Raw genomic sequence first — 72,089 nt, 5'->3', positions numbered from 1 at the left:
TTTTGTATTAGATCTCCTCCTGTGTTAATTCTGTTTGATCATTTTGAATAAAAGGTTAACACATGTGGATTGCTTCCAAGGACTTTTTTTTTTTAAATGTTGGGAACAATGTGTTTTTATTTTTTTTTCTGAATCTTTCTTATGTTCACCTATCCTTAGTTTTAAACCTTTTTTTGTGCTGCCTACATACTGTATTGTAGGCCATATTGGGCATCCCAATAAATAAATACATTTACAGTCACAATTAATAAGATGTTTTATCTTGAATTCCTCTCCAGTGGTTTTTTATTTAAAACTTTTTTATTTCCTTTCCTGTGATGTACATGCCCCATTAATAGTATTAATATTTGTCACGGTTAAAATATCCTTGTGGTGTCTTGCTAGACAACCAAGTACTATTTATATTTTCTAAGTTTGTAATACTTGGAGCTATTTTTTGTTTTATGTTGTATGCTCTAGTGTATATAGAATTTCTGGTTTCTCCGTTAAAATCTTTCAGACATGGATCTTGCAATAAAATGTCATCTTAAAAAACATTTCTCTGTTCCCTGATACTCCATTACATTTGGTGATAAATGGGACCATATCTTTTAACTCTATATTTTTTCTTGTTTTTTCCCTTCCTATCTCTGCAGCTTGTATTTTGGCTTTTTCTATTATGACACTGGGGCCTATGCACTAAGCGCAGATAAAAAAAAAATCACCAGGCTATTTAAATTGGCATTTTTGACAGCGTTGCTATCACAGTATGCCGAAAGCATCAAATACCTGTGATAGCAACATTTGTAAAAATGGTGAGTAGTTGGTGACGTGATGATCGTCTCCCTGAAAAGGACTCACCCGGTGAGTTCTATCTGCTGCAGAGTGAGAGCCACCTCTCCCTGCGCAAATCTCGCCCGAAATTAATGTTTTTTAATTACAATTTTATTACTAGTGTAGATGAGCAGGGGGCCTCCGGAGCAGAACCGCATTGATTTCAGGTCCGGGGACCCCCTGCTTCCCGAGATACAAGCCCCGTTATGAGGTGCCGGTATCTTCTATACAGTACATTGTATTCCTACGGTCACGTGACACGGGACATTTAAATGCATAAGCGATACCAGCACCCCATAACGGGGCCTGTATCTCAGGAAGAAGATGGTCCCCGGACCTCAAATCAACAAGGTTCTGCTCCGAAGACCCCTGCTCATCGACACTTGTATTAAATCCAAATTTAAAAATGTAACAAATTTGTTACCGTAGCGGCTATCTGCTATGGTAATGAAGCTCCTTTAATGTAATTTGTATTAATAGTGTGCGGGAGCAGAGGGTCTCCTGAGCTGAATCGCTTTGACTTCTGCCTCATGGACCGCCTGTTTCCCAAGTTACAAGCCCTGATATGGGGCATTGGGTGCCGGTATCACCGCCATTTTTAAATCGTCCACATCACGTGACCAGGGCATTAAAATAATGAAGGAGATACTGGCACCCCATATCTGGGCCTGTAACTCAGGAAGCATGGGATCCACGAGGCTGAAATCAATTCGGTTCATCTCAGGAGACCCCCTGCTCCCGCACACTATTAATAACAATTAGATTAAAGCAGCTTCATTACCTTAGCGGATACCGCTAAGGCAATGAAGGGTTTAAGGCACAATAGCAGCTTTATTGAGGGCATAGGGGGTGAGTGAAGTGGGTACTTGGACCCTCATGCACCCCCTCTGACCCAATAAACATTACAATATGTACTAATCACCAAACACAACCCACCACCCCTGTGCTCCCACATAAAACCATAATTAATTTTCTTAAACACAGGATTGATACCAGAGGCCGGCGGAGGTCCTTCTGTGGCTCTGCGGTTGTCCGTTGTCCCCCTGGGTTTCTGGTAGCCCTTGGGTGGTTCCCATGGGTGTCTGGGGGCCCATGGGTGTTCCCTGTGGATATCCGGGGGTTATTAGGTGGTCCCCGTGTGTGTCTGGGGATCCTTAATGGTCCCCGTGGGTGTCCGGGGTCCTCCGGTGGTCCCTGTGGATATCTGGAGGTCCTTGGGTGGTTCCCATGTGTGTCTGGAGGCCCTCGGGTGGTTCCCACGGGTGTCTGGGGGCCCTCAGATGGTCCACGTGGGTGTCCTGGGGTCCTCGGGTGGTCCCCATTGGTGTCCGGGGGTCCTCAGGTGGTGTCCGGGGGTATCCGCTGGCCTGCAATAACAATCCTGTTGGGGAAAAAAACAAATTTGGAAGAAATTGTAATAAATACACCCCTCCACCCCAACACATACAGTACAGTAATGGGCAAAATTACTATTTCAAAAATAACTATTGGAGCTGTACCATCTGACCTAAAAATGTGACGTCACAGGCCATATTACCTCAAGAAGCCGACGTCTCATTTTCCCTCAAGAAGCCGACGTGACAACATTGTGTTGTGGATTTACCATTGCGCTATGGTTTCACAGATGAAGATAGACGATTACAGAAAATATAGAAATAATTACAGATGAATAAAGAAGATTAAAGAAAGTAGAATTTTGTTACCTGTTCCGGATCTCAAAAGTGGATGGCGTTGAATTGACTTTGATGACGTTGCAGTATGAGAGCTTCCTGATACCTCTGGATTCGGAGGGCCAACGCTTCTAAATGTAAGAACAAAATTGTATGTTTGAAAATGTCTTTTTTTCAGGGTTTTCTTTACCTGTATTGTATTTTTTTTCTTTTAATGTTTTTCATTGCCCATTGACTGCTAATGTATTCATCTTTGCCCCTTTAGCGTCCAGATTAATACAGCGATAGCATTGCATTTTTTGGCAAATGTTAGTTTTCTATTGAGTGTCATTTTTCTATTTCTGTTTATTGTTTGGATTACATTGTTTGTAATTTTGATGGCTTGTTTTTATTAATTTGTTCGATTGTTTAGCGTTTTTAATTAATTATTTATATTGTTGGCTCATGGTTTGAATTGATGTGTTGGCTACTGGTTTTATTAATTAATTGATTTGTTGGCTACTGGTTACAATTAATTAATTGTTTTGTTGTTTAGTGCTTTTATTTAATTGGTTGGCTAGTGCTTGTATTTATTTAATTTGTTGGCTATTGTTTTTATTTCTTAAATGATGGTGTTTAGCTGCTTATGTACTGTATATGTTTTATTATTGTGTCTTTTGGGTTTTCATGCATTTTTATTAGGGTGACCATTGACTGCTATAGTAGCTTATCATGCCCATATTATATGAGTATGATGTACCACTATGCCAATCAGTGGGTACAGGATAGGTATAGTGGTTCCGGGGTGGGTGGTTAGGTTTCCTGCGTGGGTAGCGGGGAAGGGTGGGTAACCCCTTAATTACTATAGTGTTTATTAACCGCTAAGGGGATTAAGGGGTTAGGGGCCATTAGATTGTATATTTTGATCTATTCTTGCTGGCATCGGAGGACATGGACCTGGAGTATGCTGACGAGGACGCCCTCAATGATGGCATGGGTAAGTAGAAAGGTTTATTTACTTTATTTATGCTGCCTAGCTAATGTTTTATTTAATAATGGGCAATGCGCTATTATCTATATCTGGATAATAGTTATTTTGACCATTACTGTACTGTATGTGTTGGGGGGGTGGGAGGTGTATTTATTGCAATGTCTTCCAAATTTGTTGTTTTGCAATAGGATTGTTACCGCAGGCCAGCATGCACCCGCGTGGACCACCCGAGGACCCTCAGACACCCGCGGGACCACCCGGGGACTCCTGCCGGCCTTTGGTATAAATCCTGTGTTTAAAAAATAATTAATTATGGTTTTATAGTGGGGCACAGGGGCTGAGTTGTGTATTGGTGGTTAGTACATATTGTAATGTACTGGGGGCAGAGGGGGTGAATGAAGGGCCAAGTACCTGCTTCACTCACTCCCTCTGCCCCCAATAAAGCTGCTATTGTTCCTTAACCCCTTCATTGCCTTATCAGTTAGCCGCTAAGGTAATGAAGTTGCCTGTAAATGCATTTTTATTGCACGGGATTTATGCCGGGGGCCTCCGGTGCTGATATTAATGGTTATTAGCTCAGAGACCCCCGGCATCAATCCGATGCAGGAAAAATGCTTTTTTTCTTTCTAAGTTCCCTCTCACTGCTTCTCTGCAGCTTCTCACCACCTTCTTGCCAACTAATTTCCGTTCTGCTCCCTCTTACCTGCTGCAGGTGGCAGAGGGTGAGGAAGACCGCTGCGGAGGGTAAGGAGGACCATGGCGACATCATGAGAGCAGCGGCAGACATCCTGGTGGGGGCAGCAGAGGACGTCCTTCTATTTTTTGGCGGGTACCCGATAATTTTCAGAACTCAGAACAACACTAACCCTGTGTTACACTGACTCAAGAGAATGGAGAATCAATAAGACGCAGCTGACAAGTATTAGGTGAATCTTAGTGGATGAGAAAAAAAGGGCTATTTTTTGCTCTATACAAAGGCTGACAATTGTCACAAAATGTTCCCAATGCACAAATGTTTGATACTCATAACATTCATGTTCCATGTTTCTCTCTTTTGTACAAACACAGCACTGACATTGGTACATTCTGTTCATATAGAAAACTTACAGACTTAAAACAAAGACCAAATATAAAACAACAGGATTGTGCTTTTTCTTGCACTGTACTTTATTTTCCATATACTGTAAGCCAGAAAGGCATTCTAATGAAAAAAAAAAAAGTCTTTCAGTGAAACTCCAATTTATACATTACAACTTGACACATTATTCTCAAATAAAAGAGGCCATACAATGCATATTTCAATGAAAGAAAGCAGTCACTCTATTTTCCTAATCTACAATATTGTTGTGTAAAGATTTCTTATTCTTACAAAACGCTGAGCAACTTAAATTTACCATTATTAAGATCAGCCGTTCAGTGCTCACATGGAACCATGTTGTTAGTACAATGCTATATGCATATATAATGCAATAATGATGTTAATTGATGTCCCAGTTATTGCTTGCCATGTATCATAGCAACCATTTAGTTTAGCATACATTTAATAGAAAATCAATTAAGAATTCCAAGTACCGTAATATGAGTGGAAACTATATTAAGTTTCCAATTATCACCTCATTTGTAAAGCCTTTGCTTTTACTGCTTTAAGTTCAATGGACTGCTATTGTAAAATGCAGTTTTCAAAATGCTTAGAAATCATGGCATTGTGTTGTGATAATGTCATTTGATAAATTTACTCAGTATGACAATATAGAGTAGCAGAGTACCCCTCCTTAGCTTTGGAGAGGGGGAACAGCTGGGTTGCTACTGGAGCTCCCCACGAGTGGGGAGAGGTGGCAGAAGCTGTTCTGGACTGCCGCGCATGCACAGTTGCGATCGGTGCGGTGGCCATCTTGGAATGGCTCCAACAGCAACCAGCATGCTTTGCGAAGAAAGGCGCAAGCAGCCATCATGGATTCAGGATATCCTCCGTGGGACCAGGAAGGTTAGGCAGTCCTGAGGGGGCCAGCAAGGATAACGGACGCATCCAGGGAGCAAGTAAGAACCTGGACTAGGCCAGAACTTGCCCTAAGGCACCAGTTAGGCCCTGATCCCTATTTAGAGTATTGTAGGGAAGGCCCTAGATAGGGACCCTCCTTTTAGAGATTCATCACCCGACAACACTGCGCCATCGGACGGACATCCACGCGGCGAACTGCGGCCTTCAGACGAGACCACACGTGACCACCATATGTAAGGCAAGAGGGGATTTATGTTGGAGGCCCCGCTGCGTGGGACCTGATCCAACACCGTTTCTCAAGTATTCCCTGGTCGGGCTGTGGACCAGGAAGGTACCCACCATGTTCCAACACAACAGGGGGTAGCGCTACTTCATATTTGGGTGTGGGATTTTTCTTTGGACACAGAGTGTTTAGGAGCTCAGGACAACCTCTGTACTTTCGGGGAACCACACCGAGTTATTTTATCTGTGTTGTTCTCATATTGTGTATTGTGTTGTTACATACTGCGGGGTTACAGTAAACCAAGTATATACATATGGTGTGGTATTGTTATTTCCAATTGTATTGATTCCTATGAGGAATCATCCCGCCAACACTGGGATCCCTCAAAGGTGGAGGTGCTGCACTGCATGGAGAAAGAGCTCACCCCATGCTCCCAGATGCTTAGGCCTCTTGTGAGCGAACAGGTATAGCAGCACGCATACAGTAGTTGCCGCGTAGTTCCCTTAGGCATAGGGAACGGGGACTACAATAGCTAATGGTAGCAGACGTTCAACATGTCGCATTGTGTCATTCCTGGTCATGGAGCAATCCTAACAAGGCTGGAAATTCTGATAATTGAAGGGAAAACATGTAAAATCATTTGAATATAGAAATTAGAAACTACAGGGAGGTGAAAGCTACTGAATGTTTAGCAGCACACCATTTGAAGGAATAAAAAATGAAGCAACAATCAAATACTGTAGGTTTCTGCAAAAAGATAACCTTTCTGAGCAGGAGAATTCTATATGTAGCCATGCATAATAATGACTGCGTACATCTTCCCTGTTGGCAGTAAGTCCTGGTAAGTACAGGCCTGCCAACAGTAGTTATGGAGGTTTTCCCTCACACCCTGGTGTGGTGCCCTGTGTAAGGAAGGGAGTGGCTGTATGCTCTGAGTCCCTGGATAGTGACATCAGAGATGCGCCTGCCCCCTGAGGTATAAAGGGCACAGCACTGTCAGTTAGTGTTGTGTTAACCAGCAGTTGTGTGAAGCAGCTGGTAAAGAGTATGCTCCTGCATAAGGGATTGGAGGAATACTTTTGTGACCCTAGTGCTGTAACTAGCGGTGGCAGAGTGACCAATCGAGTCTGTCTAAGCCACATTGTGTCCAGGGACCTGGCGCAGTGGTGATCTCCCTAGGAGAAAGGGAATCCCACTTCAATACGGGAGGGCGTACCTGGCAAAGGGACAGCACGGAGAGATGTGCGGCTAGAGCCGGCAGCTGCATGGGGCAGTCTGCTACATCCCAATCTACAAAAAAGATGCCAAGTTCAAAGATACCCCCACTGTGTGAGTGTGAGATTACTCTACAGTGGCAGTCACCACCGAGAAGGAGTTCCTCACCAGGACCATCTCCCTGCGGAAGCACAGATCCTGATGAGGTGGAGGCGCTGCACGTGAAGTAAGTTGGACTCGTACCCACTACCTCAGCTACCTGTCCTGATGATATCCCCTAATAACACCAAGCGGGAGACTCAGGAGTCCTGTTACTTGCAGGTGCACCACCACACACGACCTTGTAATGGGGACCGGTTAGACCACACGGGCCAATGTGAGATTGGGTGGGTCAGACAAGGGGGGTCCAGCCGTTACAATTGGAGGCGCTGCTGAGATACCTGTTAACAGGACAGGCTTTTGCTAGGCACATATTAGGAAACAGAGAGAGTGTCTGCTGCCACTTTGTGCTGCGTGGGACGGAGCCAGGGGTAGTCAGGGAGATGCTGGAGCTGCATGCCGCAAAGACGCCTTGGGATCCGTTAGGGGCTAGTGAGTCTGGAGCAGGGGGCTATTGCTGTTCTAGTCGCCTTGAGGTAGCGCTAGCGGGGGACGCCTGAAGGGGTAAACTGGTAACTTAGGGCAGGAATTCTGGAAGGGTCCTCACTAGGCTAGCCAAAAGTAGGTCGACGCCCAAAGTACTGCATGGAAGAGCCAGAGTACTCTAGTCTCCATTCCAGACCACTTACCAAGGAGCACAGACTGGAGGAAAGCGTTACAGTAGACACTGAGAGAGTGAGCCTAGCCTGAGGTAGTGCAAACACGAGTCAGATCTACGTTAGGTACACAAGGTGGTGCACAAGGCATGTTTATTGTACGGATGTGGTAGCTGCCCCGCAGAGCGGAGCTCCATGTACAAGAACCCCGTGTTCAACGATCAAGAGAGACCTGTCGGAATGGAGGATCTGCACAGAGTAGAAGGTCCAGGATGGCGGGGAGAGAGAACCGCAAGAATGGAGGATCTGCACAGAGCAGAAGGTCCAGGATTGCGGTCAGAGGAAGAACACGCATATGAACTGTGCGTGGACGAAGAACAAGCTACAGGAGAGACTCTTGTGTGTTTGTTGTGGAATGGCGTGAAAGCCGTGGCTGCGCCGTGTTTATCATGTTTTTGTTCTCGGGATGATACCCCTGAGAATAATGAGCATGACAGTGTTATCCGATGGGAGGAACGAAATGGACTTTGTTATACCCCAATTAACAAACAGCCAGACACTACCTTCAATGGGAAAAAGGACAATACTTACCAAAATGGCGGTTCCCGCGTTCCCGGGACACCGCGTGGGCATGCTGCAGAAAGTCTTGCAACTTTGCAGTTTGCTAATTGTTGGTCAGGATTGGGGCCAACGAGAAAACTCCACCCCGATGGGGAGTTTGTCGCGAAAGCTGGAGCCGCGCCCTCCTGGACTATGACTCACTCTGCCCCAGTGCTGGGTCAGCCTACAAGTCTACGAGACATCCCCCTAGTTTCAACCAGGGGGAGTGGTTTGCAGTTCCACCGGATATCGATGGAGAAAGAAGGAGGAGGGGTTGCCAAACCTGCCCCTGCACTCCAGTTGCGAAGAGCTGTTGACCAGTACAGACCTTTGAAGCGAGTACTGCCACTGGTGAATATGGCTGGAGTCTCTGATAAAGTGGGACAAAATCCCTTGATCACTACCCATCCTTATTCGGCCCCAGGAGGCTTCCTGGTCCTCCGGGTAGAGGGTGTGGAGACGGTGATGTGTCTCTGCCTGCAGTGCAGACTGCCGGGCGGAGCTGTGGGCACTGCGGGCCGATGTCAACATTGTGGACTGCAGTACCTGTGGCCCATGCCGAGTTTTGTGCCGGTACAGGCCGAGGAAGCCAAAGATGATGTCCCGATGTTAACTGCGGAGCTTCCGGGTGCATTGTGGCAAGAGGATACAGGTCCCGAAGAACGGGGACCAGGACAGGTTTTCAAGAGGGAGAAACCCAGCCATCGGAGAGGTGATCACCGAGGAGCCCATCACCGGTCTCCTACTGGGATGCCTCGGCCGAATGGCAAGTTGGAATCCTCGGACGAGGAGTGTGCTAGGCTGTCGAGTAAGATGGTCATAAAGAGAGACTGTCATACTATTGGTACGCCATGGAGAGATGCCATTCCCCGTGGTGTAGAGACGCGGAGTAGAGTGTCTCCAGTACCGCGACCACCCGATCGCCGGAGTCCCACTGCCGTGGTGACTAGTGGATCGGAAGGAGGTCGATCCACCCCGACCCTGCGAGGTACTAAGATGACACAATGCCTGTCGCTGACCCAGGGGGTGGAGGAGAAAGAAGAGCGAGTCCAGAGCCAGACTGGATCGCGCAGCAGACGGGCGTTGCCGGATGTCCTCGTGGAGGAAGAGATCCCGATTGGGGATCCAACCCAAGATGGCGTCGCAGCACGTGCGTGTGCGGAGGTGATTCCGGATGACCAGAGCGGCATCGAGTGGGAGATGATCGCGCCTCTGCGGTCGAGCAGCGGAAGTCGTTCACCTACTGCCAGACGGAATGGGCGCTCGAGTCGGAGAGTGAAGAGCCCAACTGCCGGTGAGAAAGAGAGACTTTGTGCCGAAGCCGAGACAGGTATTGCTGGGGAGCAGGTCGTAACCCTGCCTATACCTACGGTTCGGTCCCGTCCCCAAACCCCGTCCACACCCAAGGTTAGCCCCAAGGCCCTAGCTAAAGCCCCTGTCCCCGTCACTATTTCATTCGGGTCCAGTTCTAGCTTAGGGTTGTCCGGGGAGTCACGGGGTCCTTCCGAGGATCGGACTGGAAGCCTGGACTGGGGAACTTCGGATGATGGGTCGGAGGGAGGAGGGAGGATGTCCCGACAAGTGTCGGTATCCAGTGATTGCCCTAGTGTGCTAAGCATTACCGTTAGAAACACTGCACAGTACAAAGGAGTTGTTGAGCGATCTGAGGGTACGTCCGGGGTATCTTCGGGTGGGCCTGATGAGGAGTCGATAGAGGAGTCTATAGAACCTAGCTCCGAAGAACGGAAGGAGACTAGGTGGTGGGCCCCGTTGTACGAGGGGTATGTTGCTTGGTTCGACCGCACCCGATTTATCCTAGAAAGGGAGGGGGTGGTTGATCATTGGTGGGCTGCCGGTGACTTTGATGATGAGGCATACCTTAGGGCCCTAAGGGTAAGGTGGGATCGCATCCAGGCAGGCCTTATTATCCCAAAGGGGTCCGCCGGGTTGGATGACCCGGTAGAGACCGATGAGCCCCTGTCATGGGTGCTGCCCGGGGCGGCTGGCGAAAGTAAGTTGACCAGGGCTTGCCGAGCTGAACGGGCTGTTGCGGCAAAATACAGAAGGTCGCATGGGCTTGATTACCCGTATGTCCCGGAACCTCTAATGAGAGAGATAGAGGAGAATAGGGAGAGATGGCTTAAAAACGATATCCAGCACTATATCGTAGAAAAAGGGGGAGCCATTAAAGGAATTCAGGCCGAGCAGAGGGTGTCCCAACTTATGCGGGTCTGGAAGATAGGACGCAGTGTGTACATGCACCAAGTGGTGTATTGCAATGAGCGAGGGATACCACGGGAATACAGCGTGACTGTGCATGATGCCGCGGGGCGGGAGGTGAAGAAGCCGGATCCTCGACATTATTATTGAGTGCCAAATTAGAGTGGTCTGCTTTTTCTTTAGCGCTCCCTGCTGGTCAGTGAGTGAGATGGGCTTGCATTATTATGTCAATGTGATGATGTTTGCCATGTTATTTGTGTGTTCTTTTGCAGTGTTTCCTGGCGCAAGGTACACCAAATTTAGGTCCCAGCCGGGACGGTGGGTATTAACCAGGGGGAGTATGTAGCTATGCATAATAATGACTGCGTACATCTTCCCTGTTGGCAGTAAGTACTGGTAAGTACAGCCTGCCAACAGTAGTTATGGAGGTTTTCCCTCACACCCTGGTGTGGTGCCCTGTGTAAGGAAGGGAGTGGCTGTATGCTCTGAGTCCCTGGATAGTGACATCAGAGATGCGCCTGCCCCCTGAGGTATAAAGGGCACAGCACTGTCAGTTAGTGTTGTGTTAACCAGCAGTTGTGTGAAGCAGCTGGTAAAGAGTATGCTCCTGCATAAGGGATTGGAGGAATACTTTTGTGACCCTAGTGCTGTAACTAGCGGTGGCAGAGTGACCAATCGAGTCTGTCTAAGCCACACTGTGTCCAGGGACCTGGCGCAGTGGTGATCTCCCTAGGAGAAAGGGAATCCCACTTCAATACGGGAGGGCGTACCTGGCAAAGGGACAGCACGGAGAGATGTGCGGCTAGAGCCGGCAGCTGCATGGGGCAGTCTGCTACATCCCAACCTACAATAAAGATGCCAAGTTCAAAGATACCCCCACTGTGTGAGTGTGAGATTACTCTACAGTGGCAGTCACCACGAGAAGGAGTTCCTCACCAGGACCATCTCCCTGCGGAAGCACAGATCCTGATGAGGTGGAGGCGCTGCACGTGAAGTAAGTTGGACTCGTACCCACTACCTCAGCTACCTGTCCTGATGATATCCCCTAATAACACCAAGCGGGAGACTCAGGAGTCCTGTTACTTGCAGGTGCACCACCACACACGACCTTGTAATGGGGACCGGTTAGACCACACGGGCCAATGTGAGATTGGGTGGGTCAGACAAGGGGGGTCCAGCCGTTACATATATATATGGTTATCCTTGGTAGTTGCTTAGATGTGATATGGCCTGTGATTCCCAAGCAGGTTGCGCACGGCCTTTCATTATACTAGCCAGTACTCAATCCACACGAGCAGCCATCAGATAGGGATAGACAAGGAACCAATGAGGTCCCTCACTGATCGTGGTTGCGCTTACACACGCAGCGCTATGACGTAAGGGGGAGTGGTTTAACCCATGAGAGGTAATAGCGCACATAGGAGTATGCAGGGAAGTTTGTAGCTAGTGTTTATTGCGGTCACTTAGTAACGTGACAGCGTGTGTTGTCAGAGGGATAAGGCGCATGGCTAATTAGTATGCACGAAACCTTCCAACACGCGCGCACACTCAGCTGATAGGCATAGACCATCAACCAATGAGGCTCTTTACCGGCGATTTTCGCGCCAAAATACACAGCGCGATGATGCATGGGGGGGAGGGGTTTACAGTATAAGACAGTATAAGACAGGGGCTAATGCAGACGCGAATCAGCTCTATGATTAAGGACCACGCAGGTCCGAAACGCGTCAGAGTGTGTCCCCCATACCACATGTTTTTTCAATAAATCTTTATTTTTAACCTACACCTTGCTGGTCTCCCATTTCTACAAGCTGTGCACCACTGGAATCTTCGGATCTCTTCTACTGTAGAATTCTATATATAGGCAAAAAAAACACACACACACAGTCTGCAACTACAATGGAAAATCATGTTGATTTTCCATTGTAGCGACACTCAGATTTGATGATAAAATATAGAAATGTATTCTTCAAATGTTATCCCTTTACACAACTCTCTATGGGCAAGATTCACAAAACCTTGGTAAAGCAAGGCTCATAACGTGACTATGACAGGGTGGCCTTCTAGGTCAGTGAGGACTACACATGGCAGTTTCTCTTCAAAACAAAGTCCTTTATTTTCCAGACTGTGCAGTGGGGAGAGTCCTAGTTATTCCCCAGATCAGAGCCCCTGGGAACCTGCGCACTTGCACGCTTGGGACTTCTGGACAGGCGTCTGCTGGCTCTTTTTTAACCCCTAGTTCCAATCAGGAGTTGATTGGAATATCAACTACTGGCAAGGCCTGCAAGGAGGGAAGCAAATTAGTAGCCACAGATGGCATGGCTACACATATTTTTAACATTTTATAAATGAAATTTGTTTTTAAATCTCTTGGTTGAGAGAGATGGGATGAGGGATGGGTGGATGTGGGGGATTTTAGGGTGATGGCAGCCGAGTAGGTGAGTTATGGGATGAGGGGGATGTTAGGGAGATGAGAGCAGTGTTGGCGAGGGATGGGAATCAGTGTGGATAGATGATGGGGATGTTTGGGTAATGGAAGCAGTGTACAGAAGGTGAGTGATGGGATGAGGGGTGGGTGGATGACAGGGATGTTAGTGTGTTGGTGAGGAAAGTGAAGCGCAGACATGGAAAGGATTATGGAATGAAAGGCCCTTAGCTCTAGTAAATCTAAAGAAAATATATTTCTTTTGAACACTTTATTTAGATTCACTAGAACATTTTCAAGCTTCTTCTTCAAAAATAATAATAATTTTTAGAACATAAACTCTGTTAAAAGGCCCCCAATGTCCTTGTGCCTAGGGACCCCGGTGGATCTTACTTCACCAATAAAGGAGCAGCTTAGTGAGTCAAAACACTGACTTTGTAAACAATTACACAACTTAAATCAGGTGTCCTTGGTTCAATTCCCAGTGTCAGTTCCTTGTGACCTTGGGCAACTCACTTTCATCTCCCCATACCTTAGGCACCAAAAATACATAGGGGGGATTCACTAAGCAGTGATAACTGATTTTAAGTATGATAAATGCCTTTTTTTTTTTGTTACTTAAATTTTTATTGAGCATTTTTTTTTTACATACGAAATAAGAATCAACAAAACATATAACAGATAAAGGGAGGGTCGGGAAGGGGGGGAGGGGTAGCATTTGTAAAAAATATAGCATTGTACACAACAATTTAATTACCACATGTATCACTCTGTTCCAAATATTCTAATCTATATATGGGGATATACCTGCATGGCGAAACCAAGGGGCCCAAATCTCAGAAAATTGCGAGGTAGAGCCGTTCAGATAAAATGCCTTTTAAGACCGATACTGCCTGCTGCGCGATTCACTAAGCAGTGATATCAGTGCTTTATCGGCCGTAAAAGGCATTTTTTCAGCCCCCCCCCCCAAAAAAATGAAAAAAAATACGTCTGATCAGGCAAAAAATGGCAAATGCCCTATTTTTTGCCAGTCAATGTGATTCACTAAGCAGTGATAAGTGAATTGTACTTTAAAAGCACAACAGATTTTTGCACCAGCTAAAGGCTGGTGCAAAAGAAATGGAGCCATGCAGAAAATCATTATTTACGTTTTTTTCGCCACACAATTAATACAACAGGCCGGCGGGTGTTCCTGGGTGATCCCCGTGGGAGTCCGAGGCCCACGTGTTATATCCGCGAGAGTCTGGGGTACTAATCCTGTGCCCAGAAAAACACAACAGCCAATACTTTAAAATAAATAACCCCTCCCCTCCCCCGCCCCCTAACACATACTGTACAATAATTGTCAAAATTACTGTTATCCAGATATGGCTAATAGTGCATTTGCCCATTAAAAATAAAACAAATATATAATCACCGCGCTTCTTCATGTAAGGAGCATGCAGCTGGCAATGGGATTGGCCATACAATTGTGAAAAACAGAAATTGAATCCCTGCGCTAATCCCTTTGGGATAGTAATAAATGGGGAATAAATATATATGGTGTAAAAATCTATAAGATAAAGGAGACTTTTGGTTACATTAACAAGCAGAAATAAAGTGAATAAATCTTGAACTCACGCCTCCTAGGCTGCCACAATGAAGGCCATCCTCATACTCATATAGTCCTTGTCATCCGTTGCCGCAAACAATGCAGTACAATCAAAAATACAATCTAATGTACCCTAACCCCTTAATCACCTTAGCGGTTAGTAACCGCTATAGTAATTAAGGGGTTAACCCACCCTCTCCCACTACCTACACAAGAGGTCTAACAAACCTTCCCAGGCAACTACCCCCACCCTTCACCCATTCATTGGTACAGAGGGTACATCATTGCCATATATTATGAGCATGATTTAACACTATGCCAGTCAATGGTCAGCCTAAATAAAACAATCACAAACAAGAACCAATGCATTCCAAACAATATCAAAATAAAAAAAAATAAAGAAGTTACAAAAAAAGAAACAAAATTACAACCAATCAATTCATTAAATCCAAAATAAAGACCATAATAAACAATTAAAACACCAAAACAAAACCATGAATAAATAAACTAAATATCTAAATAAACTGCATCATTCAAAATCAATAGTCAAAAAATATTGTGGCATCAAGCCAGCGGGATGCCTTAGAAGTCCGGAGCTGCACATCCTCATCTCAGTCACAGTGAGTCACTACACGCATACTAAGTGGGGTGTTACAATAAGTTAGTATTTCCCTCTCTCCGGTGTCCTGAATGAAAGCCCAAATATGCCTACAGGTGTCCTCGGTATCCAACGTTTCAATTTACAACGAATGGCATATCCAACGCTTTACAATGCAACCCTACTTTTTCGACGCCGGAATGCTTTATGCAACGCCGGAATGCTTTATCCAACGCCTGAATGTGTTATCCAACGCTCACCGCCACTGATTAACATGGGACTCACTTTACAACGGTTTCACTATCCAACGCTACTTCCAGAACGGATTCCGTTGGATAACCGAGGACTGCCTGTATTATGTTTAATACACTATTTGAGGGGGACTTTCATTCATCCATTTTTATAAAAAGTTATAAAAATTACGTTATGGTTGTTTTAAATGTTTCTCCCTGAACTATGCGCACAGCAAATTTCAGAGCGCTAGGAGCTTCCTAACAAGAGTTAGCACACAGCCGCTTTTATTATTTAAGCGCAGGACTTAGAAACATTTTTATTCTCGCCACCTTATACCTGGTGGGAGAGACTCTGAACCCCTACCCTGGGCTCTGGGTATTTGGGCATATACCGGGGGACCCTGGAATGTGATTTCCCCCTGCCTGGTCTTACTGTTGTGGTCTGTGCTGAAGCAGGGAGATCTGGCGGTGAGCCACTAACTGCTTCCTAGGGAGGATTTTGTCCGGTGGTCTGTGTCATCATGTCTCCAGGAATCTGGTAGGATTCCTGGGTACATGTTTCGGGGTAAAAAGCAAGTCTGGCCCCCTTCTACCCAAACACACCCTCACAACCTTTAACCTTAAAATCATCCCTGAAACTCATGCCCTGCGAATCTCTGCTGGTTGGCACTCCTGGGACAGTAGAACACACACATACATCTCTATTAAAATACAGTGCACATGCCATAACTGGGTTGCAGAGCTGACACTTCAAACTCCCCAATATGGCTCAGGGGCACCCAGCCGGGCATAATAACCTTATTATTGGCCTGGGTACTCCCTCACCATCACAATCCCACATCCATTTTCTGGGTTGAGAAAACTTCTTTCTGCTCCCTAATCCTTTTTTGCAGACTCTTCTTCCATTTGGCCGGTAGGTGGGAGTCTCCAAAGTCAAACTGTAGTGCAGGGTCCCTACCTTGCACTGATACAGCATTCACATGAGCCCAGGGCTTCACAGCCGTCACAGGATATATTTTCCCCAGCTCCTGATTGTAGTCAAGCTGGACAAGGTGTAGGGAGATGTTTTGTATGGACACAGCAAACCGGGAAGGGAACGTAGATTCCATTCCTTTACCTCTGATACCACCTTCCAGCCTCTCTTCTAATCCTCCTCAGGTGATGACTCCAACGCAAAGTACCAGTCACTTCCATCATCCCTAGGGTAGTTGGTTTCAGCTAGCATGTGCCTTACTCCCCCTGGCAGAATTTTGGTCACTCCCTTCTCCCTATTGAAGAATCGCTTGCGTCGGTCTTGGTCGGAAATCATGTTGCATAATTCTATGAACACAGGGTGAATCTTCATGGGGGACAAAGGTATTTCCCCCGCTTCCTTGGGGGGTGCCCGGCCTAGTGATCGCATTATATCGGCATTGGTACCCAATATAATGGGTGAATTTGGGTATTCCCGGGGTTCGGGACACACGAGTGCTTCCACCTCCATAGGGTGCATTAGGTTAGTTTTGAGTAGAGGTATGTCCATCAGCACTTAATTACTCCATCTATCGGGTAATCCTAGCTGCTGAGCCCCCACAAAGTCATGGTTTCAGTCGATTCCAACAGCAGATGCTGCAGATGGTCGTCGTAGAAAGACCTGTAGACAATGGTTACCTGTGAATCCAATATCCATATCCAATAGAGCAGACGCATAGATCCCTTCAATCAACACTCGGACCAAAGAGGTTTAGCTGATTCGGCTTGAGGGGTCGGCTCAGGCTCTTTTCTGGGGCTGGTGGATATCGGGCTTATCCCGCCATGGGGTGACTGTACTTTGGGGTGAGTCGCAAAGGTTAGGGCTGCTGCTTAGGGATTATCTTCTGAGGGTATGTAATAATCGATGTTCAATTCAATGCCTGTTGTTTCATGATTAATATATACATATACACATATATATTTCTCTATCCCCTATCTTCATCTACAGTATTTCATCCTCCATGTCTCTATACATACATAAATATTATGTTGTCTCAAATTTCTCCCTCTATCCCCCTTTTTCTTCCCTATCTCCTTAAAACATTTTTTATTAAAAGGGCCCAATAAACACTATTGAACGACTATTGAAGTTGGACCCCTTCATTGCCTTAGCGGCTGACCGCTAAGGTAATGAAGCTGTTTTAATAAAAAATGTATTATTAGTGTACGTGAGCACGGGGTCTCCGGAGCAGAACCGCATTGATTTCAGGTCCGGGGACCCCCTGCTTCCCAAGATACAGGCCCCGTTATGGGGTGCCGGTATCTCCTATGCATTTAATGTCCGGGTCACATGACACGGGACATTTAAATGCATAGGAGATACAGGCCCCCCATAATGGGGCCTGTATCTCAGGAAGCAGGGGGTCCCCGGACCTCAAATCAATGCAGTTCTGCTCCGATGACGCCCTGCTCACGTACACTAGTAATGCATTTTTTATTAAAACCCTACGATCGCTGGCGAGATATGCACAGGGAGAGGAGGCTCTCTCTGTGCAGCTCTCTATGCAGCTGGCCCATCCATATCGCTACAGATCCATGGGTAAGACCTTTTGAGAGAGGCGAATATTACATCACTGGCTCCTCGACAGTTTTGGGCATTTAGCTATCGCCGGTCTTCAGAATCCTTCTGAATACCGTGATAACTACACTGACAAAACTGGCGGGGTAACAGGCCCAGCGAGACATTTTATGAAGGCTACTAGCATAGGCCCCTTCATCTGTTGGATACATTTAAGGTGTTAATATGTAACTGTAATAGTAGAATATTGCAAGCAACACAAAAGAGGACCATGATGCTAAACATAAAAGAGTAATAGACAAGTACTGGACCAAGCTCAAAAGCTGAATGGGAAATTAAAAAAGAAATGACTTCAATACCAAGTCAATAAGGTGCAGTATTTTGGAAATGTTTTATGCAATAAGACAAAACAATTTGAGTTATTTATAGAGCCTGAACAAGCGGCACGTTAAATTATGCACAAATTGAGAAAGAGCTGCAGTATTATCAATTTCATTAGTACAGTATGTGCATGGACTGTCAGTTGGTGTGAGTTCAGATCACAAATCTCCGGCAACCACTGTCATTAAACCTATAAACAAAACTCCTGAATGCTGATACCAGATGCTTCATCCAGAGCAGTCCTAGAGTAACCATCCCAGAGTGACATTGACTTTGAAAATGAGAAAGTGATATACTCCTTGGAATTCTTTTAAAGCTTTTCATGAACATCTGCTGTAGGAAATAAAAACAGCAGCTTAAACAGATTCAGCAACAAAATAAATGTTTTATTAGTCAAACCATACAACCTTATTTGCATGAGACTTGAAATACATATTGAGGATGGTTAATTAATGGTAGGCAATATATGCATCATCCCCAAGAGCTGCAGAGCACATATGGTTGAAATGCTACATGTTGCACACCAAAGTACTAAAAACTGTAAGTCAGAAGCGAGAACAGTTATGTAATGGTCCAACATGAGCAGAGAAATATCAATGTCTGCAAGCTCTTGTGACACCTTTCAGAAAATGCTAGCCAATAAGCAAAAAGAACCTGTGCAGTCACATGAGCTATAGATATAGCAAGACTTAATGTCTATGGAGCCGCGGCTGAAATAGCAAAAAGTCATGTTTCTGGAGACAGTGTCGGTCGCATTAGCGCTGCAGGAGATCCATGCCTGCAGATCAGACCCCCTCGCAGTGATAATCCTCCTGCCCCAGGGCAGCCATGGTCGTAGACATGCAGCTTGACTTGGCGCCGGGCACATTAGGTCCTCTTACATCTATACTGAATATGACATGGACAAAAGATGCAGCATACATACAGTATTGTATCTTTATGGTTATTACTTTTTGCTCATAGTAGACAATTTTTGAAGTGAAACTTCTTTGCTGACACCTAGTGACATTTTAGAGTATTGAATCTCCTTTATTGGGAACGAAAATGTATAACGGAAGTGACGTCATTTAATAGTGATGACCGCGCATGCGCAGAAGTGACCGTTGCCGAGTGCGCACGCGCATAATGATGTGTACCGGAAGTAACGTGCTAATGTTACCCGGCAGGCGCAGAAGCAACGTTTCCCGCTCGCGCAGAAATGGCGAGTGATGTCGCATGCATGTGCAGAACGCCCACCAGCTCATGCGCAGAAGCAGCCGCCAACGCATGCGCAGAAGCTCCCAGCACCGCCAGCGCATGCACAGAATCAGCCGGCACAACCAATGCATGCCCAGAAACATCAGGAGACACCTGCGCAGGATCAGAGGAGGGAGTGCCAGGTGGGAACAAGAGCAAGGACCCATGGAGGTACTGGGAGCTGAGCAGCGGCCACACACACACACACACACACACACACACACACACACACACACACACACACACACACACACACACACACACACACACACACACACACACACACACACACACACATATATATATATACACACACACAAACACACATATATATATATATATATATATATATATATATATATATATATATATATATATATATATATATATATATAAGAAAAAGAAAGAAACAGGCGCACACCTAGTGCATTACCATAATAAAAATGTATTAAAGGAACATAAAATCTATAAAATGCCCACTCACAAAGGTACAGCAATAATAAGCGTGTATGAGATAAGCTCTCATGTGCCAGCAGCTCCAGCATCAGCGTCCAGCTTAGATCAGTGGCGTCGTCACGTGGACCTCCTCCATGCAGCAGGAACCGGAAGCAGAGTCCCTCGCCTTTGGTGTTCAGCGTGTACAGCGAAAACGGGTCCCACAAGGAAACAAAGTCTTGAGAGTTCTCAATTCAGCTGAGTAATGGCCGCAACGAGCGCACACGGGAGCCCAAAGTCTCTGCAAGTACCAGCAGTGTTCGTGGGCAAATGGCGGCCGCAATCTAGCCACGCCCTACGCGTTTTGTCATCAATGATGACTTCTTCAGGGGTTACCCTCTAAGCACCAGTCCATGGTATTTATAGGGAGGTAATTAGTAATTAGTATATATATACACGCACACACACACATATATTTACACACACGGATGACACAATATGAACAACCTCGTACTTGGTTCAGCGCCTCCACCTGCGATGGCTCCCACCAGAGGGGGAGTGGTTCCTCGCAGGACACTATATATATCACTCCACACACAGTATGTAAAACAACAATGACTTTACTTGTGAGCATAGGAAACGTACTTTTGCATATAACCAACAGGTGTCCCTCCCTAGAGGAGACACTAACTACTGCGTCTCGCAGGATGCTACCTCCACCTCCACCGGATGATCCCACCCAGTGTCCAGTAACCCCCACACAGTATTACCCCACCCTCAAGTGAGAGAGATATGTGTGACTGCACAGTCACTATGTCCCTTGTGAATGTGATATGACTCGTTGATGCACTTGTAGATTACCTGCCGGGCACTCCAGTGCCCGGGCCTGCCAAAGAACTTCACAAAGGATCCTGATGTCGACTTTACACAGGAACTACCGTCCGGGGCGATCCCACCCGGATGGCTGATGCAGCAACAGTGAAAGTCTGAGCCCAAACCTCTGGACGGACGCGCAGCGTCAGCTGGGCCCCTAACTGACTCTAGATAGTAAGTGGCAGGGTCCCTAACCTGGGGGCTGTCCCTGACACAACTCTCACTACTGGGTGACTCAGGGCTAGCTGGGGCCTTGGGGGCTGCTGGCCTAATGCAGGGAGTCACTGACTCCTGCACCCTACCTCCTTCCCCTAGCTGCTCCTGGCGCCAACTGACTCTCTCCTCCAAAACCCCGCAAAATGTATCCCTTCTTGGTCTTCAGGGCAATCCTCCAGCCCTATTGGCTCCCTGGCGTCACATGGGGTGCTGCTGAGACTCATGGGACTTGTAGTCCCTTCAAAGAGCCTTCCCTGGTAGGCTAGCGTTCGCATGCTTATCACTGCGCATGCGCGACTACTCAATGGCTGCCGCAACTCCCTGGCTTCTTCCGCGCATGCACGACCCCGGCGCATGCGCGCGCAACTACAATGGCGGCCCCCGCTAGCCGGGTGCACCGCCGAGCCTCCTAAGGCTCTCACCGCTCCCTGCTCCAGCCCCCACCTTTGGAAGCAGCCGGCGGGTCCGTCGCTGGCTCCGGCGGCACCCGCGACCACGCTGCCCCAAAGGAGGGGGTCTCTAGGAGCCGCCGGGGACCGGGGCTACATATATATATATCTATATATATATATATATAGATATATATATATATATATCTATATATATATATATAGATATATATATAGTGATACCATCACTGTCCTCTCGGTGCTGGAATAGGGCAGCTATGGGACTTTCCAGCTCACAGGGAGTTAATTTCCCATGAATAAGTTACCCTCAGGTGCAGCTATTCAGCCTGGTCTGAATGAACAAGGAAGTGTTTTAAGACAGACACAGGAAGCTGCCAGTAGCAATGAAAGTTGCTCCGAGGCACTCACACGCGTTCTGAATGGTCCCCTGGCAAAAAAAAAGCTAAGGTCTCCAAAGTGGTGACAAAAAAATAGGCTTTATTTGGACATACAAAAAGTGGTGAACACACTGTAACACCGGAAGTTGACCGGTGTTTGACTTCTGGTTACAGGTTGCACCGCCAAAGCCGTTCCCCTATGCCGCTCTGCTCCTGCTCAGCTCTCCTGCTTTTATGATCTCCTGCCGCTGCACGCCCACCCGCCCGCTCGCTGTGTTCTTATCTTCATTCACCTTCAGACTTGGGACCTGTCCTGCCGCCGCACACCCGCCATCCATCTTCAACTATCTGCAGACGTGGGACCTCTCCTGCCACCGCTGCCCGCTTCATCGTCCGCTGACATGGGCCCTCTCCTGAAACATACTAAGTGAAAAGAAGGGATTGGTATTGTAGACAATTTAAAAAAAAAAATTTTTAATACATCGATTCTAAGATGCACCCCGATTTCAGACATGTGAAAATTGGAAAAAAGGTTAGTCTTAGAATCGAGGAAATAGGGTACTGTATCTGAGGACTTGGCTTCTTTGTTCTAGAGCTTTGAGACCCTGGGTATCGTAGGGTAGGGTGACAACATCTAAAGTTAAGAAAAACCATTGAATGTATGTTTTTTTAATTTTGCAGGTTTTTTCATTGTATTTTTTTTTTCATTGCCCATTGATTGCCTAAGTATTTATGTATGCCCCTTTAGGGCTATACATACAGTGGCAAGCAATGCATTTTTGGCAAATGCTTGCTTTTATGTATTTATATCAATGTATTGCACCTTTTTTCCGGCACAGGATTGGTCCCACAGGCCAGCGGGGACCTTCGGACACCCGCGGAGATCACCCGATGACACCTGGATCCCCATGGGGCCCTGGAATACAACGGGACCACCTGTAGGCTCCCAGACACCCGTTGGGACCACCTGAAGACCCCCAGACCCTCGTGGAGCCCCCAGAAACCCACGGGGACAGCCTGAAGGCCCCCAGACACCCGCAGGGATCACCTGGAGGCCCCCAGACACCCACAGGGGTCATCCTTGGACCCCTGGACACACATGGGGCCCCAGACACCTGCAGGGACCCCCACTGGTCTCAGGATTGATACCTGTGTTGAGAAAAAATTCATACTTTTATGCACCTCTCATTTTTTTTTGAGCCAGCCTTTAGCTAGTCCAAAAATATAGCAAGCATTTATACACGGATACATTTATCACAGCTTTGTGAATAGCTGTTACTGGCAAAATATTGCGCTTTTGCCTTTTTTTTGCCCTATCGGATGAATTTTTTGTCTCTGACTATCTAGGGGTGTAAAAAAAGCCATTATAGTGCGCTACTGCACAGTTATCACTGCTTTGCAAATAGCAGATCAGGCAGTAGCGTGCTATAAGGGCATTTATCGTGCCCTAAATCACTTATCACTGCTTTGTGAATTGGTCCCTTATTGAATACCATTTTTGGACTCATGTCTTAGTGCGCAATAAATAAATGCATAGGGGCCAATGCACTAAGCAGCAAAAAAAAATTCGCCGTCATGTTTAAATTGTTATTTTTTACAGCATTGCTTTCACGGTATGCAGAAAGCCCCGAATACCTGTGATAGCAACATTTGCAAAATTAGCGAGTAGCCAGCGGCGTGATGATCGTCTCTCTGAAAACAAGGAAATGGCGCTGCGTGTTAAATTTTTTTTAGAGAAATTCCCATTGTGCGCCAATCTCGCGAGGCAACCAATTTCTTGAGAGGCCTATTTAAATGGTCTATTTATTGTAATCTTTCTCTGTGTTGTTGGGAGTGAGTGAGAGACAGACAGAGCTAGGCATTTGGAAGATTTGTGATTGCTAGAGTTGTTGAATTTTAATAGGCTTGTCTTCTGTTATGTTTTCTTTACAATCTTATTGTCTTGTGAGTGTGAAAGTTTTTTGTTAGTGTGTCATTTCTTTTATTTCTCTGTCATTTTGAGTGGTTGAGATATGGACGGGAGGAGGGGGAGTACACGTGGGAGTCAGGGGAGTGATGGTGGGGTGACTGGGGTGAGTGGTGGTGCTGAGGTGAGCGGTGTCTGGGTGAGTAGGTGTGGGATTGCAAGTGGGAGTCAGGGGAGTGATGGTGGGGTGAGTGGTGGTGCTGAGGTGAATGGTGTTCGGGTGAATAAGCGTGGGAGGGCATGTGGGAGTCAGAGGAATTATGGTGGGGTGAGTGGTGGTGGGTGAGTGGTGGTGGTATGAGTGGTGGTGGTGTGAGTGGTGGTGCTGAGGTGAGTGGTGTTTGGGTGAGTAGGCGTGGAAGTGCATGTGGGAGTCAGAGGAATGATGGTGGGGTGAGTTGCGGTGATGGTGGGGTGAGTGGAGGTGGTGGTGGAGTGAGTGGTGATGGGGAGAGTTTAAAAATAAAACATTAAGAAGCAGAAATAAAGAAAATAAAACTTGCACTCACCCCTGCCAGGCTGCCACAATGAAGGCCATCCTCATCCTCATCACCGTCCATGTCCTCCGTTGCCACAAACAATGCAATCAAAAATACAATCTAATGTTCCCTAACCCCTTAATCAACTTAGCGGTTAATAACCACTAGTGTAATTAAGAGGTTAACCCACCATCCCCCACTCCACACACAGGAGGCCTAACCACCCTCCCCAGACAACTACCACATCCCTGCACCCATTCATTGGTACAGTGGGTAAATCATGCCCATATAATATGTGCCTGATTTACCACTATAGCAATAAATAGTGAAGTAAACAAAAAACAGGCCCAAAATAAACACATTACATAGCAAACAAAACACATAACAAATGCCAAGATAACAATTGATTGGCACAGTGAGTACATCATGCCCATATAATATGGACATGATTTAACACTATGCCAGTCAATGGTCAACCTAAAAATAAACAATCAAAAACAATATCCAATGCATTCAAAACAATCACCAAATAAACAACAATAAGCAAGTAAACACAACAACATTACCACCATTCAATAAAGCAAATACCAAATAAACACCAGAAGTAACAATTACAAACACCAAAACACAACCATCAATAAATAAAACAGAGCACAAAATAAACACCAACAGTCAAAATAAAAATACCAAAAATAATCCACTATTAAAAAGCAAACACCAAAAACACCCCTGAAATAATCAATTGAAAATACCACCAAAAATGCCAGCATACAAATTCAAAACACAAAATAAATAGCATTAAAAAGAAAAAGACAAAGTACCCAAAGACATATAAAATATATAAAAGCAAGCATTTGCCAAAATAACCATTGCTTGTCCCTATATGTATGGCCCTACAGGGGCCTACATACAGTATATATACACACAGACATATATATTTTTTATATATATACTGTATATACATGTGTGTGTGTGTGTTACATTATACGGGCGTATGACGTATTGACGTCAATCCAGGAGGAGGGTCTGAAGCTGTGTATCGTGTCTTCGGCAAGGTTATAGCGGGTTGTTATAGGCACCAAAGTGTGCAACATTTAACTTGCTATTGCTATATTTTTTCATAATAGAGAGACGGAGGGGGGCTTGTATGGCAGGTTAATTTTGTAATGATTTTGCAATAATGGTATTTTAAGACACACTGATTGCGCTACATTAATAGATACACCCAATACCCTAACAAGCCATCCCTTTATTTCTGCCTCCAGCTACTAAGTACTACTAAGTTACTAAGCAATTCAACCTGCATGAACACACATTTGAACCACTTGAATGTCAATAGACACAAGATCAATCCGCATACCACTCACCACCAATAGTATTGACTTCTATATACATTTTTAGTAGAGATAATTAATATATGCAACATCTCAGTGCTTTCACTCTTTATTAGAGGAGGAGTAAAAGTATACAGTGATGTTGGAGCTGTGCTGTGTCAGTCACTGCGTTTACATTTAGATAGTTAGCTCAGCTGATCGCTCTAAATTTTGAGATATAAGAATAGGTGTCACATTTTTATCCAAATGTTGGTGAGCATCTGGTATGCTGTGATATTGATAACCCTATCAGTAGTGTACCGTATAAACCCTACAACCTTCACATGCATGCCTGTGAATCCCCTATTCACATGTGGGTTATAGGGTATTTAATTGTGTAAAAGAATCAATGTACAGGTTGCACATATCATCTTTATTTCATGCAACATAGTACACTGTATGATAGGTTATATGTGGGGGTGAGATCACATATCACATGTGACACACATCCATTGTACTCACTGTGAATAGTTACAGTGTACAGAGTTTATATGGTTCTCACAGATCATTCATATTATATGAGAGTCCACTTTGAGAATCAGAGTTGATAGGACACATAGTACACAATAGCTCTCTACCGTACCTTCTGGTTAATGTTTTTAGTCAAAACACATTAAAATTACAAAAATACCTTGTTTGCACATGCTAACTCATATTAAGAGTAGACCTATTCAATGTTAAGTTTTAACCCGCCATGGTGTGCACCATAGTGTTTCTTGTTAGAGATTGGCTGCTAATACCAGCTTCTTCTCTGTTTCTGAAAATACGTTTCAAATTTAGCACTTTTGTAGCACCCAGTGCCACTCTAGGCATCAGGGCTACAATCATATTTACACATTTACACATTTCACTTTACGTTAATAACAGTGAGCAGTGTTTTTGTTGTTTTTGTGTGTATTACATTACTCTTAATTATGTCTGGTTTTAAAGATACTTTATGGATTACTATTCCTATTTTTTGTGTGTATTTTGCTGTGTTTTTTTGTTTTTGTTTTTTTGTTTCGCCATACTGGTAGCAGAAAATTAACGGTTAGTGATAATAATGTAAATATTAGATTTTACAAGTTAATCACTCTGTTAATTAGATAATGGGAGTTTTTCATTAATCCAGGTTACAGGGCTACCGTAGAAACCAGTGAACTGCTAACAAAAATAACCCTTTTACGTTCTCATATAAAGTTAATATAGATAGGCATACATAATTAGATTTCCATATCACGTAGACATTTCTCTTTCAATTACCTTAATATCAATAGACTACATCTATGAATAGTATGATACCTGATTACATTAACAACAGTTCATAATCATGTTAAGATGCTATCTAGACTTACAGTACCATTTTTATTGAGGTCATGAAGCCAAGATTATTACAGTAATTATTTTTCTTTCTGATATCAATCTGTTTTCACACTACAAGTATGTAAACCTCATGAATAATTGAAGCATTACTTAAGGCAGTAGATGGGAAAACAGTGCAGAACAGAACATTAACATGATTTATAAGATTCCTTGTACAGTTCCTGTTGATGAAGAAAATATCCCGAGCCATTAAACTAACACACAGAAAAAGAACATTGAATGAGATATTTACTATGTAGCATCCATGCAATTGTCAGGAATTCAAAGGCCCAGATTCAGAAAGGGTTGTTAGTTTAGTGCTATTAATGGGATGTTATTAAAATCATGAAAAGCTGCTATTTTCCATGAGGTTAACATCAAGCCACAAAGCTAATAATATGCAAAAATAATGGCTGTTGTATATCTCATTAACATTGGCTTAATGCTATGTTAAGTTGGCACTGCCTCGCGTTAGCTTCAAATACCATGACTCGCGTTAAGCCTGTCTTACCTAAAAGTGGCCTTACAACCTGAAATATAGTTTTTTCTATAGATACAGAGAGAAATAGGCTATTATACTAATATGTCTATGCAAAGTGTATTTAAATTGCTTACATTAACATATTTTCCAGGTGTGCTTTTTGGGGAGGCACACAAGTCTCTCCACATGTTGTATAAAGGTGTGTTTGGGGAGGTGTATAAGTAACTTGGGACTTTAGCACAGAAATCTATCACTATTGTGATCTGTCAAGAGACAGCCATAGTTTTACCTGCAAGTACAGGTCCTCTGTCATCCACTCTGTGATAAGCAACCTGATTAGAATTGGCTCGTATAGATTATTTAAAAAAATAAATAAAAATACAGTGATACTGCAGTTAAGCAGGCAGATCAACAGTAGTTCTCTTTGTGAGGACTTCTGTTTACCTAAAGGTTTTTTTCTTGTGTTACTATCCTCCAACCTGAATCTGGTTCTGTCCTATTTCACTCGTCCCGCCTGCTTCCTGCGGGCCCGCTCCCCCCGCTCCCAACGTGGGACGGAGGGGAAGCAAAAACCCAGCTTCCTCCACGTGCGCCTCCTGCTCCAGCCCCTCCGCTCCCAACGTGGGATGGAGAGGGAAGCACCAGCATCTCCTGCTCCACCCCCCCCCCGCTCCGAACATGGGATGGAGGGGGAAGCACCAGCGCCTCCTGCTCCAGCCCCTCCGCTCCCAATGTGGGACAGAGGGGGAAGCACCAACCCATCTTCCTCCGCGTGTGCCTCCTGCTCCAGCGCCCCCGCTCCCCCCCCCAGCGACCCAAGTCACTCACCCACCCAGTCACTAAACCCCACCCAGTCATTCACCCACCCAACCAGTTAGTCACTCATCCATCCACCCAGTTAGTCACTAATCCACCCACCCAGTCAGTCACTAAAACCCAGTCAGTCACTAACTCACCAACTCAGTCACTCAGTCACCCACCCACCCAGTCACTGTCATCCACCCACCCACTCACCCACCCAGGCAGGCAGGCAGGTCTTTTGTTGAAAATATAAAAATAAACAGGTTGCATTGTAATGCTTTTTTCTGTATCACAATAAGAAAACAGTTAAATAAAAGTTGCACGCTAAAAAATATTTTTTTCGTGGTGCTGTCCCGGCAAGCTTTATTTTAAAGCTTGCCGGGTGCATAGCGGGCTAACCGCGGGGCTTCTCTCCGTTTAAAACAGAGTTTCCCGCGCGGCGGCCGCTTCAATAGATAAACGCTAATGCCACTTACTATTGAAAGCGCCCGAGGCGCGGGAAAAACGGCCGAAGATAGCCGCCCGCATTAGTTTTAAACCGGCCGCCACTGTAGGTGCACTATGAGTTCGGGGGGGGGGGGGGGCTGCTCCTTTCATTTGTTCTGGGCCCCATGATTTCTGTTGGCGGACCTGCGTACAATAGTGACTTAATCACAGGAAGTTTTGCAATACTTTGTCATCCTTGTTAAATAGTATATTAGTGTTGTAGTAAGAAATATGTAGCAATTATATAAATGAAAATGTACCCATGGCTGAAAGAACTGATATATTGATTATAAATATAAATAGGTGCTGTGTAAATACACCAATTTGCATATAAAAAATAAATATATAGAATAATAATCAGTACAAAAATGTTACATAAAAGAATATGATAAAATAAAATATGAAGTTCAAAACATATACTGCTGCGGCACATCTGAGTCTAACACATCGCCGATTTTCCCCTGGCTTTTTCCTGGAATGCGACGCACTTCACCTGGCGCATGCCGCGTTCATTTTGCGTTCCCAGCCACGGGTCATGCACTGCTGACGCGCTGTCGATGCGTTTATTGAGAATGGTTCGGATTTAATAGGTTGCAATTCTTCGAGTGTCCACCAGATGGCAGATATTCATGAATTGTAATGCGCATGCGCTTCAGTAATGTGTCGACTTGCAGGTGTTTCGTGTAAAAAAGATACCACAGTGTGCTATTGTAACTTGGCCTTGAGACTGAAGGAAGAGGTTGCAAAAATGTATCAATTTAGGCTTTTCATATTAAAGAAAGACAAAGACCAGTTTCGGTTACAGTATTCTCCAGAGACCCGCCGCCTGCCATGAGTGTTCAAGTGCAGCCCTCTTTCCAAAAACCCGACAGAAGTTACGCGTATTTGATATGGGCTGCAATTAATGCATCAGAGGATAAGATGGCAACAGTTGTTCAAATTTATCGAAAACTATGACTTTTACAAATTTTCGCCAGCTCCTCATACATGGAAGCGTGCAATAAGGAAAAGGTTATGTAGCAATCCCTGTTTTTATCGTATTGAGCCACAATTTGTTGGAGGGTATTAGTGTGTATCACCGGCTTTTTCCTGTATCTATGATCATGATGATGGCAAAAGGCAAAGGGTCGTGTTAAAACCAACTAAGACACGACAGTCGCTGCCAAGCAATGCACCAGCACCGGCTTCCAATGACGGTCCCACCGTCAGTGACAACCCTGAGCCTGAGCCGGATTTCGCGTGCAGTTTCGATCAAGCTTGCATGTACCTAAGCAATTTCCAGCCTCATCAGTTGACTACAGGTGGACTAGTCCCGCTGCAAACTATCGACGTGGATGATCAAGAACGCTGGACTGGCAGTGGACCGGCGCCGGCGCCAGCTGAATGGGAAATTCTATGGTGAGTATTGTTAGTATTGTTGCCGTATTATTTTCTGTGTTTTTTTTATTTTGACAATACAGTATCAATATCGGTGCGATTCAAAAGTCAAGCGATTCTCCTGTAAGCAATATCATTGGCTGAGCGGCTTCTACAGTACTGTACTGCAGATACTGAACAATTGGTGGAACGCTAGGCGCATGCGCATTGGAACCTTCTTGAAACTCATATGCGTGTCATTACATCGACGGTAGGCGTGTACGCATGTGAACAGGAGACGCCCCCGAGAAAATTATTGGTGGGACTGGCTGGTAGCGTCTTTGTGGGGCTGACCATTACAGTAAAACTTTTCTTTTTGTTTTTCCTCAGAAAAGAAAACGGCTAATGGAGGGATTTCTATGGCTAATATCGCTTTGTGTAACAATGCCTGCACATTGCTGAATCGGATTTAAAAAGCCACATACCGGAGTCTACAGTTTAGTGTCCGTTGTTATTGATTAGGATAGAATACTGTACCTGAAACAGTATGTTGATGTTTTCTGGCCGTACAGTATACAATACTTTTTTATATACAGTATACTGTGTAATAAACCCAAAAAATTAAAAATATGCATTTATTCTACATGTATTACAGTGCAGTACATACAGTACAGTACAGTATGTGTCTTCTATTTTTTTTTTACAACTCATACTGAGCATGCCTACAGTATACAGTGCAGTATGTCTCGACATTCTAGAAACACTGTATTTTGTTACAGTAGCAAAGGAGCAAATGGAACAATGTAAAACAAATCAACATGTTCTTTTATTGGAGGAGTAAGTACAAAAACATTTATTTACAAATACTGTACAATGTAGAAACATTTTAAGTGCACAGCAATTCAAAACATCAACAGGTGTATGGTTTACTGCTACAGTTGTGAAAAGATTTATGTCAGTCAGTATGGTTTACAGTCACATGTTTTAAAAACAAATTCTTTATTCATAAAATAAGCAAAATGCAACATCTCCTTTATTAAAGAACGGCAAGTCAAAACATATACTGTACAGTGGGATGGTGTGCAAAACAGTCTGCACCCTTACAGTCCTTGCGGGCAGCAAATATGGCGGGTTTTCAGGGTAACCTTTGAAAACCGTGCCTGTTTGCGGCCCCCAGTGACTGGAATTGTGCAGGTCCTGTGTGTGTGGACAGCAAGTTAAAACATTTCTGTATAAATACAAGTAAAAAAACACACAACAACATCTCCTTTATTTAAGTACAGCAGGTCAAAACATGTAGAGTACAATGCAGTTCAGCACAACAGTATGGTCTTACCTGTGATTACAAAAAAAAGTTTATTCATAAAATACAGTATACAAACGAAACATCTCCTTTATTAAAGAAACATATGCAATACAGTGGGATGGTATGCAAAACTGTCAGTCAGACCTGCACCACTACAGTCCTCGAGGGCAGCAAACAGGGCAGATTTTCAGGGCAACCTTGAAAACCGTGCCTGTTTGCGGCCCTCAGGGACTGGAATTGTGCAGGTCCTATGTGTGTGGACAGCATGTTAAAACATTTCTGTATAAATACAAGTAAAAAAACACACAACAACATCTCCTTTATTTAAGTTCAGCAGGTCAAAACATGTAGAGTACAATACAGTTCAGCACAACAGTATGGTCTTACAGAAAGTCCTCCGCTTTGTCCGTCCATGGCCGATTCCTTGCATAGCGCAAAACGCCATTAATGCAGTCTCGAACGCCTTTCATTACAAGATCTGTAATTGGATAAAAGCTCCGCATTTCATCCAGAATGTTCTTTCTTAAATTGGCAGGAAGCGCCTTTTTTACGCGATTTCCTTCATAGTTCACTTTGAAGGCCCAGTCGCAGTACAACGAGTAGGGAACATGGTGCTTAAAAAGTAACAAGGCATACTTGTGGGGTGCACCAGCACTCTTCACCCTATACTGCTCCCTGAGCACCGGTGGCAGATCGCACAGGGTGATGTCGGCACCGTATCGATGCGAGCGAATGTAGGTCTTTTGGGAGCGGGTGTGCTTGAGGCGACGGGCGATGGCAGGTTGTCTGGGAGGAAGATTTCCTCCAGTCTTGGTCGCCGTGTTGTCTCCTGGCGTGGTCTTGACGGGGTTGTCATGTCCTCCTCAACAGCATACATGTACACTACATCTTCTGGTGGAGGGGGTGCGCTTGGTGATGGAAGGGGGTCGAAGGTCCCATTCATCACATCCATGTCACCCCCCTGCTCCAGCGTCGGGGAAACAGGGGCATTAACACCGAGTAAATAATATATGCCCGCTATGTCAGCCTCTATCTTCTCATCCGTCGATCCATCCATTGATCCATTTGTAGCATCCGTTGATCCATTTGTAGCATCCGTTGCTCCACATTTAGCATTGTCTCTAGAAGCAAATCTATCTTTGCCAGCACAATAGAGTTCCCGGGGAGATCCACAGTTATCCCATTCAGCATCCGGTCTAACGAGCTGCATCCGGTCTAACGAGCTGCTTCTTGTGCATGGCGTGTGAACATCTGGGTGGATGGTGCAACGGAGGATGAGATGGCGGTTCCATGGAGAGAAGCGGCAGCGACGTCGAAGAAAAGTGGAGGAGGTGACCTGTGGATATCCGGTAGAGGAGAAGCGGCAGCGTCGTCAAAGAGGGATGGAGAAAGTGACCTTTGGATTTCCGGGCGAGAAGCAGAGTCGTCTAAGAGCAAAGGAGAAAGTGACCTGTGGATTTCGTCGGATAGAACTGGAGAGGATAGCCTTTGGGTTTCCGGGAGGGCGGCGGCAGCGTCGAGGACGAGGGGTGGAGAAGACGGGCTGAAGATTTCCGGGACAGCGTCGGCAGAGTCGTCGAAGCGTATGTGAGGAAGTGGTCTGCGGATTCGATGGGTTGGCTGCCAATCGTTTTGCGTCGAGAGTACATCACCGTATATCTTCTTGACATAATAAGGCTGACGTCTATGAAAACCCTTAGCCTTTGGGGTCAACAGAAGCTTTTCTTTATTGGCCTTAGCCTGTCGCTTTTGTCTTGGCGAGGAAACGGCAACTGCCTTTCGCTTTTTCTGCTTGACAGGCACGGCAGAGGCGAGTGGGTTCCTGCGTCCGTAGAATCGGGGTTGATCCATGGAAGCAGATGGCATACAGTAATGCAGTATCTGGACAAGGGCAAGTTCAGATAAAGATCATCGAGTGGAGGGCTATGCAAAGTGTGTAACCTTTTATGCATGGCAGCGAAGTACAGGTGTTGAAAGTGGGCGTACTCTAATGTGAGTCATTACCGTATAAATACACCATCCATTTTGTGGATTCACTGCACATTGAATACATCGACTAAACATCGAATATACATTCTTGTGTTTGTATTTCTTTCTACTCGCAGCAATGGTTGTTAAAAAGATTTTACTGGGGGGCGTGTTCAGGACGTCAACAGGAATGGCTGTGTGAGACAGGAGCTCCACAGACCCTAACAACTAAACCCGTCTAAAAGCACCTTTCCCCCCAACCCCCAGACCCCAGAGTACTAACTACAGCTGCCTGACATGGCTACCAAACAAAAACCACAGCCTGCACAAGGGGTAATGCAATTCTTTTCCCCTTCACAAAAAAGAACCGAAGCGGCCAGCAAAATCCAAGATGGTGCCGGCCCCACGAGTGCACGAGGTGCAAGGCAGCAGGCCCCAGAACGAGAGCGTGGAGACGACCCGCAGAGCCCAGAGACTACCCTTACCAGGGAATACATGCAGGACATGATGAAAAGCATGCTCGACAACCTACACATATCCATTCAGAGTGATCTACGGGCGGTGGTAACGGAGCTCCGGCAGGATATTAATGGCCTGACTGAGCGCACGACAGCTCTCGAGACCAAAATGGTGGAGACGCACCAGGCCCAAACAGCAGCGGAGGATGAGATATTCAGGCTGGGTCTAGAGATCAGTAGCCTGAAGGATACTTTAGAGGATCACGAAAACCGTGACAGGCGACAGAATATCAGGCTAAGAGGCATCCCTGAATCTGTCCTCCCCGACCAGCTGCAAGCCTACCTTACAGACCTCTTTGCCACGCTGTGTGAAGACCTGGACGTGAAAGACCTGGAGATGGACAGGGCCCATCGCACCCTCGGTCCGCGCTCGGACGACCCAAATAGAACAAGGGACGTCATAGCCCGCCTCCACCGATACACGGTCAAGGATAAAATAATGAGGGCCTGCAGGATAAAGGAGCCTATCACGTTCCGAGACGACCATCTCCAGGTCTACAACGACCTAGCAAAAATCACTGTCGACAAGCGAAGGGAACTACAGCCGCTGACCAAAATGATGAGGGAGCACGGAATAAAATATAAATGGAGATTTCCATTCAAGTTAATGGTGAACCGGAACGGAAAATTCCACACCATAAGGCACCCCGCAGAGATGACCCGTCTGGCCAAAGCAGTAGGCCTTAAACCCCCTCCAACGTGGGACTCGGACACACCCGGGGCCCACAGCCGAGATACTGAAGAGCCACCGGTCAGGGCTTCACAAAGATTGGCCGGACAGAAGCAACAACAAGCAAGAAGATAAAGACACAATCACTAACCTGCATTGCCTCAATCCCAGTTCAAAGTTGTTCCACAGCACAGCTCTACCCCTTCACGTTGACGGAAGAAGCCACAGATGACCAGGAAAATCCAGCTGCAACGGACGCGAACCAAGATCACATCGGACCCGCGAGAAGGACACCCAAGAAGCAAGCCCCACAGTCGTCTGCAAGAGGCCCGACCTACACCGCCTTCAGTTCTTTGTCCAAGGGAGCACGGAGTAAAAATGGCCGCCGACTCACCCGGGATTCCCCCGGAGCGCAGGAGCTGCTAACCAGGATCTACCCGTAGGAGGAGACAGGGGGATGAGGGGGGAAAATCCCTCGACATGCGAGAGAAAGGAGCGGCTGTGAAAGAGCCGTCATTTGCCCCCTCTCTTCCTCCCTTCCCTCTTCCCCCCTCCACCCGCTGAGGAATATCCTTTCGAGCGGCCCAGGAGCAGAGGCCTAGACCTAAGCACTTACCAAAGCGCGGCACGAAAGGGTGGAGACCTCGGACAGACACCCCACCTTAACCGTGAGTACAGTGCCCCGTATACTCGAAAGGCGGAAGGCTTGTAATGAGAGAGGCCGTGGACCCGCTAAACGACAAAGCACTCCTTAAGATGGTAGAATCAACACTCTGGGTCACCCGAGCCATACACACAACTAACCTTTGCACTAATACCGGGACGGGGACCCAAGCCTCATAGTTGATTCAACAAAAACAATCAAAGGGGCCAACGATGACACCCCCTGTGTACCCATGTCCCCTCTCCCCCCCCCTCCCACCCCCCGTATACCCCCCCCCAGGCTACCTTGAAGTATCCCCACTGAGGGGCACATGTAATGTTCAATATCAATATATACTGTTGTATTTTACTTAAAGAGGTTATCCGAAATATTGCAAATGATTGTTGATACCACAGGTCTTTTTAAACTCAATACTTAGACTGTTAAACATGTTGTCCCATACGATATAAAATCTAAAAGGCGGGAAATGACCCCCACCGAGGGGCACATGTAATGTTCAAAATCAATGTATACTGCTGTATTTTACTTGAAGAGGCTATCCGAAATATTGCAAATAATTGTCTCCACCCCAGGATTTTTTAAACTCAATACTTAGACTGTTAAACATGTTGTACCATACGATATAAAATCTAAACGGCAGGAAATGACCCCCAACGCAACAGCGAGGATGCCCTCCCCGGCCCCCCCCCCCTCCCTCCTTCCACCCCCCCCCCCCCCACCTCCTTCCCTTCCCCCCTACGACCCCCCCCTCTTCTTCTTCCCTTTCCCCCCCAACACCTCCCACCCCTCCTTCCCTTCCCCCCCCCCCCCCCACCACCTCCCCTCCCTCTCCCCTCCGTCCCAGAGATGGGCTAATGAAAAAATGTGTAATGTCGCTCATATCAGATTTTCAGCAAATATCTGTCACTATGTTTGAAATGTCGTTAAGAATTGCTGTGTATGTTATGTGCATCCGACAGAACTCTTCAAAAATGAACCGACAGGAATGTTATATTGTTCTCCACTCGGGACGCAAAACCAAGCAGAAGGGACTGTCCCTGTATAAGCCGCCCCTAGAATATACAGTCCCCCCCTCCACCTTCCCTCCCTTCTCCCCCCCCACCCCCAAGCCCTCATCCCCTTCCCCCCCCCCCACCTCCCCCTTCCCAGCACAAGTTAAACCTCCAAGGCAGCGCACAGGCCCCAATTAGCAGAGAGTAAAGGCGAAAACAACAAGGACTGTCCAGATTACACAGCAGAGCTCAAACATTGGGGTAAACACCCCGGTCCCATGAGACGTCATTATGCTGCGCAAACCTACCTAGCGGAGGACATACCCCACGTGTTAGACAGAACAAAGCCGTCCAATGTTGCTGTTAGTAATTAGAACCCAAAGTTGAAAGTCAATATTAAAAGGACCCGGGATAGATCCCCCTTCCCTCCCACCCTCATACCCCCTTCCCCCTCCCTCCCCCTTCCCCCACCCTCCGCACTATCCCCCCCCCCTCTATCCCCCCCTCTCCCTCCGGCCTGACCCCCCTATCTCCCCCTCCAGTCTCTTCATCCCCCCTCCTCAAATGGTTCACCACTGTTGTTTGTTACAGAATCTAATGCAGGAAACCAATGTTACAAGGCTTCTGATTATGTTTCTCCCTCCCGTCCCTTCACTACCCTTCCCCCTCATACCACTCCCCCCCTGTTCCCCCCCCCCACCTCTGCCAACCCCCCCCCCCCCACCCCCCGCCCTCCTGACCCCTCCCCAACCACCCTCCCCCCGCCCCTTATCCCCCTCCCCCCCCACTACCCCCCTCCCTCCCCGCCCTTCCCTCCCCTCTTACCCCTGATCCCGCCTAAGTAACATAAGGCAAATGTTAGGCCCAGAACACAAGGGTGGAGAGCGGAAAGGTGCATCATGTCAGCAACAGAGGGTCTGTACCCCCCTGTTGCATACTGGCCATTGGCGCCGGACCCACCCCAGTAGGGCAAGTTTGCCCAAATGCCGGTCACTCCTAGACCTGGCAACAACACTTTAGGACCTGATAAGGCCCTAATTCTATCTACTCTCTATCTGCTGACCCTGTCCCAGCAGATCTTTCTCCCCCCCCCCCCTTCTCACTCCCCCCACCCCTCCTCCCTCCTTGGCAGACCACACACACCCTCCAAAGAACACCTAGAGAGTTCACATTCCGCTCCTAAAGAACAAAAAAACCAAGATATGACAAATCCCCGAAAAATAAACGCAAGATCTCTCCTAGTGGGAAGGGGGAGGTCCCGAGACCCCGAACTACAAAAAAAACCACAATGATGTCCACAGCCCCAATTAAGATCCGTTCCTTAAACGTCAAAGGCCTACAAAATAATAGGAAGCGTTGACTAGCCCTACAGGACATGAAAAAATCAGGGGGGGGGCATCATATTCTTACAGGAGACCCACTTCACATCACAAGACCCCCCAAATTTATTCAAAAAAATGTTCCCAATGTGCTTTTTTGCATCATTTAGTAGTAAAAAGAGGGGTGTGGCTATCCTAATCAGACAAGGCACCTCATTTAATCATATTAAAACAACAGAGGACCCAGGGGGTAGATTTTTAGTGGTATAGGGCTCCTTAGCGGGCTCGGCAATTGCTCTGATCAATGTTTACGCCCCGAACGAGAACCAAACGGAATTCCTACAAACTGTCCTCGAGGGCGTAGACCCGGGATATCTGTCATCGATGATAGTGGGAGGTGACCTAAACATGGTTTTAAACCCCACCGAGGACAGATCGACCACAGTGGGTCCCCCCCGTACAACCCACTCCCAAATCAAGGGGAAAAGGTTCAGGGGAATCCTGAGCGAGTTCTCACTAGTGGATGTCTGGAGATCCCAACATCAGGGTCAGCGAGACTATACCTTTTACTCAGCACCTCACCAGACCTACTCTCGAATAGACTATTTCCTGGTCACCAAAAATGTGATGGCGGCAGCCATTGAATCAGACATTGGCTCAATCACTTGGTCCGACCACGCCCCGATCACCCTGGCACTATCAATCCCCTTTGAAAAAACAATAAACTACTCTTGGAGACTGAATGATTCACTACTAAATCATCCTGAAATAGAAAGGGAAATAAGAACCTCACTTAAGGACTATTTCCTTTTCAACACAGGAACAGTCTCCTCTCCAGCAATCCTATGGGAAGCCCATAAAGCTAACCCATCAAAAAAAATATACAAAACATTATTAACAGCGAGAATAAAACTTAAGCAAACTCAGCTGGAGGATTTTGAAAAGGCCCTCAAATGGACCAATCAACAATATTAAGATAAGGGTAACAAGGCCGACAGGCTCTTGGCAAGTAAACTAAAAGGGGTACAAAAAAGATCACAAATAACGGCGATCAAGAGTAGGTCTGGCGAGATTCAATATAGCGATAGCAAAATTGCAACGGAATTTACAAAATATTATACTGAACTTTATAACTTAAGATCTAAAAACTGCCGACCGGAACCAATAGCATCAGAACTCATAACACAATACTTAGACAAATGCCAACTCCCCACATTAACGGAGGAGGAAAACACAGTCCTCAATGCTGAGATCTCAAAAGAGGAACTGGAAGAGGCGGTCAAATCATTAAAGATTACTAAGTCTCCTGGCCCTGACGGTTTCACCAATGTCTACTACAAGAGATTCTTGCCCACACTATCCACGCATCTCTTAAAAACATTTAACCACTTTATGGAAGGGAACCAAATCCCCCAATCAATGTCTCTTGCCAACCTGGCCATAATACATAAAGAGGGCAGAGACCCGATGCAATGTGGAAGCTATCGCCCAATCTCCCTTCTCAACAGTGATCTCAAATTATATAGTAAAATACTTGCAAACAGATTGAACCCCATCTTACCGAGATTAATCAATATTGATCAAGTAGGATTTGTCGCGGGCAGACAAGCCTCAGACAATACTCGGAAGATAGTCAACGTTATTGACCATGTCCACCTCACAGGGACCAAAGCACTACTGTTAAGCCTAGACTTGACCACATACACAGAGGCGCAGGACAGACCTTTGGCTATTGGTTCGATAGAATAAACTGGCAATTCCTGGACCATACTATGCGCAAATTTGGCTTTAACTACGCATATCTAGAGGGGGTCCGTAGACTATACCAAAACCCGTCAGCATCAATAAAATTACAAGGGGGCAATAACCAGAGATTTGAGATTACCAATGGAACTCGACAGGGATGCCCCCTATCTCCTCTCCTTTTTGCACTTACTATAGAGCCGCTGGCATCGGCAATACGACTCAATAGAGACATCCAGGGAATAGAAATTGGAAACAGGCAGCATAAAATATCCCTATTCGCAGATGATGTCATCCTAACCTTCACCAAACCTCAAATCTCCCTACCCAACCTGCAAAAGGAACTCCGAGATTTTGGAAAAATCTCAGGATATAAACTAAATACCGATAAATCAGAAGCCCTGAACCTAAGCCTGCCAGAGCCAGAGGTGCAACTCCTCAAACTAAACTTTAACTATCGTTGGAGCTCCTCTTGTATCAAATACTTGGGAGTCAAGATATCGAGGACCTACCAAACTTTATATCAACATACCTATCCGGCACTGTTCCAAAAAATTAAACAAGATCTAGAAAAATGGGGAGGATACCAGATATCATGGATCGGGAGAATGATCTCAGTTAAAATGAACATACTCCCTAGATTGTTATACTACTTCCAGACTCTCCCGGTCCACATCCCTGGCTCGGAATTGAAAAACATCCAAAAACTAATCTTCCAATTTATTTGGCAAGGGAAAAAACCCAGAGTCACCAGAACGGTTCTCTTGGCTCCAAGGAGGAGAGGAGGAATGGGTGTCCCAGACATCACAAGGTACTACCTAGCCGCCCAATTGCGACAGGTAGTAGTATGGAACGCGAACCCAAACCAATACTGCTGGCTAGATATAGAAACACAAAATGCCGGGACGCCTTCACTGCCGGCCTGCCTTTGGTCCCTTAGCAGGGAGGACATGCAGAATAGCAAATTCAAATTAGGCCCGATGAGACACACATGGGAGACCTGGGCGAAGTGCAAACTCAAATTTAAGCTCACCACACCCCAATCCCAACTAATACCAATTCACAAAAATCCGAAATTCCCTCCTGGCTGTGAGCCCAGACAATTTGACCAGTTCAAAACAAAAAATATCAGAGCGGTAGCCGACCTCCTGAGCTTCGGGGGGTTCCTGAGTTATCAAAATCTTCAAACCAAATATGAAATAGTAGGACTAAATGTTTTCAAGTACCTACAAATTCGGCACTTTATTCAAACATTATCCCCAACGTTGGAATTTCCCCCTCTCACCGGTTTCGAGCGGCTTTGTAGAGAAACAGGTCACCAACGAGGTCTTATAACGCAAATTTATGCAGAGCTGGAGGGGGCCACAGAAGCCCCCACACATGACTATATGCTACATTGGGCAGCAGAATTGGATATAGTTATATACCGAGAGAACTGGGAAAGTATTTGGGAAAATGCCTCAGGAACTTCCATGTGTACCACAATCAAAGAAAATATATACAAGATACTGTTCCGCTGGTATCTTACTCCAGTTAGAATAAATCAAATTTACCCCCTGGCATCTGACCTACTGTACACTGGCGACACAGTTTATTACACTGCGGCCAGATCCGCAAGCCGGGAGATTTCCCGGCTTGCTAGTGGCCGCCCCTCGGCGTGCCGCGCGTCATAGACGCGCGGTCACGCGTCTTCGGGAGCGTGCGCCCCCTGCACGCGCGTCCAGGGGCTCCCCGAGGGAGCCCTGGTGTCCCGCGATCGCGGGACAGCGGCAGGGGGTTCCGGGGGACCCGGCGGACCCGGCAGCGGTAGGGAGAGCGCCCCGATCGGAGGGCGCTCTTCCGCTGCTTCGGCGCGCGCCCGTCACTCTCGGGCGCGCGCCAGGCTACTGCTGCGGCACAGAACGGGCAAATGCTCGAATAAACTGTGCCGCAGCAGTATGTTTGAGAGGCTGCGGTCAAAAGGGGGACATGGCCCACATCTGGTGGACATGTCCGGAAATTCAGAAATACTGGGAAATTACACAAAAATTAATAGAAGAGGTCACAGACCTCACAATACCCATTGACCCGCTGACCTACCTGTTGGCCAGGCCCTTAGATTTACTGGACCGTCCAACAGGAAAATTAGTCTCCTTCATTCTTACGGCGGCTAGATGTGCGGTGGCTGCTGCCTGGAAGAAAGTGTCTCCCCCCTCTAAACAAACAATAATAAAAAGGGTGCAAGAAGTGATGGATATGGAGAGACTGTCCGCCTTTTTGAAAAGGTCCACTACCTTATTCAATAATATATGGGACCCCTGGCAAACCCAAATGGCGCTCCTACGTCGAAATGCCCCATAGCAGTGTAGGGGAACAAATAGAACCAAGGCCTAAGCCAGAGTTGTCAAGGAGAAGGGGAGTAAGGCCTCCCCCCACTATGCCCCCTTTCACCCCCCCCCCCTCCCCCACCTTCCCTCCCCTCCCAACTCCCTTTCTGTTTTCATACTCACGCCGCCCTGGTAGACCACGTAGGGTCAGGGGGACGTTGAGACTCTTTTCTTCCCAGTTAAAAAATAAAAATGTGCATTAGGCTTATATACTGTTTGTATTACCAATACTTTGTAATGATATAACTGCCTAATAAAAAATTTGAAACAAAAAAAAAAGATTTTACTAGGTATCAGATCCAGAAACTCCCGGCATCAATCCGATGCAGAAAAACAGCAAGTCACGTCTCGCTGCTTCTCAGCAGCTTCTCATCACCTTCACGCCAACCTTTCCTGGCATGAGGATTTTGGTAGTACATTACAGTACATGTACATTTTGGTAGTACATTTGGTAGCAGCGATTAGCACAAAGTACATTTTGGTAGTACATTTGGTAGCAGCGATTAGCCGCAATAGGCCTCAATAACCTATTCGAGGCTACTAGAATTGCACGCGTTTCATAACCTGCCGATAAGTGGCTTATCGCCGCTGACTCTGCGATTTCTTTTGAAGGCTCTACATTTTTGCGATTCAGTCTTTTATCACCCACTTATCGACGCTTAATGAATAGCAGTAGGCATTTTGGCCGATAAGTGGCTTATGAACGCTTATAGCATAAGCCCCATAATGTTATACGTGCACTCAAAAGTAAAGGATACTTTCGGGTGCTGAAACTCACTTGGAAAATCCCATAGAAATTAAGCAAAAAGAGTAGCACTCTAAAATAGTGGTCAAGTGGTTAGTATTTATTAATCCTGGATGAATAAAATAAAATATGAAAACATCTGTAAGAATGTAATAAATAAATCAAACATATAGTCCTTGCAATCCTACTTAGTGGATACATGTACAGTACTGTACATAAGGTATCGAAAAGATCTTCCCATATTTCAAGTTCTGGGTGAATCTAATGTTTATGTCGAATCGAATGTGTGAATTGTGGCCACTGGTGGAATTGCATTTAAAGACCTTTTTAAGTTAAGTTATTGTCATTTATTAAAATCAATCAGAGAATAAACACCATATTTGCGATAAATTAAAATGTTGGTAAATAATTTGCACATCTCGTCATTTAGACTTAAATGGTCTCCGTTCACTCCTGTCCAACCCCCTCGATGAGGGAACAGAAAGGAACGTGGGGGTTCCACTCCTCTCCTCTGCTGCAAACTATCTGGCAATGTCCAACACTCTTGATGACGTAGATCAGGGGTGCGCAAACTTATCTTCATGAGCTCCCTTTCACCTCTCCCCTACGGCTTGTGTTCCCCCCCCACCCCCCTGCATTGCCCAGCATGAAATGACGTTGCGGTGTCGTGTGACATCACGTTGTTATAGCGACGTGATGTCACATGACCCCATGGCGTCATTTGCACCCGGTTGCCATGGAGACACGTTGTTGGAACCAAGGTAAGTAAGCCAGTTACAGAGGCCTCACGTGATCCCCAGCATTTATTTAAAATGCCTTCGGGGAAGCGCGGGACATCTGTAACACCCGCGTCCCCCCCAGACAATCTAGCACCGCCCTGGGGGGCGCTTTCCCCACTTTGCTCACCGCTGACGTAGATGACCGAATATGGGTATCTACATCATGAGGGGGAATGTTTTGCAACCATATTCGGTCATCTACGTCATCCAGGGGGTTGGACAGTGCCATATACAGTGTTCAATGTCCTGTCCAGGCCCATTGATGATATAGACAAGGGTAAGCAAACTTTTTGAAGTGAAATTTCTATGCTGGCACCTACCATATGAAAATCTCCCTTGGAGTAAATTGCCTTGTCGGTGACGGAACTGCATTCCTGGAAGTGCCGTCACTGCTGGCAGAAGAGGCCTACCATGTTCAGTGCGCATGCGCAGGAGCTGTTGCCAATGTTTCGGTGCACCTGCGCAGTAGGCACCGCCAAAGGCTCAGCACACCACCTCAGCACTTATCCTGATTTTGCAGTAGGCGCCGGCTGGGTGCGCAGATGCTGCACAGGCGGAGCACACACACACACAGAGAGACAAACAGAGAGGCACACACACACAGATACACACACACACACACATACACACAGAGAGACATACACACACACACACACACACAGATGCACACGCACACAGACAGAGACACACACACACAGAGACACACACACACACACACACACACACACACACACACACACACACACACACACACACACACACACAGAGACACAGACACAGACACAGAGACACACACACAGATGCACACACATAGATGCACACACACACAGAGACACACGCACAGAGAAGCACACACACACACACACCCACACACAGAGAGAGACACACACACAAACACAAGGAATTCAGTTACTATAATATAGAAGTGCAAATAGGTAAAACAGGGTGTGTGTGCTGAGGACGCGAGTTCTAAGTCAAACTTCTTGCATTTTGTCACTGAAATTGGGTTTTGATTTTTAATTAAAATCATCACCATCATAAATACAATTTCTGTGACAAAACGATCAGAAGACCGTAGGACAGGACTGAGAGAACCATGAATGTACTAAAATCTCAATGGGACATTGAGTAATGTTGGCAGTATTACAGAGGAGTTGGTGATTCTCTACCTCGCTATGCTGGTAAGCATTATTAACTCATTTAATGTAACAGCTGGACTTTGGACCTGTCAGGCAACAGGTGATGAAATCAAGTGGCCTCCTGTGTATAAAGGCTCACAGGAAATACGGAAAACTTCCCCTGAACACTGCACCAGGCCTACAGGACCCAACACTCTGGATGAGACAGCATCATGGCTCTGGACCTTGGTTAGTGCACAGCAACCCTTATATACTATGCATCTTATTAATAAATCAGGTGAGCCTAGAAAGTAGTAACATGGCTTGGATAGGGTAATCTTATTCTCACATTTCTTGCTGAAGAGCATTGCACTTATGCAGTTGCCATATGTCATAACATTTGGAGCTGTAACATGTTTTTGAGATGTCCTTTGCAGGTAGTACAGTATACTGTACTGATATGGGATCACTATCTGTTTATTTAACTGACCAAAGGGATCACAGGGCATTCAGGGTGTCATTTAGGTAGGAAAACCATGGTGACTGTGGAAGAGTAATACATTTATTCACATAGCCAAGTTTTTCTTTGAATTTTAAGCAGTGCCTCCTATGTGTGGCTATATTCCGTTGTCTGTAAAAAAAATTAAACCAGCACCCAAATTTTTTTTATATTGATTCCTAAAAACTTGCTGACTCCTCAAATGTTATTTAAAAAAAAGTTTCCCATATAATTGTAATGTATCACAAAATCTGACGTCACAGTAAAAGACAAAACCGTAGCAAGCATAAAAAAACTTCCTGATGATACACATACTGTAGTAGCTCCTGGCAACACCACTAGCGTTTCAGGGCTTCCTAGCCCTCTCCTCAGGTTTAATTAAAGAAGTACACCATTGAGGCTTATATACCCTACCTCCCATAATTTCAACTTCAAAGAAGCGTCCTCACTGCCATGTTGCGTTATCCCAGTGACGGAATGTCACGTCTGTTTTTATACCAAACCGATATTAACACGAATGACGTCATATCCGGTGAATGAAACTCATATGCACGAGTTTCAATGCAACGGGTACAGTTTGACACAGTATGGGACAGCACAGCCCTGAACACCACAACAATTAATAAATATGTCCTGAACTCAGTTCTATCACACAAATACATAAATGGATGAACTCAGTTTATTATATACAGAAAGTAAACAATTAGTCATCCAACAGTAAAGTATGGACTATATTCAGAGAGTAATTAGGGTATATAATCTGTCTTTAATAATAACAGGAAAGACACTGGTGGTGGTGGTGCACTGCCGTCGAATAAGAAACAGACCTGGACTGCCGGTGTGCGTCGGTACAGGGAAAAGAGCTCTTTGACAAAGCACCAGTATCGGCGTGAAACGCATAAGTGGAATTTCTCTTGCGGACTGTGCCAATAAAGTTTTTCCCTGCACCGACACTCAACGGCAGTCCAGGTCTGTTTCTTTTTCTATGGCAGTGCACCGAAACCACCAGTGTTTTTTTTGTGAATCTAATCCAGGAGGATCACGCCAATCTTCCCTCGTGGTCTGCTAATCGGGGTGAGTAAATATTTACTTTTTGTTTTAGTGATGCACAAGTTACAAGTTTGTTTTAGTGATGCTAACAACGGACCGTGATTGCACTGTGACTCATTTGTATATTGTAGTTGCGGACTCCTCATCCATGCCCTTCATATTCAAGGATAATGAGTCTGTCTTCAACGCTCTAATAATCAATAAACTCAAGCAGTCTGCAGACAGGCATATCAACATAATGGTTTTAACTTCACAACACTAAGGATACTCACTCCGCTGGATCTTAGACCTGGCAAACACACGTGGTTTGGGACATTGCATATGTAGCCATGTCTGGTTTTAGCTACTACCCTGCCCTGCCTAACATGTAAGTCCTGGTACAGGACTGCAGGCAGTGTTAGGCCCAATCCGGGTTTTCCCCAGCAGTGAGCAGCATCCTTGAGTAACAGGGGGAGGCGGGACAAGGCCTCTGTTCTGCCAATCTTGGGCTCAGACCTTGAACCCACCCCCAGGATACTTAAGGGGTTGCACTTCCTAAATTTAGCCACTTGTCTCTCCCCTGAGAGACTGGTCCCACAGAGGAGGTGTACAGGGCTCTATCACCTTCTATCTCCTCACTTAGGGGTGGGAGTGAGGACCATACCTCCTGCTCCATCAGGACTAGGGGAAGAACTATGACCGACCTCTGGGGCTCATGCCTGGGGTTGAGTCCAGGGACCACCCTAAGGCTGTAGACCGAGTGTTAGTGTATGCAGTTGCTGACTGTGTGCTGTATTCTTTGCTGAGAGAATAAAGCTGTTCCTGTTACAAAATACACTCCTGCCTGAGTTTACAGTCTATCAGGGGGAGTATCCGAGAGTTTTTCAGGGACTGCCTCCAGCCCTCCTGGAGCCTGCGACAGATGGAAGCACTGAACCAAGAGTGAGGGGGAACGAGCTATCACCCTTAAGCCTGTACGGTCAACTTATTACTACCTTCACAGATATTTTTTCAAATGATGAACTTTGTTGAACAATCAAAGACCTCTATCTTAGAAACATTACTGTGGAGGTTACTCCAATATTCCTTTAATAATAATATAAAAAAGTTCATACAATAATAAAGAGAAATTCTTTACAAAACTCTGTCCTACCACATGTTACATAAACAGTATTCTCTAATAAAATCTAACCTCTCAATTTGTACATGTATTAATTCTGCCAGGTATTCAAAATGGCAACATCAAATGCATGAAATATATCCAAAGATTATAATAATGTGCGTATATGAATGCATACACATGCATGTACATCCACAAATCTGCCCATGTACATGTGTGTGGACATACTGTACGCACCCACAACCATCCCCCATGAGGGACCGGTGCCCCAAAAGAGTCAATTCACAGGAGATTGGTGAGTGTAAGTTCTGATTTGTTTTTTTTTGTGTGTATATTCAAAGTCCATCAAAAAAGTACAATAGACACACAGTTCCATATAATGTCTCAATGTTACCACTTATGAGAAGTGCCGACAACCATACTTATTAAATATTCACCTCCCATTATGATAATAAATCAGCCTCTTCTTTCTCAGCTGCATGGGATTTCCTCCACACGATCTGCTCAACTGCAAGCACCTGACACGCGTTATGCTGGCTAATCATCAGGGTTGGGTTTGAGTTCAGTAAGCACTGATATTTAAAGTGACAGAATGGGGGCATCATATATAGGACATAAAGAAAAGGGAGATAATGTAAACATACAGATATACAAATATAGAAGTTATACTCTGCATTGAGCTGGGGCCTGGCAGCCAGAAGCCGATGTTTGGCCAGACCTCTGGCTGACCCCAACATAGCGCCGGCCAGTCAGGCCCCCCACAGCCACCAAGCCCCGGACAGTTGTCCAGGCACTCCCCCGTCGGCAGCCCTGTGTGTGTGTTGGTCTTTGTTTCATATGCTGTACAGAATGTTTAATTAATTCCATCTAATGTATCTCCATGCAGTATCTAGGCCTGAGGGTAACACATATATCACTACACACTACTGTACCTAGATGACCTGAGAGTGGAGTTTGAGATTTCATCATCTTAAATTGTTTGTACACCAGTAGAGCCACAAATTGCACCATGCCTGACAACTGGGGCTAACTTATTTGTTGTGGTCATAAGTAATATTAATACTACTTTGCTATAATTGCTGTGAGACTTTTATTCATCCTACAGTTGCAGAGCACAAACATTTCTCATTTATTATTGACTCTGTCTGGCAGAACAGTGAAGCATTTACCAGGGAAATTCTGAGCATTTCATTTTCAACTCAGTAGAATGGACAAAGAATGTAATATTTAAGAACCAGTTCAGTGTATTGAATGTTCGCACTCTAGCACACAGTCCATAAGGGATGCATGAATAATTTTGCTCTAAACTTTGGTGTAAGTGGCTATGTACTGTAGCTACACACTGGACTGGCTGTTGAGTCAAAAGAAAAAGTATTTACTGTACATTCTTCTGCTGATAGAGAAACATTATTTTGCTAATTTAATACTGTATGTTGCATTTGCTTATGTATGGAACTCCAAGTCTAAACTGTGGCCCTAGTATTTGAAAATGTACGAATAAATCCTGCCATGGGTTTATATTCAATATTCTATATTGAACTTGCTTTATTCCCTATGATGACACCTTTTCAACCTTTGACTGTAATGAGAACAATGCTGAAAGATGAATTTACCTTTGTGAAACAAGCACACTCAATGTCAAAAACCCTTAAAACACTTGAGAAAACTTGAGAGGAAAACTGTCTTATGTTTCTGTCTTAGAATAATCGCTATGTAGGTGCTTCAGTTAAACTACTTACATGGCAAAAAGAGATTACTCAAATCTAAATAAATATAAAATACAAAAATGGAGTAAAAGAAAAAGATGTGGTATAAACTAAACACTCTGATATATTGTTCATATACTTTAACATCACCTCTTGACTGGGTTTTACAGGATCTCATATAGAGTTTATATGAGAGAATTTAACTTTAAAGGTAGTTTATAAAAACATTTATTCACCTCCATAGAATAAAGCTCTTTTAAATTATGGCTTTATTTTATCTGGAACACAGGCATAATAGAATTCCTTAGAACGGCTTCAAGTCTAATGAAATTCATATCTCACATCACAGCTCATGTTCTCAAGGCTAATGTACTGTACAGTAGTACAATCAGTAGTGCGTTATCTTTCAAGAGAAAATTCAGCTAGCGGCTTTAGTTGATATTGTGCTCTGTGGAGATGGGCAGAAAAGTTCAAATCCATTTCCCGGATTGTTTTGACCAAATACCCCACACCCCACACCCCGTACCCAGTACCCCGCACCCAGTCTGCGGATTGGGTATTAAAAAAGCTAAACAGATTCATTCAAATCTGTCATTGAATACAATCCAGACGTATTTGTAAGAAATACGAGAAGAGGAGAGGAGGAATTATTATTATCCAGTTTATATAGCCCTTCCAACAAATTAGGAAGACATGCTTGTCCTGAAAGAGGAGCACACATACAGTACCTGGCTGGGAGATATGCTAATGACTATGCAAAGTATATTTAAATGAGTCCCATCTTGCATTTCCTAAAAGTATTTTAATACCAACTATCTAATTGATAAGCCTAAGCACCAACTCAATGACTCGAATGGTGCCAGACCCAAAATACTAGAACCCACACTCGCTGCTATTGTAGGTCACAGTTCTAGCAGTGTTAGCTAAACCAGCTGATGGGTTGCAGTGCACACTGCTTACGAACAGCATACCTCCAAGGGATATCTATTTTGTTGATAGTAACCTTGAAAGCACTTCAAGCACAAAATAATAATATGTACTGAGGGCTATGAGTTACTGATGCTAGGTGAGATATAATAATATAGAGAATGGAGCTGTTGTGTGCTCTGGAGTGCATTTAATCCGGTGAGGGAAAGTAGAAATGGACTGGGGGGATTAATTGTAGAAGGTCCGTCAGGGAATAGTCTGGGGTCTTGGAGGCAGCAATGCAACTGCTAACCTTCGAATAAAGACCCACTAGTAAAGTCCCATTAAGTAAGGAAACCCAATACAATCCGTCAGAAAGCTATATGAGGGGTTGGGGGTAGAGTGAATCTTCTTACCTCCTAATGTAGACCCTCTAGTGAAGCTTGAATCTTGTGTTTGTGGAAATCCAAACCGCTCGTCTGTTGTGGTGTAGAAGCCTCCTCCTCCCCCTTCCGTGTGCTGTCGAAACCGGAAGGTAACAGCAAATCTGCAATGGAGGTTCAGGGCACTCACTGAAAGCCCAAACGGACAAAAGCAGGGAACCCAGGTAGTGAAAAAATCATAAAGGCTTTATTGTAACATAAAAAAGTGGCAGCCTCAAAACAGAGTGTGTCCTCCCACATGTTTCTCCTTGAGAAAGCGCAACTATTGCCTAATCGGTTGGAAAAACAGACTTGGTACTATACCTGTTGCAGCCACGAGTATCCGAACACTTGCCTGGGAAAATCTGGGGCAATCTCCCAGTAATGCTGCAACATTTCTGTGACATTCTGCAGACAGACTAATGACCCATCGGATTAACACAGCGGGGGTCCCTGGCAGTCCCATTCAAACTGAATGAGACTGCCGGGGACCCCCGCTGTGTTAATCCAATGGGCCATTATTCTGTTTGCAGAAATGTCACAGAAATGTTGCAGCATTACTGGGAGATTGCCCCAGATTTTCAAAGGCAAGTGTTCGGATACTCGTGGCTGCATCTGAGATGCAGCCACGAGTATTAGATCTCTTGCCTGGGAGAGTCCTGGGGCAGTCTCACAGTATATGCCGCAACATTGTCTGAACATTGCTTCAACATTTCTGTGAGATTCTTAATGGCCCATTGGATTAACACAGCAGGGGTCCCTGCAGTCCCATTCAGTTTGACCCCCCGCTGTGTTAATCCGATGGACCATTATGAATCTCACAGAAATGTTGAGGCAATGTTCAGACAATGTTGCGGCATATACTGTGAGACTAGCCCAGAATCTCCAAGAATTTCCCAGGTAAGTGTTCTAAACTGGTGGCTGCATCAGTATGTTTAAAATGAATACAATACTAAAACTCCAAGAAGACCTAAAATCAGACTTAGAGCACTAAGGGGCCTATGCAAAGAGGTCCGATAAGTCAGTTATCGGCAGCTTTTCGTCCAAAAAGCCTACTGCTTTTCTGTGAGCTCCAATATTTTGGCAATACTAGAAATTTTCGGCAACATTTTTTCCCAAAAACAAAAATAGCCAAACGCAAGGCGATAAGCCACTTATTGGCAGTTTCTCAAACTCGCTCAATTCTAGTAGCCCCGATCAGCTTATCGAGTCTGATCGCCGCTCTAGAATTGATATTTCTTCTCCAAATCGCCTCGTCAGAAAAGTTGGCAAGAAGGTGAGGAGAAGCTCCCGAGAAGTGGCGAGACTGCATTTTTCCTGCATCGGATTGATGCCGGGAGACTCCGGAGCTGATATCAATTAAAATCAGCACCGGAGACCCCCGACATGAATCCGATGCACTAAAAATGCATTTACAGTCAACTTCATTACCTTAGCGGCTAACCGCTAAGGCAATAAAGGGGTTAGCCACCAATGCCATGCTTATTGTGGGTAGTGGTGGTGGGTGAAGGTGGAATTTGGCCCTTGGTGGGTGTTTAGCCTTTGCGGCGGGCTTGCGGGTGGACTTAACCCCTTCATTACCTTAGCGTTAAATACCGCTAAGGTAATGAAGGGCTAAACCCCTTCTGCTACCCACCCGGTAGGTCTAAACATACATCCTTGGGGTTACTACCCCCTTCACCCACAACCACTAGCTAAAATACAAAAATATACACACAACAGCCCTACAAGCCACATCCTAGGCCACCGAAAACCATTACAATATTTAATAAACAACAATGCACAACCTGTGCCCCCACATAAAACCATTATTTATTTTTTTACACACAGGATTAATACCACAGACTGGTGGGGGCCCCCGGGTGGTCACCACAGGTGACCGTGGGCCCCACAGGGCACCTCGGGGGGGGGGGTTCCCACATGTGTCTGGGGGGCCTTGGGTGGTCCCTGCTAAACTCTGTGGGCCTCCAGGTGGTCCCCGTGAGCCCCAACAGGGTCCATGGGTGGTCCCCATGGTTGTCTGGGAGCCCCAGGTCATCATCCCCATGGGTGTCTGGGGGCCTTTGGGTGGTTCCCATGGGTGTCTGTGGGCCCTTGGGTGGTCCCTGGTCATCCAGGGGTCCTCGTGTGGTCCCCGCGGGTGTCCGTGGATCCTCAGGTGGTGTCCGTGGGTCCCCGCTGGCCTGCGATACCATTCCTGTATTTAAAAACACAAAAACATGGCTTACATTTCAATAACTACACCTCCCCCCCACCAAACACATACAGTACAGTAATGTGCAAAATAACTATTATCCAGATATGGATAATACATGGTTTGAAAACAAAATGTACATGCTGCACACCTCTATAAACAGAAAAAAAGGGTTGATACAATTACCGGTGCTCCATGCGAGAAGATGATAGCCTGCAGCATACCCAGGAACATATAAAAGGAAGAAATCGCAGAGCACTGACGGATTTTCTAATCCTGATTTATTAAAGCCAAAAACAAGCAACGTTTCGACCTAGTGGTCTTTTTCAAGTGATTTTGTGGCAGGTCGAAACATTGCTTGTTTTTGGCTTTAATAAATCAGAATTAGAAAATCCGTCAGCGATCTGCGATTTCTTCCCTATAATACATGTGTCACGGTGTTCCCCCCCACCCCCCCCAATCTCATGTGGGCCCTATCAGTGGGAAACTGACTCTGGTTACATATGGTATAGTTTGGTGCACCTGCTGGCTTACAGGACTCATGAGTCTCCCCCAGTGGTATGGGGGATGTCATCAGGACTGGATTTTGAGGTATGGCTGAGTCCTACTCACTCATGGTACAGTGCCTCCATCTCCAACAGATCCCCAACGTAGTAGGGAGGAATCTCTGACGGAGAACCTCCGTGTGCAACTTCTTCCTGAATGATTCCAGGCTCAGGCAAGAAGGTCTCTGACATAGAAATACTGTATTTCCTCCTCCTTCAATGGCAGACTGCCCATCATGCAGCCCGGTCACATAGCTGCTCATCACGGGGTTGCCACCTGAAGGAAGTCCCTGGACACCACTCCTAGTCAGGGCCCTAGAAGCTGTCCTTGCTCTTCCCTTACTCCCTGATGGAGTAAGAGGAATAGTCTCCCACACCACTCCTAGAGGGAGGGCCACAAAGCCTGCCAAAGCCCTGGCAGTTTGCTGAGACAGACTAGCCTCTCTCAAGGGGGAGAGGCACTGACTAAATTCAGGATATGCTATGCAATTATTAACTCCAATAGGCAACACTCCTGTGTCACTGTGATTGGACACCAAGCCTGATGACACTATCTTCACTGTCTTACTGCACAGCATTGATGTGTGTGGGGAGAAACCCATAATTACTCCTGTCAAACCTGCCCTTACCAGGGATTATTGCACAGGAGAAGAAAGAACTATAGCCCCAAAACTTCCCAGGGCTACACATGGTTTGCCCATTATTAAACAAAACATTAGCCAGCCAGCATAAATAAAGTAAATAAAAACAATTCTACTTACCCGTGCCAACATGAAGGGCGTCCTCGTCAGCATACTGCAGTGTCATGTTCTCCGATGCCAGCAACAATACATAACAAAATACAATCTAATGGCCCCAAGCCCCTTAATCACTTTAGTGGTTAATAACTGCTATAGTAATTAAAGGGTTAACGCACGCTCCCCCAATTCCCACCCGGGAGGCCTAATCACCCACCCCGGACCCACTATACCCCCCCCTGTACCCATTGAGTGGCATAGTAGTATATCATACCCATATAATATGGGCATGATAAGCTACTATAGCAGTCAATGGTCACACTAATACTGTGAGGAATCCGCTCTTGGGTTTTGGCTGGAACTCATCTTTGAATAGCTGTGGAGTTTCCAGACAACCCTCCTTGCTGCTGCAATCAAGAACCACCTGTTCTGGACTCACTCTGCAGTCTCCTTCATGCTGCTTGCTATGCAACTCTGTCCCTATTGGCTGCCCGTGCTATTTAGGGTTAGCCCTTCCCCCCAGGAAGTGGCTATGCATAATCCAAGTCTGTTTGGATGTAATGGTGCTTGCTACCAGCACAACTGTCTGGCCATTCTGTTCCTGAGTGAAGCACTGGTTCCCCAGTGCTAAGCTTCTAGTTCCTGTGGCCTGCTGTATATTTCCCTTGCAGAGGCCTTCATGCTGTCCTACCCCTGTCCTCCTTACAGGGGCCCTTTTCCTATGCTGAAGCTGCTCTGCTGAAGTTCCTGCTTTCCTTTTCCTATGCTGAAGCTGCTCCTCTGAAGTTCCTGCTTTCCTTGCTGAAGCGTCCTGCTGAAGATTTCCTGATGACGACCCTAGCTTGTGACCGCGACCATCGCTCCTATGCCGCCTGCCTTGACCCCAGCCTGGATAACGTTAACGCTGCTTTCTCCAACCCTGAACCAGCTATGTCTGACCACGGAATCCGCACTCCGGACCTGACTCCGTGGCCTAAAGTCGGTGCATACACATCCCCAACTCAGCCCCGCGGTCCGGTACCAGTTTGTGGCAAGCACGTACGTTACAAATACAAAAGCATGAATGCCACAAATACACAAGAATAAAACAGATACAACAAGCACCTAAACATCCAGAAACAAAAATTAAAAGCACTTGCCAACCAAGCAATTAACTAAATAAAACCACTAGACAATCAATTAAAGAAATAAAACCACTAGGCATTCAATAAAATAATTTAAACCACTATGCAATCAATAACATAAATTATACCACTAGCCAAAAAATACATTTAATACCTAAAAGCAGTAACCAACACAACAATTAATTCATACAACTACTAGGCAAAACATTAATTAAAACCATTAGCCACCAAAATACATCATTAATTAAAATCGCTAACCAATCTGTAAAAAGAAAAAAACAAGCCATCACAATTCAATTTAATCTAAACAATATAAAGGCATAGAAAATAAAACAGTCAATAGTAAAAAAGCATTTGCCAAAAAATGCATTGGCCCCACTGTATTCATCTGTAGCATAAACCGGCACAGATAAATACATTAGCAGTCAATGGGCAATGAAAAACATAAAAAAATTATTCGTACATACATTCAATATTTATCTGACCCTTAGAAGTGTTGGCCCTCTGAATCCTGGGGAATCAGGTGCTTGTTGTATCTGCTTTATTATTGTGTATTTTTGACATTCATGCTTTTGTGTATATATATATATAAGGTAAGGGGAGCTGCACACCACATGAAATAAAGTAAAGAAACTTGCAATTCACCAATGCTCCTGTTCAGGGATATCTGCCTAAAAAACCCAGTGTATGGAGAAAATATGAATGATCCAGGGCACCTTCGGATTTACTTAATGAAATTTAATCAGTACAAAACTGTTAGCTAACCAGTCACTTGAGAAAGTCCTCTTGAAGGATGAAACGTGTTTTTTACTGATTAAATTTCATTAAGTAAATCTGAAGTTGCCCTGGATCATTCATCTTTTCTCATTTGTATATATATATATACATATATATATATTTACAAGTCATATATATATATATCTGAAATGAATAGACAATACCATTCTGTGGCTTACGAAATGCTTTTATTTGTGCGAGCTTTCGAGATACTCTGATCTCTTCTTCCGGCGATGGTACATTGAATTAAGCTAGCAAGGTTTGACTTAAAAATAGTGCATATAAGAATGTTATCTGTGATTGCAACCTAACACCCCAACCCCCCTGTGTAGTATGCGATGTATGACATGAGGTGTTAAATAGTCCCCGAATGTTAGTGATGTAAGAGTGTGTGTTTGTGTGTGTATGTTTGTGTGTGTGTATGTATGTACAGTATGTATGTAAATATAAATTTGTAAAGAGCCCACCGTGTATACAGCGCTAGAAGGCCCTGTAATTGCCCCAAAGGGAACATTCTTCAACTGGAAGACAAGGAATAGACGGAAAGAGGGTGAGGTGAGACGTTTCCGAGGGAAAAGCTGGTGCATTGTAATTGTGCACAGGCCAAATTCCTGAATGAACAGGGGATTTAAAGACAAGCAGTGAACTGCCACGGAGTGAGGGAGAGGGATTTCTCCTTACTGGGAAGAGAGAGGGAAGAGACTTTTCCTTATTGGCTGCATCTGCAGCTAGTCTCTCCAGGAGGAATTTAACTGTCTGCGTGCTGGAAAGCACACTAGCTGCACTACTCCGGCCTACAGAGATAGTAACTCTGTCACAGCATGTAAAGATTTGTTAATCAGAATTAAAATATATTACACATTAATACACGTAATAAAGAAAGTTTTCTACTACATGTAAACACCCACACAAATGGAGATGTTGTCTATAGACACCAAATAAAAATACTTGTGAGCATATACACGACTCAGAAAGGTCCACAAACCTTCCTTTCTCCATTTATCTCTGTCAGGGTCGCCTAGACCTCCTGCCTAGCCATAGCTTCCTTGTCCACTGGGTGTGCTGCTGCCTTCTGTTGGCTCTGGGTTCCTCTGTCTGTCTGTCTTCTTGTTGCTCCTGTCTCTGTCCTTTATAGCTTGCTTCCTGTCTGTTGCTTTTGCCTTTGCTTGAAGTCAGATTCCTAATGCACATGCTTCTGATATCCTGATCTGTTTTCTGTACCTGTACCATAGAAGTCTGTTCACAGTAAAAGCCCTTGCTGGTAATCTGGCTTGTCCCTGTTTGTTCCTGTTCTCAGTCCCTGCCCCCAGACCTGTCCTTGCTCCCCTGTCCTGTTCCAGTCTCCTCGTTGCTGACATCTGCTTGTTACCTGACGTCGCTACCTGCCGCCTGCCTCGGACCCCTGCTTGTTACCTGACTTCGCTACCTGCCGCCTGCCTCGGACCTCTGCTTGTTTCCTGACTTCGCTACCTGCCGCCTGCCTCGGACCTCTGCTTGTTTCCTGACTGCGCTGTCTGCCGCCTGCCTCGGACCCTCTGATTGTGACCCCTACTACGCTTCCTGCTGTTCCGGCCACCGAGATCCTACCCGCCACAGGAGTCTCCCGTGACAGAAAGCAAAGGCCACTTCTGGATCTCGCTGGAACAGATTCTTCTTCTGCCTGCACCCTTTCCTGCCTGCTGCAGCAGACCACATCCGAATGGTTGAAGATAAGTACTTTTGTTTCTTTTTTGGAAATCCAAGTTGGGATTTTGAAAGGTTTTTTTTTGTTGCTGCTAAGTGTTCTGCAAGAATTATTGCGTTCATAACGAAAAAACATTTTTTCTGAGACTAGAACTGTTGCTGCAGAGACTATTGCAGCTTTCTTTGAGATTTTTCTTTTTGTGCAGTGCCTGGGTTAACCCTTGCAGTACCTGTTGCCACCTTTTTAGACTCTGACTTTTCATTTCCTGGATAAGGCTTGTCTCTGCATCACTGGTTGGACCACTGCTGTTCACAGGGTTCCCATTTCAAAAGACAAGAGTGCTTCTATTATTTTGTTACTGCATACTATGATTTTTCCTGCAATCTGTAGTTTTTCATATGATTGGTTCTAAGGTTTCAGGTTTACCTGCAAGTTCCCTTAAAGTTTGTTTCTCTGCAACATATGATAACCCTACGCCTGATATCAAAGGTTTCAGATTTGACTGCAGGGTTCTCTGTCTGATATTCCTATGTACAATGTCAAAAGTTTCAAATCTAACTACAAGTTTTCTCTGTATTAGTTTCCTGCTGTCTATGATATTTCTATGCCTGATATCTAAAGTTTCAGATTCAACTGCAGGTTTTCTTTGTCTATATGATATCCCTACGCCTGATGCCTAAAGATTCAGATGTAACTGCAGGTTCTCTCTGTCTGTATGATATCCCTACGCCTGATTTCTAAAGTTTCAGATATAACTACAGGTTTCTCTGTCTATGTTTTTTTCCTTGCATTTATAAATCTCTGTGACTGATGCTAAAGTCTCAAAAGGTCAGCTCTCCTATCTCGTGTCTCTCTGTGTCTAATATTCCTGTTGTTCATTCTAATGCTTCTGTTTTAAAAACACATTTCCTCTTTACTGGTTTCTTGGGAAGTGTGGTTTCCCCATGACTGAAATTATGGCTCCCACTCAAACAGTCTTGAGCAGTAAATGTGAACACAGTACCACTGATTCTTTAGAACTTCTCAAAGCAAAGAAGAAGAAGAAAAAGAAGAGAGGCATTACTGTGGAAGTGGCAGAAGGAATTAAGAATGAAAATTTAACCTCAGAGTCTGCATTTGATGAAAGAGATATGCTGCAGCTTAAGGCTACTCACAGACGTATCCCAAGAATAGTGGAAGAAAAGAAAGATGCCCCTACTCAGACGCTTCAAGCTGCACAGAAAGCGAATGATTGTCTTTATGGACGTTTAGATAAGGAGCAAGAAGCCAGCGCTGCACTACAGAGCTGTCTATCCTCAGCAATTGCTAAGTGTGTTCTCCAGGAAAAGAAAAGCACCAGTTGGAGAGTGACCTGGATGTCATGTCAAGTGAGCTGGAGAAGGCATATGCTGATGCTGCTGGGAATCAGCGCCTCGCTTCTAAAAGTAACGAATTCCTGGAAATCTCTATGAAGGAAATTGACAGGCTTAATACAGAGCTTAAAGTCTCCCAGGAGGAGATTTGCTACTTCAAAAAAGAGATGGAAGTCATTCGGGAGGAGAGATGCTACTTGAAAACAGAGATACGTTCTATGAGAGATGCCTCCGAAGAGTTAAATAGTAGGTTTGAAACTATAAACCAAATGAGTAAGAACTTCTCTGTCCAAGCCAGTGAGGGAGATTAAAGACTCCATGAATCAGAAGAGGAGAAGAGGCTATTGATAGAAGAAAAGTCAAGGATGCAATTAGCGCTGGAAAAAGCAGAGGGTAACTGGGAAAAAGAAAAATATCAGTTGGAGAATGACAGGTTGATCTTGTCAAGTAAGCTGGAGAAGGCCTACGCTGATTCTGCCCAGTACCAGACTTTCATGGCTCAAGTTGACGCAGCACTGGAAGCATCTCAGAAAGAGGTTTACAGGCTTACTACAGAGCTGGAAGCCTCTAAGGAGAAGAGTTGCCACTTCAACACAGAACTATGTTCATTAAGAGAAATCTTCGAAGGGTTAAATATCAGGTTTGAAACTGTAACTCAAGAGTGCAAGAATCTCTATGTCCAAGTCAGTGAAGGAGATAAGAAACTCCATGAATTAGGAGAGGAGAAGAAACAGTTGGCCCAGGAAAAATTAGATGTGCAGACAGCACAGCAGAATGCAGAGAGAGTGCTGCAAGAAGAACGTGTCTCCCTGGAGCGGCGCACACAAGCAGAAAATATGCTGCAGAGTCAGCTGCGAGAACTGCGTACACATCTGCAGGACACCAAGGAGAAATCGGTGAATGCTGAAGAAAAGCAGCGAGTTCTAGAGGAAGAAAGTTTCCAGACTGCCTACAAAATAAAGATGCTGCAAGATTATTTGAGTACCCAGTGTGTCCCCAAAGAACAGCATGAGGAGCTGAAGGCCACACTGAGCATAACCAGAGCCTCGCTGGAGGAAGAGCTACAGCTAGCAGCTGAACACACATCTCAGCAACTCACAGCGCTGCAGGCGCAGATCGCTGAGCTCAAGACACAGCTTGCCAAAAAGGAGAGAGAGAAGGTATCCGTCTGTCAAGTGGCTGGCCTGACACAGCGCTATGAGGTCAAAATGGCTGATGCCTGCAAATTATTGGACCACACAGCCCGTGATAAGGTCCGGCTGCAGCTGGAGCTGTACAATGCCCGGGAGGAGTACCGGCAGCTGCAGATCAGAAATGAAGAAGATGCAACATATCTAAGCTTTACTCTGAGTCAGCTGGGAGATATGGAGTCGCGGCTCAACTCCAAAAGAGTTGAACTGACAACTGCTTTGAGTGGAAAAGCTGCAGCCGTCCTTGATGCCCACATTCCTGATGTCTCTGCCCCTGCTTTTGGTCTGAATGCACCCATTCGGAGGTTCCTTGCAGCAACCAATGTACCTGTGGAGTACCCTTTGCCCGCTGACAAACCACCAGAGGTGGATCACCTTGAGTCCACTTTTCATCAAGGCCTCCGGGAAGAGCTTGGAGGATCGTCCGGAGAACGCTCTCGAGAGGGGGGAGTAATGTCAGGGTCGCCTAGACCTCCTGCCTAGCCATAGCTTCCTTGTCCACTGGGTGTGCTGCTGCCTTCTGTTGGCTCTGGGTTCCTCTGTCTGTCTGTCTGTCTTCTTCTTGCTCCTGTCTCTGTCCTTTATAGCATGCTTCCTGTCTGTTGCTTTTGCCTTTGCTTGAAGTCAGATTCCTAATGCACATGCTTCTGATATCCTGATCTGTTTTCTGTACCTGTACCATAGAAGTCTGTTCACAGTAAAAGCCCTTGCTGGTAATCTGGCTTGTCCCTGTTTGTTCCTGTTCTCAGTCCCTGCCCCGCAGACCTGTCCTTGCTCCCCTGTCCTGTTCCAGTCTCCTCGTTGCTGACATCTGCTTGTTTCCTGACTTTGCTACCTGCCGCCTGCCTCGGACCTCTGCCTGTTTCCTGACTGCGCTGTCTGCCGCCTGCCTCGGATCCTCTGATTGTGACCCCTACTACACTTCCTGCTGTTCCGGCCACCAAGATCCTACCCGCCACAGGAGTCTCCCGTGACAATCTCTTAGCATCAAATGCTTCCACTGCAGACAGGGATTGTGGGTAACGACATGAAAATTGCACTCACAGTGTGTCTGTTTTAGGTTCTTGACCATTTAAATGTGCTCATAAGTGTTTTTTTATTTTCTGTACATCATACAGTATGAGGGACTTTTTTGTCACTTTTTTGTTGTCATAACTTATTTTGAATCTATAGACAGCAAACGTTTAAAAAAAAATCATAAACATGTAAAAAAAGGGAATAATATGTGATAAAAATAGAATTTGGGATTACCAAGTATAAGATCAAGCATGTACACAATACAATAATAATGCTGTTTACTATATCTTTAAATACTATAATAATTAAGTATGAGAATTAATAAATACATAATATGCCTAATAACTTACATACATAGATAAATAGACTTTTTATTATTATTTAAAAAAACAGCAACTTGATACCTTAATTCTATTCTACTCTGCACACTCTACACAGATGTATTGCCTTAAACACTAACTATTACAGTAAATTGTTGTGAAAATCCCTGATGCAACACACCATGGACTAAACTAAACTAAAGTAGTCTATTTATTTAATGACAGGACATTAATAAAACAGAACTTCTCTCTGGCCGGAGAGAAATTCTGCTCAGCTCCTCTTTGTCTCGGTTACAGGGGCTGATGATCTTTACTTCTTCATTTTTTCTTCTTCCCAGAAGACTCTTTGGCCTAGAGGTATCAAACCCTGTTAAACTGTAGTTAATATCCAAACAGTAAAGGGAGAATATCTGGTGCTTTTAACAAAATTGATATTCTATGGCAGGCCATCAAGAATACGGAAAACATTTACTGCGTTCAATATAAGAACTGGAGACAGTGCTCAAATCCTCCAGGGTTAAAGTATGAGATAAACAAAGAGAAAATACAAATACTAGTGCAATAGAGTAATATAATAATGTCTTCCAGGATAGTATATAGTTAATACACTCACAAGTGTTGCAGGCTTTTTAAGCATTAATGAGAATGACCCTACTCCTTGGGTCTACGTAGAGACTTCCATATTCACACCAGGAATAAAAAGAGGAAAATATTACAAAGGCACATCATATAAAAATGTGAGAGTTAAATGTAAATAAAAGTATATTTTTCTTAACATTTTTAATATTTTACATTTTTGTAATATTTTAATCATGAACTGATGTATTGGTCAATGAATTTATGGTCATCATCCTCTCTGTAACATTTAACCATTTAGTACATTAACTTATGTTCTTTTTTCTCTTTTTCCCTTAATGTATTCTTTTTAGAGTTTGATATGCCTTTGTAGTATTTTTCCATACTCACATATTTACAATTATGTATAAGGCCCTTTAAATTTATTGCCCGTATGTTGTTTTTAAGATGTGGTTAGACTTTACTGTATAACCCGTAGTAGTTACTATTGCCTTTTGTTTGGCAACAGTTCTATTCATTTTAAGTACGGTGCTATGTCTTACAGTACGATCATGAGATTGGAGTGTTCCTTCAATCCGCTTGCAAGGACGCCATAGGCCATCGTAGGCCACGTACATGACATCATGGGCGCACAAAATTTGACGGTTTTAAAAGAAATTGGACCCACAAACATCAGGAGCCCATGAGAAAGCTACCAGGATTAGTTAAATGCATCGGCCGGCAGTAGAGGTGACCCATCGGAGAGGGACATGCCCAGCTGGCTCTCCAGACAGATTTCTGGAGAGTTGCTGCTGCTAGAGAGATTACAGCAGTAGTAGTATAACTGCTACAAACTAGTAACAGACTAGTATAACTGTTCCAGCTGCTAGCTGATCTCTTTTGTACCCCTCTTGAGTGTCCTAAATGCCTGATACCCACATTTGTTTGTGAGTTTTTAATTGTATTTGTTAAATGTCCTTAAATTCGCTTTTTCTGTAGATTTACGTCAGTATAACAGAATTCAGCATTCTTGTCGTTTGCACACAAAAACAAAACGTTTATTTTGAAAATAATTACTTACATACAAAAATAGTAAGAATGACGATGCTGTTTCAAATAGATTGATATTCTTAAGAATAGTTGCACATAGTAACCTTCTTTCTGTTAATCTCTCCAGGTATTAACATTTCTTTCTCCTCTTCATGATATCATCACTCTGGCCCGGTCTTTCTTCCTCTGGCCTATCTTCTCCTAAACTCACTAAGCTCACTGCTGTATTTATCCATAAAGACCCACCCAGTCAGCCATTTTAACCTTTAAAATGTTATATCCCAACATGGTATTCACCTACATTACTGATGTCATATGAACTACTTCTGAACATATAAGTAGTTTCAAACTTACTGAATTGAAAAGTCTTATGGCAGCATTTTTCCCAGTTAGGACTTGCAGCTGTTCAACAACTTGAGGCCACAAATTGACCTTTTGGGTCAATTCTGTCTGTCAGAATAGATCTGACCGTTTACTTAGAATACTGCACATGTAACAATAACTGAACATACAATCAGATAATATATAGATATGAAGGAAAGTCCAGACTATTATACTGTATACTTTAACATTCTGCCTTTGATAGCAGATTCATTCATTACAATATAATTATAGCTAAATTGGATTTCTTACAGTATTATATAATAATTAGCAGTATGTATTTTCCTCTTTTTATTCCTGAGGTGAATATGGAAGTCTCTACATAGACCCATGAAGAAGGGTCATTTTCATTAATGCTGAAAATCCTGCAACACTTGTGAGTGTATTAACTATATATTATCCTAGAAGACATAATGATATTACTCTATTGCACAATTTGTATTTTCTCTGTGTTTTATCTCCATACATTACCCTGGGAGGATTTGCGCTCTGTCGCCAGTTCGTGTAGCCCTTAATGACCTTTTTTCGTAAGTCTTAGGGGCCTATTCTAGTAGCTTTCAAAACGTTGCTGCTATCCCGAACGATGTGGCATGTTCCCACCGAACGGCTTGTCATTTGTGTTATCAAGGAATTCAGAAAGAATCTGAAACCATCTCAAACCGTGAGGTAGAAAAATGCCAATACCGCTGGGCGTAGGAGTAACCTTATCTCAGCTTTTTTCTAAGTTCTCCTCCTGCGATCTTCTCGCAATCTGAGCTGCACAGAGAGAGCCGCCTCTCCCTGCACAGCTCTCACAGGCTATTGCAGTGTTTTTATTTAAATGTTAATACTAGTGTGTGGGGAGCAGGGGGTCTCCGGAGCTGAACCACGTTAATTCGAATTTGAACCGGTATGGGGTGCCGGTATATTCTATGCATTTAAATGTCCCGGTCACTTGACGCAGGAGGGATAACGGCACCCCATAATGGGGCCTGTAACTCAAGAAGCAGGGGATCACAGGACCTGAAATGAATCAGGTTCAGCTCCATAGACCCCCTGCTCCTGCACACTAGTAGTCAAATTTAAATAAAAACAGCTTCATTACCTTAGCCACTAGCCGCTAAGGCAATTAAGGGGTTAAACCTCAGTACCCTGTTTTTTGGGAGCAGAGGGGGTGGATGAAAGGGTAGTTTCCCCATGGTGGGTGGTTAGGCCTGCTGGGAAGGTTGCAGGAGGAGTTAACCACTTCACTACCATAGCAATGGTAACCGCTATGGTAATGAAGGAGCTACCCACCCGAGAGGCCTAACCACCCACCCTTGGGGCAACTACCCCCTTCACCCAATCCCTCTACCCCCAAGAAACATTAAAAGACACAACAACCCTACTATCCACCTCTTCTATCCCCAACAACTCCCCCCTCCTCTTCCCCCCCAACACATAAAGTACAATAATGTACAAAATTACTATTGTCCAGATCTGGATAATAGCTCATTTGCCCATTAAAAATAAAACATCCAGCCAGCATAAAGTAAATAAAAGTTCTACTTACCACTGCCAGGATGAAGGCCATCCTTATCACCACCCTTAACGTCCATGTCCTCCGTGGGCAGCAACAGTACAATAAAAATGCAAACTAATGGCCACTAATCCCTTAATCACCATAGCGGTTAGTAAGCTCTATAGTAATTAATTGGTGAACCACCCTTCCCTGCTACCCACCAGGGAGGCCTAACCACCCACCCTGGGGCAACAAACCCCACCTTTTACCCATTGATTGGTATAGTGGTACATCATGCCCATATGAACATGATTAGCCACTATGGCAGTCAATGGGCAACTTTAAAAAAAACAGCAACAAAAAGACACAACAATTACAAAAATAAAGCACCTAAACAACACAACAATTAAATAAAAACAAGCCCTGAAAATACATAACAGTTAACTAAAAGCAAGAAACAAAAATACAAAACATAACAATTAAGTTAAAACAAGCATTTGACAAAAAATGCATCGCCTGTCACTGTATTTATCTATAACCCATAAAAAGAAAACCAGCTCTCAAAAATACACAACAATTAAAAAAACCAATGACAAAAAATAAAAAGCAATAAAAAAAATAATCAACAAAACACAATTAAACAAACCAAGAATAACAAAAACAATAATAAAAAGCATTGAAAAAAGACAATAAAAAAAAAGAATCAACAATACACACCGAAAAAAATACAAAAATATTGTTCTTACTTTTGATGTCTTCATCATCCGATTCTGAGTCCATCAGCAACAGCAGGAACCTCTTGACACTTGATGCAATGATCCTCAACAGCCGGTAAGTTCATCTTTTTCTTTCTTCTTTCTTCTTCCTTCTTTATCTTCATCTGTATCTTAATTTTTCCATTGTAATCCATAGGGCAGAGGTTGTCCCGTCATCTTCAAGGGAGGTAGGGATGTGACATCCTTAAAACAAAATGACCAAACCACATGAAACTGGAACCAATCAGATTATGAGATATACCATGTGAGGCATCACATGGTACATCCCCAATTCGATTGGTTGAAGTACCATGTAACATGTTCCATTTTTTTAAATGGATGTAACATCATCTTTAAGCGATAATGTCACATTCTCTTAAAAAAATTGATGCCATCCCATGGTACTTCAACCAATCGGATTGGGGGTGTACCATTGGTTGAAGTACCATGTGATGGTAGCCATTTTGTTTTAAGGATGTGACTTTCCTCCCTTGAAGATGACGTCACATCCTTAAAAAATTAAATTAAAAAAAACCCTGTCACATGGCATAGCATCCAACTATCACAGCTCTTCCCCAGCTGTCCAATACGAATGCTCCTGCTCCAGTCACATGGTTCCCTACTCCCACCGGCATCAGCTGTGATGTTTTCTGCTGCTCCCACCAGCTCAACAAGGACGTTCTCTGCTGCCACCGTCACCAAGATGTCTGCCACTGCTCCCACAATGTCCCTGTGGATCCTCCTCACCCTAAGCAGTGGTCCTCCTCACCCTCTGCCGCCAGTAATTGAAAGCTACCCGGACCAGCAAATTTTCTATTTGTTCCTGAGTTCCCAATACCCGGCAATTCTCAGGACCGGGACCGGGTACAACACTAATTACAGATAAAGAAAGCCCTTGGACTAGTATGGAAGGGGCGGCATGATTTAAGTTTATGGGGCCCCTGCACCAAGGTGCCATGATGTCAGGCCTGGGGGAGGGGTATATAGGGCAAGGGGGAGTGACCCTAACTTCCACATTCTTCTAGGATCTACTGGAGTGAAGTCACATATTCCTGGTACCCGATTATGATTCCTGGTACCCTGATCCTGAGAGATGGCTGCACTGTGCAGAGGAAGAAAGACACGGTATGAGGGTGGAGATGATAGTGGTTGTGGTTAGCAGTGGAGATGCTTAGATGAGGGTGCTGTAGGAGGAAACGCGGTGGCGAAGTCCTGAGTTGCTCTAGCTCACATGCTCGATGGTGATGCAGAGATTTAAGCCAGAGGGACGCCCAGCAGAGCAGAGAAGCATCAGCAGAGGTGGAGAGCGGAAGGTAGAAAAAGGGGAATTTTATTTGTGGTTTTTGCAAACCACTGTGGATCTGGCAGTTTTTGGGTCCAGGATCTCTTTGGGTAGGCTTGGGAGGGGTATTGCATTTGGGTGTAATTTGCGTGGTGGGACAGTTGCGGATTCCGGAATTCGTTGGCGGATTGTCGTTCTGATGATCCACATAAAAATAAACAAGTGTGGTCTAATGTAATTATGAAGGAAAATTACAGGTAAATGCTAATGATAAAGTACCTGTAACAGAGAGTTATCCCTGCTTAAATAAAAGCCTCTAGTGCAGCGTTTACCAAATGGGGTTTCCGTGGAGCCGTCCCAGGGGTTCCGCCTGCACTAACTGTGCCGGATTTCCCCCTTAACCTTTCCCAAGCCCGCTATCATGGCTCCCCCCCCCTCGAGCCCGCTATCAGGTCAGGACTGCAGGTGTGCGCTCTAGCAGTGCGACACGTCCGGTGCCTACTAGAGCGCGTGTTTGAGTGCAGCCCTGACTACCTCCTGCCCTGCCGCCGCCTCCTTCACCCCCTGGCGTCACCTCCTTTACCCACTGGCGCCGCAGCCTCCTTCACCCCTTGGCGTCGCCGCCTCCTTCACCCCCTGCTTCCACCACCTCCTTCGCCCTTCTGCCGCCACTGCTGCTTCCTCTGCCGGCAACCGCAGGGCTGGATACCAGCCTCTCCTCCCGCCTGAGGTAGGCTGAGGGGTGCTTGGGGAGACCTTCAACACATACTTCAGTCTGACTTTTTGAGACTCAAAAACTGGATTTCCCAAAACAAAATGTTTTTAAACACTGACAATACTGTAACAATGGTATTTGGGACCAAGACTACATTTTTAAAGCTTCCAGTGACTGAGCTCCACATCAGAACCAGCGCTAACAACACCCTAACTCCTGTTACTAGTTTTAAATACCTGGGCATATGGTTTGACTCCCACTTAACATTCGGAATGCACATTGATACCCTGACATCCAAAACCTATGCCAAACTAGGTGTACTTTACAGGAACAAATCCTCCCTAAGTCTGCTGGTCAGAAAGCGTATCGCACAACAGATGCTAATGCCAATTATAGACTATGGAGACATAGTATATGGCTCAGTACCCCAAACCCACCTTAGCAAAATTGGCACCCTCTACAATTCAATATGCTGTTTTGTTCTCCAATGCAACTACAACACAGATCACAGCGAAATGCTCAAAGAACTAGATTGGTCATCACTCGAGTCTAGGCGCAAAGTTCACCTTTCCTGTCTTGCCTTCAAATATTTTCTGGGCAAGCTACCCACCTATCTGAACAAGCTCCTCACCCCTACCACATTCAGCACTTATCATCTGAGATCAGACTCCAAAAGACTGCTCATGGTCCCAATGCTCAACAAAGTATCCGGCCGCTCCTCCTTCTCTTACCGTGCACCACAGAACTGGAACAACCTACCGGAGACTCTCACATCCACCACCAGTTTAAGTTCTTTCAAAACTAAGGCTGTCTCACTTTTAATCTGGTCTGTAACTGTTACATAAGCCTATAATATACATCTTCTCTAACTGTGCATGCAATGTCTTGTATATAATGTATACCCTTTCACTTATGTAACTGTATTTGAAACCATGTACTATTTGTCTTAACTCTGTGCCCAGGACATACTTGAAAACGAGAGGTAACTCTCAATGTATTACTTCCTGGTAAAACATTTTATAAATAAATAAATAAATATGTATTGAGGTGGTGGCGGGCTTTTAAAATTGTATAGTGGCGTGGGGGTCTTTTAAAAATATATTGGGGCAGTGGGGGTCTTTCAAAAACGTATTGGGGCAGAGGGGGTCTTTTAAAATGTATTGGAGCGGTGGGGGTCTTTTGGAGCGGTGGGGGTCTTTCAAAAATATATTGAGGCAGTGGGGGTCTTTTAAAAATGTATTGGGGCAGTGGGGGTCTTTCAAAAATGTATTGGGGCAGTGGGGGTCTTTTAAAAATGTATTGGGGCAGTGGGGGTCTTTCAAAAATGTATTGGGGCAGTGGGGTCTTTCAAAAATGTATTGAGGCAGTGGGGTCTTTCAAAAATGTATTGAGGCAGTGGGGTCTTTTAAAAAACTCTGGTGTTCCGTGAGGTAAAATCTGTGAAAAAAAATGAAAAATTTACACCTGCGACGCATTTCTTTTTTTTTTTCATGTGCTATGCTAAAAATATTTAAGGAGTTCTATTCTGTTGTACAAAATATAAAAGGGTTCCACGACTAAATTTAATTAGGAAACACTGCTCTAGTGGTCTGAGAAATCCAGCAGAGCGCTGGTTAATTACAGCTAGTCAAATAACCAGCTCTACCTGAGCATGCGGAACATGTGCACAAGCAAACAAGGCATGCAAAAGCACAATATTACTCTGACAATCTCCACCAAAATACAACAAACCCAGCAAACTTCTGGAAGGTTATCAACAATATATTCCAGCCTCCTAACCATCAACAACCAAGTAATATCACTAAGGGGGATATTACTCTGACAAACCCCACTGACATTGCAAATGCGTTCAATGATTACTTTGTGAGGTGTGCCACTAACTTATTAGCAAAACGCAGCCCAAACCACAAACCTGAATCTCATCCTGGGAGTATCCCTACAGTCCCACCCTCTCCCAACACTGCCCACAATTTTCGATTTCATTGCAAACTTTTAGCAGGGTAGTTACGGTGAAGTGTTTGGGACGAAACCCAGATTGGAATTGGCTAGGGATATTTGTCTTGGTATAGAATCCATGGAAAAATGTGTCCACTCCCAATTAAGCGATTTCTATACCAAGACAAATTTCCCTAGCCAATTCCAATCTGGGTTTCGCCCCAAACACTTCACCGTAACAACCCTGCTAAAAGTTTGCAATGAAATCCAGTGTGGAATGGAACGGGGACAACTCACTGGTGCAGTATTCCTAGATTTTGCAAAGGCTTTTGACACAGTTGATCATGCTATCCTGCTCAACAAACTCCAGAGCTCTGGAATAGGGAAGCATGCTTTAAACTAGTTTCAGTCCTACCTATCAGGAAGATCCCAACATGTGTCCATCTCAGGCTCTAACTCCAACCCCCTGGATATCACCTGTGGTGTCCCGCAAGGCTCTGTTCTGGGGGCCCTACTCTTCTCAGTGTTCATTAATGATCTTCCCACAGCTTGCAAGGAAGCCTCAATACACATGTACACTACCGACACACTTTATTGCAGCACGGCTAGCACCGCAAGCCGGGGGATGCCCCGGCGTGCTAGCCGCACTCCCTCAGCGTGCCGCGCATCACCGATGCGCGGTCACGCGTCATCGGGTGCCTGCGCCCCCTGCACGCGCGTCCAGGGCTCCCCGAGGGAGCCCTGGTGTCCCGCGATGTGGGGGACGGCGGCAGGGGGTTCTGGGGGACCCGGCGGACCCGGCAGCGGGAGGGAGAGCGCCTCGATCGGAGGGCGCTCTTCCGCTGCTTCGGCGCGCGCCCGGCACCCTCCGGCGCGCGCCAGGTTACTGCTGCGGCCGAGAACGGGCAAATGCTCGAATAAACTCGGCCACAGCAGTATGCAGATGACACAATCCTATATGCACACAGCCATAGCCTCTCTGACCTTCAACACATACTTCAGTCTGACTTTTTGAGACTCGAAAACTGGATTTCCCAAAACAAACTGCTTTTAAACACTGACAAGACTGTAACAATGGTATTTGGGACCAATACTAAATTTTTAAAGCTTCCAGTGACTGAGCTCCTGATTAGAACCAATGCTAACACCACCCCAACCCCTGTCACTAGTTTTAAATACCTGGGTTTATGGTTTGACTCCCACTTAACATTCGGGATGCACATTGATACCCTGACAACCAAGACCTATGCCAAACTAGGGGTACTTTACAGGAACAAATCCTCCCTAAGTCTCCTGGTCAGAAAGCGTATCGCACAGCAGATGCTAATGCCAATTATTGACTATGGAGACATAGTATATGGCACGGCACCTCAAACCCACCTTAGCAAAGTTGACACCCTCTACAATTCAGTTTATCATTTTGTTCTCCAATGCAACTACAACACACATCACTGCGAAATGCTCAAAGAACTAGATTGGTCATCACTAGAGTCTAGGCGCAAAGTTCACCTTTCCTGTCTTGCCTTTAAATTCTTCATGGGCAAGCTACCCAGCTATCTGAACAAGCTTCTCACCCTTACCACATGCCGCACTTATCACCTGAGATCAGACTCCAAAAGATTGTTCATGGTCCCAAGGCTCAACAAAGTATCCGGACGTTCCTCCTTCTCCTTCCGTGCACCCCAAAACTGGAACAACCTACCAGAGACTCTCACATCCACCACCAGTTTAAGTTCTTTCAAATCTAAGGCTGTCTCACATTTTAATCTGGTCTGTAACTGTTTCATACGCCCATAATATATATTTTCTTTAACTGTGCACGCAATGTCTTGTATATAATGTATACCTTGTTCATTTATGTAACTGTATTTGTAACCATGTACTATTTGTTTTACTCTGTGCCCAGGACATATTTGAAAACGAGAGGTAACTCTCAATGTGTTACTTCCTGGTAAAATATTTTATAAATAAATACCTGGGTAATCAGACCTCCTGCTTGGAAGAGACCCAGAGACTCCTTAGTACAGTCACAACTGTGCTGACAGCGGAGATGTCTTGAGCACAAAGGCTGTGCTGAGATCAAGACACCCAGACACCAGACCCAGAGACTGACCTGAAGGGCCACCTGCTTTGAGGTACCTCTTGAGACTTGGGGGTGATAGGCTGGTGGGCTGGTAAGGGGCTTTTCCTCCCAGTCTTGCAGATAGGGACTGGGGAAGTAAGTTAGCTTTTACAAAGGGGTAGGTGTTTGTTTCTTTTGTATATATGTATATTGTCTTAAACTGCTGTTTAAAGTAACAGGCGGAATAAAGTCATGTTTAATTTCCCCCAAGTTTCCCTGAATATACCTCTGCACAAGTCTCCAACAGTACCCAATTAAGCCATCTCTTAAGGGATAACAGCGTCCCGTAAGGATTCAATATTAGCCGCACATGATACACAGAACAGACTGGGAAATTGGCAGGGCTCCATGCCGGGGGAGAGCGCTGGGCCTCTTACCTTCTTTGGCATCTCCTCCTGCTCCTCATCTCTGGCATCTCCTCCAGCTAAGCCACAAGGAGAAGATACCAGAGAAGGTACAGTAAAAGGTCTATTGCTCTCCCCCAGCAATGTTGTGGGGAAGAGCAAAACCCTCTGTAAGAGTGGAGCTCAATGTAGTGGAACCGATGGCACTGCCATCCATCTGCCCCTGATTATACAGATATGCAGAAACATTAAGTACGGTATTATTCCCTGAATATCAAAAATACATACAGTATATACAATAAATAAACAGAATGTAAAAGATACAAATTTCCAAAACATTTTTTTTAATACAATACTTACAGTATTACTTAGCAGGATATTAAAATCTCAAAACAAAATGTTAACCTCCGGGAACTAGAAAAATCTAGAACAAATTCAATACATTTTTACTGAGCAACAATAAAAATAAAACAATTAAATGTTTGTGTAAAAAAACAGGCATAGTGCAAGGAATTAAAGGGCCGGGGCAAATCCCACCAACATACAAAAGATTCACAAATACAGTGAACATTTTAAATAAATAATACATTCTTGGTTATTGGTTCTA

Source organism: Ascaphus truei, chromosome 1 (assembly GCF_040206685.1).
Source record: "Ascaphus truei isolate aAscTru1 chromosome 1, aAscTru1.hap1, whole genome shotgun sequence".
Taxonomy (NCBI): Eukaryota; Metazoa; Chordata; class Amphibia; order Anura; family Ascaphidae; genus Ascaphus; species Ascaphus truei.
Note: the sequence above shows the minus strand (reverse complement) of the source record.